At 36.6% G+C, this 72,089-nt stretch overlaps 3 protein-coding genes across 4 annotated transcripts; 2 read left to right on the top strand and 1 right to left on the bottom strand.

The window, feature by feature from the left end:
- Window positions 1–18,084: 18,084 nt before the first annotated feature.
- On the top strand, window positions 18,085–53,084 carry MS3_00010188 (uncharacterized protein). Its single transcript, XM_051218554.1, has 10 exons — window positions 18,085–18,184; window positions 22,809–22,921; window positions 22,965–23,061; window positions 23,098–23,308; window positions 30,626–30,732; window positions 32,009–32,189; window positions 33,541–33,615; window positions 38,277–38,391; window positions 42,227–42,381; window positions 52,577–53,084. Exons 2-10 carry the CDS (start codon window positions 22,912–22,914, stop codon window positions 52,670–52,672), a joined length of 1,047 nt encoding a protein of 348 aa, XP_051074783.1. The 5' UTR covers window positions 18,085–18,184; window positions 22,809–22,911; the 3' UTR covers window positions 52,673–53,084.
- Window positions 53,085–56,287: 3,203 nt separating this feature from the next.
- On the top strand, window positions 56,288–60,576 carry TPC3 (Two pore segment channel; the record flags this gene model as incomplete). Its single annotated transcript, XM_051218555.1, has 2 exons — window positions 56,288–56,334; window positions 58,227–60,576. 2 exons carry the CDS (start codon window positions 56,288–56,290, stop codon window positions 60,574–60,576), a joined length of 2,397 nt encoding a protein of 798 aa, XP_051074782.1.
- A 2,239-nt stretch (window positions 60,577–62,815) lies between these two features.
- POC1A_1 (POC1 centriolar protein A) lies at window positions 62,816–71,766 on the bottom strand (the record flags this gene model as incomplete). 2 transcript variants are annotated; one of them, XM_051209331.1, is made up of 10 exons in its annotated part: window positions 62,816–63,928; window positions 66,647–66,751; window positions 68,928–69,299; window positions 69,673–69,875; window positions 70,620–70,843; window positions 70,873–70,943; window positions 70,975–71,083; window positions 71,118–71,289; window positions 71,323–71,407; window positions 71,444–71,766. In XM_051209331.1, the coding sequence occupies 10 exons, from the start codon at window positions 71,444–71,446 to the stop codon at window positions 63,881–63,883; spliced, it is 1,392 nt and encodes a 463-aa protein (XP_051074781.1). In that variant the 3' UTR covers window positions 62,816–63,880. The 2 variants fall into 2 exon arrangements, with proteins under 2 accessions (XP_051074781.1, XP_012800717.2); XM_012945263.3 differs by lacking the exons at window positions 62,816–63,928; window positions 71,323–71,407; window positions 71,444–71,766 and having other exon boundaries at window positions 63,929–66,751; window positions 70,620–70,926; window positions 71,118–71,278.
- Between the last annotated feature and the right edge of the window lie 323 nt (window positions 71,767–72,089).

The raw sequence follows: 72,089 nt of genomic DNA, 5'->3' as shown, positions 1-72,089 counted from the left end.
CAAATGTCCTACCTTACTGCATGGCGAATTCTGTACAACAATCACTGACTGTCCGGAACCTACTCCTGACGATATTGAGTTTAGAAAAACTGCTGTGGTTAACTTGAGTAGTATAAAGCACAACATGTCACCTATTCTCTCTTATTACTCCGAGTGGTTGAAATTAGTCAGGGCCGTAGCCTGGCTTAGAAGGTTCATAGAATTTCTGATGGTGCTTCGTTCACCGAGTCATGAAGGATCCGTTCATCTAGGATGTTTAAAGGTCAAAGAACTTGACATCGCCAAGCGTAAAATTTTGTTGATGGTTCAGAAAGAAGTGTATGGAGAAATACTTAGTGGATTTAAAAACAATGGTAAAGTAGTTAGTCACAATGACCTGAAGGGCTTATCACCGATAATGCTTGATGGGTTACTCTGTGTTGGAGGTCGACTAAGCTACTCAGATTTCCCAAATGCTTTTAAACATCCAGTAATTTTACCCAGTCGACCCTTAGTGACGGCAATGATAAGTAGACATTGTCCTAAAGAACAAGGACACATAGGAAGATCATTAGAAAAAGGGTATGGATATGTGTTTACTTGTTTGCAAACATGGGTAGTACATATTGAAATGATGTGTAGTTTGATTACTGATTCATTTATAATTGCCTTATTGCGTTGTATTGGAAGAAGAAGGAAACCTCCGGAGATTTACAGTGACAGTGCGTCAAGCTTCGTGTGGGCAGTTTCTGAGTTAAGGAAGTTTGTGCAACAGTCGGATCAGCAGAAGATAAATAGTGAATTGTCAGCGAGGCCCTCATCCAACAGCATGGGTGGAGTTCGGGGAAAAGTGACTAGGTCTATACCACGAGTGTTATTGTTGAACACCAGAGAACAAGTGAAACAGGTCTCCTTGAAGCTTCGGATTAGTCTTTGTTGTTATTAATGTAGGTAGGTCGAGTAGGCGTACTGTTGTAAGTCCTACTCGTTCCTATAGTGTCATATGCTACATAATGAACCATGACCATAGGCATCAAGGTAGCTTGTGTGATATGGAGGGATTTTGGGGGCCAGTGTAAGATCCATTTTGAGTGCTTTGTGTGTTTGTGAAAATCCCTCCATGTATATACTTACACTTTGTTCCTATTGATTCTTTTAGTTGTACATTGTTAACTTTTTGACTACATTTGAATTGTTAATATTTGTATTTTATTATAGTTTCGTTTTTACTACACCTTCACCAATTCCCCATGTTTCTTCCCGAACTGCACTTATGTTGTTTTACTTTATACTAAGTCTGGGCGGCAGCCATTTTGGTTTATCCCTGCTTTTGATTGCTTGACCTGTGTTGACTGGAATTGTGCATTTTGGTTGTGAATTGAAGCACTCTTCCAGAATTGAAAACACTCTGTGTTATAGAGCGACCAATTATTACCTTTTGAACGAATCTGTACGTGATCTATCCAGACAGGATAGAATAACATTTATTTGTGGTGATTGGTAATTTTCTTGCATCTTCTATCAACTTCTTGATTTATTGTAATTTAGATTTAATTGATTGAACAATCATTGGTTGAATAGCCGGGTGATAATATTTGTTTAGGTAATGATTTACATTAAATTTATTATGAATTATAGAACCGCTAGTTACCCGATTACTTGTTCTGATTTCGACGGGAAAGGGCGCGTGTCTAAAGTCACGGAAGGCTATTCTTCAACATCCAAACCGTAGTTTGGATCCTACAGTACTAAACAAATTATTACTTGGTCGAAATCCTTTGGTAATCGTTCACGGATTTTCTGGAAATAATTGGTCGTGTCGCTTATAATGCCAGTTAATCGTCGAAGGAGATCAGGCTCAAAGTTCGTCGATGTTAACGAAGAATCCCCTATTGTCAAGCAAGTGCCTTTTGACATCCTTAAGGGTCATGGTTCAGACTTAAATAGGGTTAATTATCATGGCAGTGATTCTAGCCTTAATTCGATGTCAGATGATGTAAAAATCTTAGTTTAAAGGAGGAGCAAAGGCCTGAATTACTAGGAAAGAGCATGTCGCCTATAGTCCATGTTGTTGGCCCAGAGCTACCAAAGGTTGAACTGAGTTATTTCGATGGAGAGCCAAGAGGTTATTGGAAATTTATAAGGCAATTTGAGACGCATGTAGCATCAAGAGTCACGGATGATAGCCAGCGCTTGCTCTATTTGATACACTACTGTAAGGGCAAGGCTAAAACAGCTATTGAAGGTTGCGTCATAATGGAGGCATCCTCTGGCTATAAAAGAGCAAGGGAGATTTTAAAACGTTTTTTCGGACAGTCTCGCGTAATTGCTCAGTGCTGTGAATTTTGAGTATATTGACGGGGACCAACTATCAAACTTGGCTATTAAAATGGAAAACTGTGCCATGGTCTTGGAACAGATGAATTATACTTCTGATCTAAATTCCTTAGTTACCTTGGAAAGAATAGTGAGACTCTTGCCTCAACCTATGCAAGCCCAGTGGGCGGACTGGGTGGATAAATTGACTGAAGATAACAGGGAGCCGACCTTCGACGAGCTCACTCAGTTTATCGCATCGCGTGCGAGAGTGGCTTGTAGTAGATTTGGACGGTTAGCAAACCGTTCTAGAAAAGGACATAACGTAAAGACGAACTGTCACGTGCAATCAGAGCAAGGGAATAGTTCGACAATGAAAACTAAATGCAGTATGTGTTCCTACGACCATGCCATTGATAAATGTCCACAGTTCTTAGCGCTTACAGTTCAAGACCGATGGTCTCACGCTAAAAGCAAGGGTATCTGTTTCGTCTGTCTTAGACAAGGACATAGAGTTAAGGAATGTAAGATGACAAAGCGCTGTAACGTTGAGGGTTGTGAAAAGAAACACCATTCTTTGTTGCACAGCGAGAGTGAGAAACCTGGTATCTTGAGTTGTTGCGGATATACTAAATCACTAATCAGTCAAGTGTGTTTAGGCATGATTCCCGTGCGGTTGAAATCGCGAAAAGCCGAGATTGTGGGTTATGCTCTGTTGGACAACGGTTCTGATGTGACACTGATAAAGTCAAACTGTTTGAGGTCTCTCGGGCTGAGCGAAGACGAAGCATCAGTGGTAGTTGAGACTGTGGGCGGTAATAGAACAATGAAGGTCACGAGTGCGCCTTTTGAGGTATACTCTTTAGATCGATCTGAACATGTTACGATTGAAGGAGCTCTGATTGTGGCAGGTATACCAGGTCATAAGCCAACAAAGTCGGCAGTGAACAGCCTAGTTAAGTGGCCACATTTAAGGGATGTACCGATAGATAACTTAGACTCTGAAGAAGTTCTGCTGTTGATTGGTTGCGACGTACCAGAAGCACACTGGGTGCTAGACCAGCGGTTGGGTGGGAGAAAAAGCCCGTACGCTGTGAAGACGTTGTTGGGTTGGACGGTCTTCGGACCTGCGTCGTATCCGGAATATAGGAAAAGAGTGGTCAATCATACCAGTAAGATACAGACCTTGGAGAACGAAATGCGTAAACTTTATGATGTAGAGTTTTCTGATGTTTATTCAAATGATAAATCAGCATCACCAGAAGATAAGGCGGCTATAAGGATTGTGGAAGAGAGCACACGCTTCGAAAATGGTCATTTTGTAGTTCCTATACCATGGAAAGTGAACCCAAATATGAAAGGGGGAATTATGAAGTGGCAAGCAGTAGACTACAGAGTTTGAAGCGTAGATTGTTGAAAGATGACATTCTATATATCAAGTATACAAAAGGTATTGAAAGTAATTTTATTAAGAGCTATGCGGAGAAGATCCCTGAAATACAATTGCAACCTAGTTATCGCCTCCGTTGGTACTTGCCTCACCATGCAGTTATAAACCCGAAAAAGCCAGAAAAACTGAGAGTGGTCCTTGACTGTGCCGCTAAGTTTGCGGGTGTTTCTCTAAATGATATGATTTATCAAGGACCCGACACAACTGCTGAGTTAGTGTGTATATTATTGCGTTTTCGCAAGGAAGCAATCGCAGTCTCTGCGGATGTTGAAGAAATGTTCATGCAAGTGAAGGTCCCTGAGTCTGATCGAGGAGCTTTAAGATTTCTGTGGTGGCAGGGGGGAGACATGTCGAAAGAACCATCCGAGTTTCAAATGACATCTCATCCATTTGGCGCCATATCATCGCCGTTTTGCGCGAACCTTGCCTTGAATAAGACGGCCCAAATATTCTCTGACGGTTATGATGGTTATGTCGTAGATGCTGTTAAGAATAATTTCTATGTTGATGATTGCTTGGTATCTTTTCCCACTTGTGATCAAGCAAAGAGTTTCGTCAAGCAGATAAGTGAATTATTATGTAGAGGAGGTTTCAAACTAAAGAAATGGGTTACCAACTCGGAGGAGGTAAGGACCATTTTGCCTGATGTATGTAAAGAACAGTCCTTGATAGAAATGTCAACGGATTACGACACTACTCATCGAACCCTAGGTGTAGAATGGGACTTTAAACAAGATGTATTTAAGTTTTACTTTGATGAACCGGAAAGGCCTCTGACTAGGAGAGGTATTTTATCTATAGTTTCTTCTCTGTTCGATCCTCTGGGTCTGATTGCTCCAGTCTGTCTTACTGCCAAACTTCTCTTGCAAAAATTATGTAGGTCCCAAATAGGCTGGGATCAGCCTCTCAACGAGCCATACATGTCCGCGTGGCTAGGCTGGGTAAGTTTTATGCGTCAGATAGGTCACGTCACGGTAGCTCGAGGTATCAAGAGGAAAATCGACGAACCCGACGTGAAAGTGGAATTGCACTTGTTCAGTGATGCTTCAGAGGTTGGTTATGGAGCAGTTGCGTACGCACGAGTCAGCTATTTGAAGGAGCCACCATATTGTATCTTGTTGTACAGCAAGTCTAGGGTAGCACCTATCAGACAAGTCACTATACCGAGACTTGAGATGGCGGCAGCGGTGTTAAGTGTGAGGCTTAGTGAAGTATTACGGAGAAGTCTGCCTAATTTTTTCTGCGAAGTAAACTTCCATACAGATTCCATGATAGTGTTATACTACATTAAGAATATGGAGAACCGATATAGCACCTATATAGCCAACCGACTCGCTGTGGTGCACCAGTATACGAAGGTTGAACAATGGAATTATGTAAAGTCGTCACAGAATCCAGCCGATTGGACATCAAGAGGTATACAAAAAATGACTGATCTGGAATCTTGGTTCAAATGTCCTACCTTACTGCATGGCGAATTCTGTACAACAATCACTGACTGTCCGGAACCTACTCCTGACGATATTGAGTTTAGAAAAACTGCTGTGGTTAACTTGAGTAGTATAAAGCACAACATGTCACCTATTCTCTCTTATTACTCCGAGTGGTTGAAATTAGTCAGGGCCGTAGCCTGGCTTAGAAGGTTCATAGAATTTCTGATGGTGCTTCGTTCACCGAGTCATGAAGGATCCGTTCATCTAGGATGTTTAAAGGTCAAAGAACTTGACATCGCCAAGCGTAAAATTTTGTTGATGGTTCAGAAAGAAGTGTATGGAGAAATACTTAGTGGATTTAAAAACAATGGTAAAGTAGTTAGTCACAATGACCTGAAGGGCTTATCACCGATAATGCTTGATGGGTTACTCTGTGTTGGAGGTCGACTAAGCTACTCAGATTTCTCAAATGCTTTTAAACATCCAATAGTATTGCCCAGTCGACACTTAGTGACAGAAATTATAATTATACATTATCATAAGGAACAAGGACACACAGGTACGTCACAAGTTCTGGCCACGATTCGAAAAATGTATTGGATAATAAAAGGAACCAGCACCGTTAAGTGTTTGATAGGAAAGTGTGTGACATGCCGGCGGTATACGATGGTTACAGGGCAACAATTGATGGCACCACTTCCAGCTTTTAGAGTGCAACAAGGTTGTATAGCTTCTCAGACGTGGGAGTAGACTACTTTGAACCTCTTTTTGTCAAAAGAGGAGGATCATTAGAAAAAAGATATGGATGTGTGTTTACTTGCTTGCAAACCCGAGCAGTACATATTGAAATGACACATAGTTTGAATACTGATTCGTTTATAATGGCCTTGTTACGTTTTATTGGAAGAAGAGGGAAACCTGCCGAAATTTACAGTGACAATGGGTCAAATTTCGTGGGTACGGTTTCTGAATTAAGGAGATTTGTGCAACAGTTGAATCAACAGAAAATAGACAAAGAACTGTCAGCTAGACAAATTCAGTGGCATTTTAACCCGCCCTCATCCAGCCACAGGGGTGGAGTTTGGGAAAGGATGATTAAGTCCATACGCCGACTGTTATTGTTGATAACTAGAGAGCAGACTCTAACCGATGAGACTTTAAACACTTATTTGATCGAGATTGAAAGGATATTGAACGATCGACCCTTAACTCCGGTCGTTCAAGATGCTAACGATAAACTAGCCTTGTCGCCAAATAGTTTGTTATTATTGAGAGAATGTGACGGAATAGTCGAAGAAGGTAGCATCAGAGATAAGTATGACAAACGTTGGAAACAGATTAATCATCTTGCTAATACGTTTTGGAAAAGGTGGTTAAGAGAGTATTTACCGTCCCTACAAAAACGTCAAAAGTGGTTAGTTGAACACCGCAATTTTCAGAAAGGGGATGTAGTGATTGTAGCTTCGGACATATCGACTCGTGGAAAATGGCCCTTAGGCGTAGTTGAAGATTGTGAAATAGATGACGACGGAAGAGTTAGAACAGTAGTTGTTCGTACGAACGGTGGGTTAGTCAGGAGAGATATACGTAGATTATGCCTCCTTGAAGGCTCGAATTAGTTCCTCGTGTTATTAATGTAGTTAGGTCGAGTAGGCGTACTGTTGTAAGTCCTACTCGTTCCTATGGTGTGACATGTTATATAATGAACCATGACCATAGGCATCAAGGTAGCTTGTGTGGTATGGAGGGATTTTGGGGGCCGGTGTAAGATCCATTTTGAATGTGTTGTGTGTTTGTGAAAATCCCTCCATGTATATACTTGTACTTTATTCCTATTGATCACATTAGTTGTACATTGTTGTATTTTTATCACATTTGAATTGTTAATATTTGTATTTTTGTTATAGTTTTTGTTTTTATTACGCATTCACTAAGTTTTTGTTTCTTCCTGAACTGCATCTGCGTTGTTTTACTTGACACTTGTTCTTGGCGGTAGCCATATTGATTTGTTCCTCCTGTTGTGTGTGATCTATCCAGTCAGGATAGAGTAACGTTCATTGGTTGTGATTGATTTAATTGATTGAACAATCATTGGTTGAATAGCCGGGTGATAATATTTGTTTAGGTAATGATTTACATTAAATTTATTATGAATTATAGAACCGCTAGTTACCCGATTACTTGTTCTGATTTCGACGGGAAAGGGCGCGTGTCTAAAGTCACGAGAGGCTATTCTTCAACATCCAAACCGTAGTTTGGATCCTACATACGGTATGCCAGGCAGTATTCTTACATTCCCATCTGATTTCATTAAGTGACTCGCTAGTAAGACATCCTCTACGTCGGTAGCATTCTTAAGTGTTACACGAAGTAGCCTCGGGTGATTTTGATGCTTAGGTTCCTTTCCCCGAGTGAACCGTGTGACTGTCAAAGGCTCGATTCCTGGAGGCCCAAGTTTCTTGTTCAATTCTCCCCAGAGCATCCTACCATTTTTGTCCTGCGAATTGAGAGGAAGGTCAGGGTTGTCTTTGAAGTTCATGACTATGAGAGAGTCTCCACGAACCGTTATTGTCGTCCCAGGTTTTCCGGTGCGTTCAGGTTTAGCACCTTGTTGTTTGGGGGTCAGAGCACGTTTATAAATCCTTGGCTCTTTGACGACCGGACGGACAATCTTGGGGGTAGACTGTGCGACCAGATCACCAGTTGACTTCCGTTCAACAGCTGGGATGTTCAACTTAGACTGTGACGCCTGGCCCTTTTTAGCTCTTTTGACATGGGTCCAATCACCTACAGAGTTTTTGGGAACCACTGTCGCGTTCAAGGACCTTGGGCTGTGAGACCCGAGTTTGCTGAGGGAGTCGAGTACCGTCGTCGTAATCATGGTGCTGAGTTTCAGCGTGTCATCATTAATGCTGTTGCATGCTCCGTCGCTGGTAGACCTGTCGACATCCCTGTTCTCGTTTTCAATGCGCTCTCTTGTTTTTCTACCCATTTTTCGACTGTCTTTTCCCAAGTTTGCCGACAACTTGCTCTGCAGACCTGTCAGTAGGACAATCATATTACTCAGCAAGACTGCAGCATCCGTGCTGCACGTAACACATTCCCACTTATGATCCGACTTGCTGAGTCTGTTATAAGCAGTTGCTGTGAGATCTGTGCACGCTTCGTGGAACCAACCTTTGCAGTTGTCGCACTGCATGCCAGATGTAACAGCGAAACGGCATCCAGGTCGTTTGCATGAATTTTTCATGACTGCATTGACGTAAACTGCTAGCAAAAGCCTAAGACCGTAAAAAAATGCATTAAAAAGCACACTGAAAACGGACAAAAATGGATAAAACGGATGAGATAAACTGAACTAGTTTTTACGTGAAAAACTGAAAAAAACCGAATAGTAAGCTTAGGCAAAACCACAGTTTTAAATGGTTTGGGACGTAATAGAAAACAATTTCGCTTAACGGGCTTCTGTATCTAGTAGGACTCCTGTGAATTCGCTCGGACTGGCTCAGCCTGTAGCAAAATCCAACATTTGACTACCCTTAAGGAATAGAAGTTGTGTCTACAGTCCGTTCTGCTATGCTGTATCTCCAATTTCTGGGTGTTACCACTTAGATTAGTATTAGGACTAAAGTTAAGTAGGTGTTTAAGGGGATGTCCAGAAGTGTTAAGGATATTGTAAGCCATTAGAAGGTCACCTCTAAGATGTCTATACTCTAATGGATAAAGGTTTAGTGATTGGAGGCGCTCTTCATAAGGCTTGAATTTGAGTCCTCGAACTGATTTCGTGGCTCACCGTTGGATACGCTCCAGTGTGTCCTTATCCTTTTGGAGTGAGGGAGGAAGTACTATGTTTCGTACTCTAAATGCGGACGAATAGAACCGTTGAAGATTAAGTGGAAAGTTCTCCCATCGAACTGGCTGAAAATGCGCTTCAACAAGGTTTGCTGGAAAGGCATTTTTATCACAGTTAGAGGAAGACTTCAGATCCTGGGGTACCCGCACTCCTAAATCTGTTTCAACTACGGATACTTCCAGAGAGGAGTTTACCAAGTTGTAACTGTAGTCTGCAATATGTCTCAGACGGACTACTTTACACTTTGAAGTGTTAATGGCAAGTCCGTTGTTGTCTGCCGAACTTCGAAGTCGAATCAGATCCTCCTGAAGGGGCAAATTATCCTCCGAGTTGCGTATCTCTCTCCAAACTTTCACACCATCAGCAGGAAGTAATACTTCTGAGGATACCTGTTGTAGAACATCGTTTATAAAAATCATGAAGAGATTCTGAGGCCGGACCCTGGTAGACCTCGTTAGGACATTTCATAGACTGAGAGAAAGTGAAGTTGACCATGACCTTAAAATGTCTGTTTTTTATATATGAAGTAAGCCAGTCAATTGGAGGTGATTCGATACCCAATCGTTTGAGTTTATTGATAAGACATATACGGCTGACCCTGTAAAAAGCTTTTGTGAAGTCAAGGTGAATGCCGTCAATTTCGCCCTTGAGGACAAGGATGGTTGTCAACCTGTCCACCGCAGTCAGCAGGTTGGCTATACAAAAGTGACCTTTTCTGAAATCGTACTATTGGGGTAGGAAGACGTTTATGGATAGCAAGCAGTCGTGTAGATCCTCGCATATCAGAAACTCAATAATTTTCTATGGTACAGAGAGAAATGCTACCGGTCGGTAGGTCGAAGGTTCGCTGAGTCAACCTCTTTTGAAAATTGGTATGATGTGAATCAGATTTCAATTTTCCGGTAATATGCCTCGGCTTAGAGAATATGAGAACATCACTCTAAGCGGGGTTGCCATGATTGAAGCTACTTCCTACAGTATAGCGTAATGGACCATATCCGGGTCAGGAAAAGCGTCCTTGTTTAAATGCTGCGGTTTCCGGTACATCAAGTCAGCGCTCAAGTTCACTTTGGAAAGTCTTATGCAGTTGTGGGCGAAGCTCCCATCAATATAGTTAGTGTGGGTCGGTTTAGATGTTCAAGACTACTGTTTTGTTAGAAGGTCAACAGGGTCACCGTCGTTGTTGGTTGTGCCGTTAGGACCTAGCAGTTGGGAAACTCCGGTTTTGGCTTGTCGAAGAGAGGCTACATAACGGAACAAGCTTCTCGGATTGAAGACTACTTTATCAATAGGTCTGAAGCCTGTTTTCTCTTATTGCCTTTTTGCATATATTCTTTATTTGTTTGAATTGCCTGTATGCGTCGCGATTACCAGTTCGTTCGTTTTACGCCTAGCTGTGCCTTTTACGGCTTAGCGAACGAAGAGTGCGATTTTGTCGATTGTAGTTTGCTTATAGGTTTTCGAGGCCGTTGGTTGAACAGACCACTTAAGATCGTGTGCAATTAAAAATGCCAATGAGCATTCACATGAAGTTGGGGGTGAACTTCCCTGTTCACCTGCTGTAGATTGGTATGTCAAACCGACACTTCCAACCATTTGAAATTCCAGTCCATTGACGGTAGGGTGTCATTGATCAGCTTTGCAGATTAGATTGGAGGCTGTGACGGCATGATCAATTTTACCCACGAGATCCAAGATTGATAGATTGTCAGTTAGGGATTGTTCGTTTGCAAATACCGAGTTTGAGTGAGACGGCGTCTGACTGTATCTCTAATGAGTTGCCAAATTCACATTTTCGAACGATCCCAAATCTTCAATGAGGTTGAAAAACCAAGTTTCAGTAGTTTCCACCCTTAATGTACGTATGTTCCATGATCTTGACTTTAGAAATATTAAAGTCTCCTAGAATCAGGATATGAGTGAATCCGTTTGGAGTAGAGCTGGACAGTCCTTCTAGCATACCACTGTTGTACTCGATGTCAGCAGTGGGCCTCCTGTAGATGACTCCAACTAGATACCTCGCGGTGGTAGACAACCTTATTGAGCACCATACGAATTCATTAAGATTGACAAACGCTTGGTTGTCCACTTGATGTACTTTTGTAGTGGTATTGGTCCTAACCACACGATCCTGAGGGCTGAACGCCAGACAACTGGGGAAATGTGTATTCAACAATTAACACGAACAAAAGACAACCAATGGAGATGGTAGGTAGAATTAGTTGAATAAATGGTATGGCGTGGCTCAGCCTCTTAAACATGGTCATTCTGTATAACTTGTCTTTATTCACATTAAATATATCATCCCATCTTCCGCCGAAATGTGTTCTTCCGAATTACTAAGTATCATGTGTTTAATTGTTATGATACGATGATTCGGTGTATATAATGATGTGACTTCGACGTAAGATATTATAAATCAGGCTGGCACAACATGATATATCTACAATCTACGATTAGGTCTATTATTCTAATCGTACTAATAACGAAGTAGAACATAATTCTACGCTTCCAAGCAAGATCGCAGGTACAAGGCTACTGCATTCTCCATTCCTGTATTTCTGTCGTTGTGAAGCGAAGACATAGCTAGCTCCTGGTCCGTAAATTGAGATATTCATGTTTCATATATTCCTATCACATGAGTATTATAAGCATCACTGGATTCACACAGCTCATTCATTTTATTCGATTTGCTTGAGGCGTTCGTATATAAGCAGTTTATGCTTTCAATCTGAAAAGCATGAGCTTCCTCGTCCTGCATATCTTTATTAGCCTTATGTGAATAGACAGGTAACCTAACTACACAGGATATAGGTAGCCCTGGTGACCCCTTTTTTTCTATATTTTTTTTATGATCTTGAGAGTCCTCAAGTGTAACGGTCAGCTCATACTTACTTTTGTACTTGGTACTGGAATCATGTGGCCTATCCGGATGCACATGGATTCTAGTTGGCGAGCAGCATTTGTTAGCACGAAATGATTCAAGAGTTGCAGCCACCGTATAAGGATGAGAAGGTTGTTTACATCAACCAGGGTCTAGAATCCCCGTCTTTTTTAGATAGTCTCACCACTTGTTGAGCGAATATATTTTTGAGCTTCAAGGACAGCCTGATAGATTTTGACCCTCGAATACCAGCGTCTGTGTGGTCTGGGTCCGTTTTTTCTGGCACACCCTGCACAATGATATTTCGTCAGCGAAAAAAATGTCTCGTGAGATTCCTTAGGAGTGTTCCCGATAAGATTGAGAGCAGAGTAAGGAGTATCAGGAAGTATTTGTAAATTCACACCTGATTTCAGTGAGTGACTAGCCAGTAGGACATTCTCCACATCGGCAGCGAAAGTGAGCGACTTGGGTGACTTCAGTGTTTATAGTCCTTTCCCAAGTGAGCCAAGTGACCGTCAGAGGCTCTTTTTTATGAAGTTCAAGCTTCCTGTTTAACTCTTCCCAAATCATCCTGTCATTTTTATTCTGAAGACTGAGGGGAAGGTGAGAGGTGTCTTTAATGTTCATGATTATGAGAGAACCATCGCAAACCGTGATCGTTTCACCCGGTTTTCGGGTACTTTCAGGTCGAGGACCTTATTGTTTGGCAGTTGAAGCTCGTTTCAGACCCCTTGTTGATTGATTAGACAGTCTTAGAAGTAGACTGTACGGCCAAATCACCAGTTGATTTCACTACAATACCTGGGGTATTACGCTTCTTAGAAGGTGACACACGGTCATTTTTAACTTTTTTGACGGGGATTCAATCCATTACATAGTTTTTGTGGACCACTGTTGACTTTGGAGATCCTGTGCTGGGAAACCCATGTTTGATGAGGGAGTCTAGTACTGTTGATGTTTTGATGGTGCTGAGCTTCAGCATGTCCTCACTAGCGTCAATTCATGTTCTGTCGACACTAAAGTCGTCGAGGTCCTTCTTCGTTTTCCTGTGTGCACCTTTGTTTGCCTATGCGTTTTAAGACTACCATCTTTCAGGTCTGATGACAACTTTTTCCGTAGACCTGTCACCAGCATGATGATTCCGCTCGCCGAATCCTCATTATTCATGAACCATGTCCCACATACCCACATACGATCCGACTCACTAGGTCTGTTATAGGCAGTTACTGTAAGCTCTGTGCATGTTTCGTGGAACTAACCTTTGCGTTTATCATACCGCATGCCAGAGTTTGCAGTAAATCGGCATCCAGCTCGCTTGCACGAGGTTTTCATGACTATGGCGATGTGAATTGTTTAAAAGATTCTAGGAAAAGTCTACGGCCGTAGAACAAAAATAGCACACTAAAAAGGGATGAAATGGATAAAAATGGGTGTTAAAATTTTTTAGGATATATTAAAACTAGCCTTGATGTGAAAAACGGAAAAATTGAATAGTAAGCTGAGACAAAACCACAGTCAAATATTAACTTGTGTAAAACTCAGAAAGAAAAGTAGTCTATCATACGTTCAATTCAAGACATTCTTTGGAGCGAAAATGGCCCTTCAGTTGAGTAAAGACAGCAAAATTTCGATAAATGAAAATGACATTAAGACTAAACTTCCCGTTCGTAAATCGCGTGGATGGTTATCTGTAGGTCAGGAATTTAGTGGTTAATAAATCCCTAAAATAAATAGTTCTATCAATCTTCGACATCTGTTGCTGACCCTTCTAGCTTTAATGGGCACATCGATCTGAAAACGCTCAGTCACGCATCCTCACCAGATCACGAGCGGGTACGCCGCGTTATACATCTACAACCGTTAGTCAGCTTACTACAAACGCTTCTTGAGATATCGTTAGTCTCTTAAATATAAATTCGAACCTCTTCACATTTGACTTCTGAATTGACTGGACTGGTATACTTTGATTATAGGGTTGTTTTGTGTAAAAGCGTTTTCAGACTCCAAACACCTGTGGCGTCTTTAGTACTTATGTTTATTGAACAAGCAGAAGAGGAATGCTGGTGAATTAGTCTAAAATACTGACTTGATTATCTAACAATGTCATGCTTTTTCTTAAGGGACTCCTGAGAAGTTGCTTATATCAGTAGCGTATTCCAAGACTTGACATTTTGTTGTGCTGTCGCAGCAGTTGCTAGTCATTGCCTTTGTAGTTCGATTATGAGCCGAGGTTGATTGGGCATTTTAGCAAATTTCTAAGTGTCACCTGTGAGTTACCTAACTCCGCCTGGAATCCCTCTGGGAGCTACTGCCGGTCATAAGCCCGGATAAAGGGGAGGGTTGAGCATGAGGTTAGCGACCCAATCCCGTAGAAAATTAACTCGCTAAAAAACGCCAACCAGAAAAAAATTATTCAATTTTGAGTTACCGATACTGTATTAAGTAATGGTCCATGGATTTAAGGAGCTTTTCAGTTGTCTTAGAACAATGTGGAGTTTTCTATATGGTCGATGGAGATTACCTAAACCAAAGTGCATTCAACGATGGTCCTTCCAACATCTGATTCGTCAGCTTTTCACTCTCCTGTACACTATGTTGATTTGCCATTAATTTTGTTTCACCACTCGTTACCTTATCTAAATTTCCACCCACAATAACTATCCTACATTATGCCCTTCTTAATGCTTATACTCTGATTGGAAACTTATGCTTAATATTATAGTCAGTTAAAGCAATGCATCGATGCCTTATCCTCGATCTATAATTTGTAACTGTCTGATAAGCTTATAAAACGGTACTTATGGAAAGTGTTTTTCAACAGGGTGTGAAACACGGAGCAGAATGTGAGGCATGAAATATATACCCAAAAAATAAACTTAAATGAGAATAACATCACAAATGGAGGGAGGGTGGAGTTATTGACCAGCAAGTATTGGTGGTGAGGGTGATGACTTCAAACCACCCGTGCAGAACATTTTGTTTGTGTTAGGGTCTTTATGTTTGAGAACAAATCAGTCAATCAGTGATATTGGGGTTGTTCTCCTACGCTCATTATCCCAACACATGTTTCCGATTTTATGCTGAATTAGCTATTCTACCAAGACAGTCTATAACTTACTAATCCTGACTTTGACACTAGTACTGTGTGATTGGCATTGAATAATAAAAAATTAGACAGCAAAAGATATCGTTATTAGTTTTCTTGGCACTTTACTGTATATGCACTTTCGGTTCTAATAAACAGCCTTCCTTGTTCCAACACTGACCTCCCTTTCTTCATTTGAACTTACAATTCACAATTCATCGTTCTCTATTACTGCATCCTCTCATCCGGAGCCTCTAATCACATTTCACTATGGTAACAAGAGCTAGTATGAATGTAATCTAATAATTTATTACATGGCTGTCTGTTCTACTACGAAATGTTAAGCAATATATAGCGTTCATATCCAAGTGCCTTGTTGCTCCGCTGTTTCGCCTTTTTCGGAATCTTGCTCTGAGGGCACAGCTATGGAACTTCTGACATGTACGTGTTTTCTTAAGGTCATGATTTACACCAAGCGCTCTACAAATCTAATTTATAACAACTATAAATTTAAGAAGTTGTATTGCATAAATATTTAGCACGACTGGAATTCTAACACAATTATGCCGATATTGGATCTTGTGTATAACGTGGACGCGATACCACTTTGAATGGTGTTTTGAAGACTATACTCAGTGTGATACTAAAGCGTGAACCTAATCTTTAACGCTCCAAGACATCTGCACGAATGTACTGTTAGACACTTATTGATTATAGTTGAAGACCCTACTTCGGGAGCATACTGTGGGCCAACATATGTGGCAATTTGTTGATCGCGCCTGTAAAAATGGCGTGTATCTGCCCTTTCAGAACTGCATTATTATAACCATTATTGTCTAACCGATTGACTCATATTGACCATGCCACAGATTGCAAATATTTGACCCCCGGATAGCATCTGTAATTCGACATTTGACATATCGCAGTCCAAACAGTGCTTTATTCGTTTTCTTTTGTTACACCCCTCATATTCTGTTTTTCTAACTAATAAATAACTGTTTCATGAGTTTTCTTTTGATCTCCACAACGATTGGTGGTGTTGCACTCGTTTGGCCCTAGAAATGTATAGGACCACGACATAATGAAATTTAACGGAACCAGATACTGCTCGCGTGGGATATAAGAAACTGTTCAGTAATAAGAATTTCAGAAAATATCCTAAATTATTGAGTTCATTTCAGTTCATATTCTGCTAGCATGAAACACTTCCAAAATAATTACTAGCACTCATACATTGTTTGTTCCTACTTGTCGTCTTACTCTGAAATTTTGCAACCTTAAACTCCTCTTCCATATTCTTTGATCGGCCGGTAACCGAGATAAGTTGAAAACTGAACACTAATGCGAAAAGAACCAAAATGGATAAAATAGGCGTTACATTCACTATACACTAGAAATATGTCGAAAATAGAATCTGTCATTGAAATATTCTAGACGCCAACAAGTAAACTGGAGTAAACCGCAGTTAACAATTATTTCAAACGAAACCTAGAAAAAATCAATCTATCAAGTTTTAGTCTCTGGTAAGATTCTTTGAATTAAAAATGACACTTTTTGTGAGTTTGGACACAGCACAAGCCTCAAAGATGCCAACCATGTTAAGATAATTCCTCTTGTTTTCTAGGTACCTACTTCCCAGAAACCCATCATTATTTTCTATTCCATGACTGACTTTTGAATGAAGGCATATCTAATTGGTTAATTAGAATTAAGGACTCGGAACCACGTAGAAGCCAAAAATTCCAACTTGTGCTATTGTCTCAGAAACAGATGTGCGCTTAGTGACAAAAACACTACAAATTTCACTTGTATGGTATAATACTGTCTCGGTCGTAATTCCTCTGATGATATCTTCAATATGTTCTGTTTATATGTATAAAAATTATGTGATACGTTACTTCTCTAGTCCACTATCTGAGTTCCGTTTTTCTCCGCGTGCTAAATACAGAAGACTTTTATATTTTCTACTGCCACTATACTGACCGGATGTAACTACATATTCGTGTGAACTTCAGGCTTCTCGTCAATTGCTTGCTATTATTTACATTTCTAGTATCAAAAGCATATTTTCCGACTTCCGCTCGAAAGCCAATCAGGAAGAGGCACTAAAACTAATTTAATGGGAACTCCGATGATTATTTTTTTAACACAGACTATTATATTTACAGTTATTTCATATGTTGTGTGAATTTTTCCTCTATTTACCACTTCATATCTCATTTGGGAAAGATTAAAAAGCATGAAAATACCATCTACCTTATGTGGTTAGTTTTAAGTGATAAGTGTCACAAGGCCGAGTACTAAGATCAGTCCTCTTTGCATTACTGATTAACAACTATTCTAGTACTGAACATCTCTATACGTGATGATCTTCAGAATGGGAGGTAGATAACCAATTTAGTTGATATCTCCTAAAAATACTTGATAAGGACATAAAACAGGACAACAAGACACCTACATCCCATCGATATCAATAGATTTAGAGTGCTAATATTGAACAACATTGATGATCAGTCCACCATTTAACTCCTGAACAATACCAGCATCGTATTCTCCCGCTCACAAAAGGAACTGGAAATTTCTATGTGCAAGACTTTTTGTGACTTTTGCCACCGACATTCTTCGACCACCGAGCACCGATGTTTTATATGACTCCTTTCCAGAACATTTAGCTAACTTGATGCCTTCAATGTTTGCTTAACATCATATTTGTATAATCTTCTGTGATATGTCATTTTCCAGACTATTTGGACGACATATCTCTCCGAAGATAAAATGAGCAAAATATGCCGCTCAGACTGGTACTGACTACTTCTACGGTCATCACATCACATACGATAATCTGATTCACAACATTTGACATTAACACCATGGGTTTCAGAAATGATGAACTTTGGAGCACTTAATCTTTCAGGCATGATTCGTCCATGCAAGCGTGAGAATTCTATGTAACTTATTCCTCTTCGTACTAAACATATTGTTCTATACCCAGACCAGATTTGTTCGTTCAGAAGTACTTAATACCGTATAACTGGCTGTCACAATAGGACAAACTGGATATTGAAACTATTGAAGGTCACTGGCAATGACAACGATAATACCGCAGCTTTTATTATAAGATAAGCTGGACAAATAGGTTTTAATAATTATTCTTCACGAACAATGAAGTTTAAATCTTATTAATGTGAGGAATTGTTTGAACAATTAGTGTGCATCGTGGGGACTACATATTTTGTGTTTGTTAACTCAATCTCTCAAGTTTGGGGATATTTTGGGGAAATCCCCCAAGTCGAATGACCTTCATCAAGGTTTAGGAGAAAGTTTGGGGTTTCAGTGCCCTTTCCCCGAAATTAAGAGAATTATCTCCCGATTATATATAAACGTATGTTTTCTTCAGTTAATTTCGAAAACATGACGCAATTCTAAAACACTTTTAGTGGCCCGTGAATCTGACTCCTATTTAGATCGTACGAATGATTGTTATCGCCTATTCTCGTATATAATCGTCGACTTAAATCGCGTCAGTCAATAACGGAATTAAATAAGTCGAATAACGAGAATTGACTTATGAATACATATATTTTGTACATGAAGCGAATGAAACAGAGCAAAGCAAAAATGACACGCAGGGAAGATGGCTGGGAAGCCAACTACATTTTAGTCAAGCGTTACTCAATATTTATAGTCAGACAGAATTAAGCTACAGACATGTGATTAATGGAATAAGAAGGACACACACATATACGCTCATATAAAAACAGTCAAGACTGATAAGCGAATAATTGACAAGGTCAAAATATGACTCGAGTAGAATAAATAAAATGGGATGTCCGAAAGCTAGAATAAGGCATATGGGCTTGGCATAATAACTGACACTACATACTCACGCCATTGTTGTCAACATTGTTGATCAACATGTCCGTTGTCGCAAACAAACCTCAACTGAGAAAACCTCTCCTTTGTAGCTAGGTGGACCACTATCCAGAAGCGGTATAATTTCCTTACGTTAGACGCATCTTAGAATGTGTCGGTTTTCTCTATCACTCATAATTTTGTCTTTGTCAAGTACCCACACATAACCTTGATCATGGTTCATGTTCTTGTGTACGTTAGTGCGAGAGTCTTGTACTTATATCTCTTTCAGGCTTACATGGACCGAGTAACCTATTACATACTGAATTGGTCGCTTCTGAAACTCCAGTTCATGTGCATTTCTCGTTTCTTGCCGTTCTTCTACGCTGTGAAATGTCTGTAATATATATCGCTTTAATGCTTTCATATTTGACTTCACATATCTACGTTGTTATTGACGGGATACGTCAACAGAATATCTACTAAGTAAACAGGTTATATACACTTCCTCGACATCATTATCATTCGGTTATGTGGAGTCAAATCTCGGGCGACCGAATAATTAGGTTGATCAGCGTCAGCACCTTTTGTTCTCCAAATTTTGATATCATCTTTAAACACAGTGTCGATGAATTGAGCAGTCCTGATAAACCATTGAAACAGAACAAAAGACACAGGGTCTTAGAGAGTGCCTTAGAACATGGGATATCTAAACAACTTCTATACAGACATCGCTTCATTTACCACCACTTTTTATCTCTACCCACAGGGAAAGTTTCTCATCCACTCTTGTGTGACATCTTTTATTCCAAATCTGGAGAGTTTTGCATAATCCTTGATTAAGGCGATCTATTAAATATCTTGTTAATCTATAAATATCAGGCAGACAAAAAGATCAACCTCCCTCGCAGCTAGTAGGTTAGTTAAGGACGAGTACCTGTTCCAAAAATCGTGCTACCAAGTAGCCAATAAATTATATGGTTTTACGTGACTTAGTGGCTTAGTCCGAGTTATTTTCTTAAATACCTTAACTACTATGTCAGTTAGACCGATAGGTCGGTAGATAAACATGATCTATCTTGTTTCATGCTTGAATATAGGTTTAACTATAGCATTTGCCTAATCTCTAGAGAATTGAATTTTGGAAAAAGATATGTTTAACTGCAACTGTGAGTGGTTCTGAAATAGTATCCGCGACGGATGACAACAATCTTGTATGTAACCCACCAGAGCCCAGTGACTTACCAAGTTTAATGCTAACACGTAAACGAAAAGCAAATTTTGCAGTCACATGTACTGGTCCTATAGTCGGAATCTCAACAGCTTGACCGTGAAAAGTGTTAATAACAACATCATATGAGTACACCTGATTAAAATAGTTTGGTGAACTTTCAGCCTCGGCATTATCTAGTTTAGCTGGTGTAATGGAGGGATTCTATCATTTGTTTTGTTCTCTTAATATGCAATCTGTTGAGATACCACAGTTTCAGATTGAAGGAATGTTGGCTCATCAGATGAGACGGAGTGTACTAGATGCATGTTGTATATTGTGTTTAAAGCCCAAAGAACAATACAATGTGACCTCTGTTTGGCAGAGTGAATGGAAACTGAATGTCTGTGATATCGCAGCGACTAGTATGAACAAGGTCTGACAATAATGGTTCACGTTCTAAGTCAACAGTAAGCTGCCGTCAAAATATATACCGGGAGCTATGAGCTATAGTCGGTTGATGTGAATCATTAAAGTCAGCAAAGGTTAGGCAAAAGTCAGCCTTGCTTTACCTGGAGTTCTGGAACTTTCGGCCCAACTTTCAACTTAGATTACTTTATGCAAGCTTGGATGTCATTACATGTGTAATAAAACCTTCTGGTAATGAATACTTTTAGTTAATCTGCTGCCTAAATTCCAAAGCAAATATATTTGAAAGCCAACTGATAAAATGAAGTAAAAGAATAAGTTTAATTATTACAAGGTTCCCCTTGTTTTCATCACATATTTGTAAGGAATGATTCTGTTACAATTACTGTATTTTAAAAAGTAATCAAATGAATTTTACTTATAAATTTAAGCAAACCTACCAAATGTACATCGACATCTCATCAGTCTGTAACCGAAAATCGTGATAAAACTTAAAGAAATAGTAAAACTCCCAATGAGCTCGGTTACTTAGTTTCTGTTGTTCACAATATACAGTGACTTTGACTAGCTCTGAGATATGAGGGAAGATATATAGGTAATATCTGTTGTTCACTAGACCCATAAAAAGAGATTCATCATGTTTCATGGTTACAAATCTCAAGCCCTTTATCAGATCGCCTGTTAAATAATAGTTGATTCTTCTTTCCTTTTACTGTATTATTTGAAATATAATTTGACAGTTAATTTTAACCACCTTATGTGAAACATTTTGACACATCTCTTCAAACTGAACAACATTTTGTTTCATTTTAAAAGTGAATTTTAATGGTGAATACTACAGTGAATCAGCTTATTTCTGAAGCAGAATCAAACGCTTCAACCAATACCCTCTTAGCATTACAACAAAGTGTCTACAAAACTCTTAAAGGGAATGGTTATAGTCAATATGCTGATTGAAACCTCTGAAGAGATTCACGTCAGTCCTTCGATTTGTTTAAATCAAAGTGAAACTAAAACCAAAAGTGAAGTCAACGTAAATAAACTGACTGAAAGTCTTATGATTTCTTAAAATATTACCTGTTTACTTTGTGACTAAGATGAGTGAAGGAAATTTCTAACATGCAATCGCAAACACATTAATCAAGTTTAAATCATATGTTAAATTAGTGTCAACAGCTGATATTTATTATTAAAGTGTAAAACTTACCTCAGCCAAGCGTTCCCATCCGTAGAAGGTGAATGGAGTTATGGTGAGAACCTAAGTCCCGAAAGTATAGATCTTCACTGATATAATGCTACTTAAAATCTAACGCTATCGTTTTTGTCCCTATATCGACAAATTATAATGATAGATTTTTATTGGATATATAACTTTTCATTATTGCATCTCTTCATTTGGACATAAGTACAAAGTCATGAGCGCTTATACAGCAAAGCCACAAAAATCCTTGAGGGTGGATGATTCTATTGACAGTAGCAGCTTCAAAGTATATACATGTTAGTCAAGTTGTACGTTGCGTATGACTGACTGCCTATTAGTGTAACCACTTCTCAGACATGCACTCTAAGTGAATTCTATTATGGTCTAACCATTGACTGCGTGACACTTTGTCATCATTACCAATACTGTAATGACTAATAGCCAGAATAAATGAGACTTTATATACTTACTTCGATGTTTGGACAAAAGTTTATGTCCCTAAACAAGTAAAGCAAGTTACAGAGGTGGTATAGAAGATTTGTAGCTTAGGTGGATGGTTTTGGTAGGGTTTTGTTATCTGAACTGGATGGTTTGGTTGTGGAGCCTTCATCAATCTTCTGAACGATATCATCAGCACAAACTTCAAGTAGAAGTGAAGTGTTCAGTCCAATTTATCAACCAATCAAAAAATTATAGACAAATATAGGACCAAGAGTCAAATCGACGGGTGATACAATAAAAATAAAAAAACTAAACAATGACAAGTTAAAGGTCAACAATAATCAAGGTCTACAGGACAAGCTGTGAGTCATATGTGGATAAACTCAAACACCACTTTTACCTGAATTTTGTGCTGATGTTGTCGTTCAGAAGAACGATAAAAACTCCACGACCGAAGCGTACAGCTCAGAGAACCAAACGCCACCAAAAAGTGAGTTTCAGGTTTTATATATATATATATATTTATCTGTTTTTAGATGGGTTTTATTTGCCATCAAGCAATTAAGACTACTTGTTATACTCACCTCTGTCTTCAGGTGATTTTTGATCCAATCTTCAAGATATCTTTTATTGACTAACGACTTTTTATACTGAATATTCCTGAATTCTTTGCAGTCGATACAAACCAAAAGGCATAGAAATCGAATTTCTGTGTTGTTATGCAATTTGTTTTGATAATGTACTTCTAGACTGCCTAGTCACAACAGTTTGAAATGACATGGCTTCCGGTTGGTTTTTTATATCAAGCATAACTTTTTATTAAATATATAGAAGTTTTCGACGAACCAGCCAACATCCTGATGGTAAACGGTGCTGTTGATCGTTATGGATTCTTCGAAGGTGAACAATTCTGCGAAACAAACACGCGGTAAGGTGGATCATCAGGTTAAACCAAAATACACAGGAAACTTTCTGAATCCTCTTTGAATAAAATACGCCGAAAAGAATTGAAATGGCAAAATATGCTGACTGAATGGGATAAATGGATGTATTATAAAACGGATCGGGTGAGAAATCAATGTCGAAAAGGTATTGCACCGGCTATACGTTCAAGAGTGTGGCAGTATCTCTGTGGAAGCCATAGAATAATGCAGATGGAACGTGGGAAATATCAGGTAAGGTTCAAACATATACACCAAATATGCAGACTCTCAATCTCCAGAAAAAAAATTCACTTGAATATAATGTAAAAGACTTATGAAGTAAATTTTTGGTTTGCCGAGGTATTGTTAATGGTAAGAATACCCAATAAGATAACTCGCGGTTCACATTTATGTTTTTAATATTCAGCGCCCCTGACAATGAAGATGTACAGGGGTAGACAAACATAATAATCATCATGATGTGATTATCAGAGACTGAAGTGTTTTGAGTTTATTTGCCCTATGAGCTTATCTAGATAATTAGATTATAGATTCATGATGTAGGTAAAGTCTTCAATGTTTTAGTAATTAAGTTTGCAAAAGGAAAGCCATAGTCGTCTCCTGTTGCAGTTTTGACTTGCATAAATTGAAATCTATCTCGAATATCACTGGTAAAAATCATAAGCTATGCTGGTCCTTGCGTTCATTATCTCCATGTGGATCATATCTATTTAATAATGTGTTTACTTGTTGATCTGGTGCTATAAAGATAAATTGTTTAAAACGTGAAACAGATATAAATTTCAACCCTTTAAGATAGCTTCTAAATAACCGTCTAAGGAATTAGCCCCCAAATACCCTGGTACGGCCGAGAGTGAGGAGAGTCCGCTCTCCCTCTCGAAATGCTCTCACATGGCCACGCATATATAGCCTCTGCCAGGAAAGTCCTACTCACTGCCTTCTCGTGGCGGGGGTGTTGTTTACGAAAATGAGAGGACGAAAAGCGAATGTCCAGCGCTTTAACCGGATCCCAAATCAATGGTGCACATGGGCTCCAGTATCCTGCGGGAACGAATGGCGTATGAACCAATTTTTGGTCACCGGCTACCATGGGAATGCATCTCCTTACGATGCTCCACTGCCTTGTGGGTTAGACCTTTAGATCAAAGGCTCGGGGTGTGGCCCCCTAAGATAAGTACCTGCTTCGGTCTGGGCACCCAGGCAGTATCCCAGCCCACACGCAAATGATGAACTCTCTATATCTATGGAAACTACACTTCTTGCTTGAATAACAGTCAAATGATCCAAATTATTATTATTATTATTATTATTATTATTATTATTATTATTATTATTTACTACATCATTATTCACCCTCTTTTACTCCTACTCCGTCTATACTTATTTTTTCAGTTTATACAGCAGCTCGTCTTTGGTGGAAATTCGACTCTATCTAAACGTTCTCGAGTCACTGTCCGGTTGAAAATTGTATGTTACCACCGAATATGAGTACTGAAGCAGTTTTTCTGAAACCACGTGCACCATTCTAACTCGCTGCCTTCAACGTTCGCACACTTATGCAGGTTGGACAACAGATAGGGCTGGCTATATCTTTGGAAAGTCTTCATATCGATGTCTGCTGTCTATCCGAGACCCGTATTCAAGACTCTGGTGAAGTACTACAAATTCGATCTCCATCTGTTGCTTCGAAAAGCTTGTTTTACGTGAGCTTATCCGGGGACCCTGTGGCATCTTCGTCTGGTCTTGCTGGCGTTGGTGTCGCACTAAGCGCTAGAGCTGAGGCAGCACTAATCGATTGGATCCCCATTAACAGTCGGTTATGTGCTGTTAGATTAGAAAGTTCCATCAAAGTGAGAAGAAATCGGCGTGAGAAACGATGTCTCTTCGTCATCTCCGCCTATGCCCCGACAGATTGCAGCCCGGATGCAATCAAGGATGAGTTTTACCACTAGTTATCTGTTCTTCTCCAGAAAGTGCGTTCGACAGATATTGTAGTACTAGCCGGAGACTTGAATGCTCAGGTCGGGCGTCTAGGCACAGAAGAGAGTCGTTTAGGTGGCCGATGCGAACTTCTTGGTCGCAGGACAGATAACGGGGACCGTCTACTGCAACTATGTACAGACCACAACCTGTTTCTGGCTAGCACTAACTTTCGGCACAGTCATCGCCGATATGCCACCTGGCGTCCTCCTTCTGCATCTCAAGCCTGGACTCAGATTGATCACATCGCGATCAGCTACCGCTGGCGTGGTTGTGTACAAGACTGCCGCTCCTTTTGGAGTACCTATCTGAACTCTGACCATGCCTTGGTCTGCACCAATCTTGCCTTACTTTTCAGTGGCCAACGAAGTAACCGCCATCAACGGATTGATATTAGCAAGCTGGTTGCAACTTCTGTTGTAAGTAAGTATCGAACCGAGCTAGCCTCCAGGCTAGCTACCATTCCACCGAAAAGTATAGATGAGCATTGGTTGCAATTGCATGACGCCATGGAACTGGCGAGTAAAGTCAGTTGTGGGTTCGCGAAACGTCCCGCTTACAAGCACTGAGTTTCTTCAGGCTTCTTACACCTCATCAAAGCCCGTTGGTCTACTCCGGGTGACCGTGAGTTTGACCACAAACGAAGGTTGTTACGTAGCGAAATTGGGCAAAGCTTGCGTACGGACCGAGAAGCCTGGTGGTCGGAGCGTGCTAATGAGCTGGAAGCAGCAGCTGCATATGGTAATTACTGGAAGCTCTTCCAACTCATCCGAGCCACTGGCAGCAAGAGGTCTGGTGTGAGCGAAACAATCTACGAGGATGACGGGATGCCAATCACTAACATCCATCGACGTCCTGGACGATGGGCAGAACTCTTCGAAGGGCAGTTCAACTGGCCTGCTGCTCCGGCAACATCGGTCAGACTGTCCTGCCAAATGAGGCGGAAGTCCGCAAGGAACTCCAACTCTTGAAGCGCTACAAATTACCGGGCCCAGATGACTTACCTCCAGCTCTTTTTAAAGATGGTGGTGGCTTTCTGACTAAGGAACTGACGACGTTGTTTACAAAGGTTTGGGAACTAGAGAGTGTACCAACGTCATGGAATGAGTCGATAGTTGTCCCTATCTTTAAAAAGGGTTCACGTCGTTCCTGTAACAACTATCGGGGGTTAAGTCTACTTCCGATTGCGTTCAAGCTATTGGCTTCCGTCATACTTCGTAGGTTGTTCAAAACCCGAGAAAGATTGACTCGCGAGGAGCAGGCTGGGTTTCGTTCTAATCGAGGATGTATTGATCATATCTTCACCCTCCGCCAAATGTTAGAACACCGTCATACTTATCAAAGGCCAACAATCGTAGTGTTTCTTGACATCAGGGATGCCTTCGATTCGTTGGATAGGACTGTTCTCTGGGATTGTCTATTGAAGAAGGATGTGTCTGAGAAGTTTATTAACATCCTAAAAGCCCTATATACAAACACCTCAGGCAGAGTGAGGGCATACAACCACCTCTCTCCATTGTTCCTTTCGAGCAGTGGGGTTAGGCAGGGTTGCCCAATCTCACCATTCCTCTTCAACTTTGCCATCGATGACATTCTAGAAACAGCTCTGATGAATGTAAGTAATGGTGGTGTGGATCTGTTGCCTGGAGAAAGACTTCTCGACCTTGAGTATGCGGATTATATTGTCTTACTGTGCGATAATGTCCAAGGCATGCAATCCGCACTTAATCAGTTGACAATCAGTGTCCGTAGGTATGGTATGTGCTTTGCACCTTCGAAGTGCAAAGTACTTCTACAAGACTGGCAGGATTCTAACCCTGTACTCACTCTGGATGGTGAGCAGATAGAAGTAGTCGGGAAGTTCGTGTATCTGGGTAGCTGTATGAGTGTTGGTGGGGGTGTGAGTGATGAGATCAATGCACGTATAGTGAAAGCCAGAGGGGCTTATGCCAATCTGGGCCATCTTTGGCGCCTTCGTGATGTTAGTCTGGCTGTAAAAGGTCGGATCTACAACGCGTCTGTGAGAGCAGTTTTGCTCTATGCTTGTGAAACCTAGCCTCTCTGAGTGGAGAACTTTAGACGACTCTCTGCGTTCGATCATCGTTGTCTCCAAAGGATTGCTGACATCCAGTGGCAACACCATGTTAGTAATGCAGAGGTTCGGCATCGTGTGTTCGGGCACAGAGATGATAAGGCAATCGATGTCACCATCTTGAAACACCGACTTCGGTGGCTTGGACATGTTCTACAAATGTCGTCCCAGAGAATTCCACGTCGTGCATTATTTGCCGACTCTGGGACTGGTTGGAAGAAGCGGAGAGGTGGTCAGTATATGACATGGTGTCGTTGCATGAAAGAAAGCTGCAAAGGACTGGCTTCTGTTGGTCCTTCACGACTCCCTGACTGGGGTCCGAGAGATGGTGTGACACGGTGGCTAGAGACGTTATCAGATATGGCTCAGAATAGAAGCCAGTGACGATCCTGCTGTAACCTTTTACTTTCTTCATAAAAAGTGGTTGTGTCTCCCTTAACTGAAAGATTTCTTCTGATTGTACCTGTCAGTTCCGCCATTTTTACCATCATTATTATTACACCACCTTACATCAATCCCTTTTTTTCTCCTTCCACTTAAATTCTCATTGTTTTGTGTGGCACATATATATTTGGCGCATACTCGTACCAATATTTATGTGTTCAAATAATAACAATAATAATAATAATAATAATAACAATCACCTCTAAAGGAATTGGGATTCTATGCCACTACTTATTTAAATCTTCGCATAAATACAGACTCATAACTGCTCTGCTAACCTATTGATAGTTGGAACGTAGCGAACAGAACACGGGCGAAGACAATCCTAAAATTTCAGAGCATCTTAATATAATCTGAGAACTATATATTAAATCGTTAATTTGCAAAATGTCCACCACTTGTCTCAAAATGCCTCAGACTTCATTGTTTTTACATTTTCATACAAATTGCATTCTATTCCCACTCTTGCTTTCTTGATCTTTCACCATTTTCTGCTGCTAGACATTACATTCCTGACTCGCATAATATACTACTTACATCAGTATAAGTAGCACGCACCACAATATGATACATGCTATTTGTTTCCTTTAAAATACAATTAGTAGAACAACTACTCTTCAAATATAAATGGTAAGAAGTTGATAACCATGAGAAAAACATCAATATTATTTTCTCAGTAGGACTTATAACATAAGATTATTGCTAGCTATTCATACCAAAGCCCTAATACTTATTGTTATGACTGCGTTGCAGATTGTTATGTCGGAATCGCTTATTATTTATACTTATAAAACGAGGAACCACTGCAAATCTCACAACACAAATTAAGAACACCAAGACTTAAAAATACAGATTTGTTAACCACTGAACACGACGATCCTAGTCGAAAATGCACTCATCACATATTGATTGCACACCCATTTTCATTATCAATTAGGATGAAATCATATATTTGGGAAATACCTAAAATTATAACAAAGCATATGCTGAGCGTCATGCTGATCATAGTTCGTTTTAATTTAATACAAGAATATCTTATCTTAAGTGGTCATCACACTCAAATAACTTAATATTGTAGCGAATAAAATATCACACTAGAAGACAAAACAAGTACTACAATGAGTAATTTCTACGTAGAATTAAAACAGATAATGTTGAACTAAAAACCACATCCAGTAAAGGAATGTGATTTTGCTTCTTAATTTTGTCATATCGCTTCTTCTAACGGTATCATTATGTTCATTTTATTAGATAGAACATTTGGTTCACTGAATCCGTTTCCGTCTTTCAATACTTAAGATATTTGACTCTTACGAGTATTTCTCCACCACGCCAGTTCCATATAATTGTGTTACGTGATTTATTACTCCCCAGTTTTATCTTATTTCATCTTTTATTAATAACGAATAGACATTCTCAACAAGTAGTGAGAAAAACATGCGCTATCAAATAAAAAATTACAATAACATGAAAAAAGAGATTTCATTGTAGTAGGCTGTGAATGAATAAAAATGGTTTTTCTTAAAAGATACAGTTCATTTTGATTTTACGGAAACTCCTGCTGAAAACCTCAACAGGACTGCCGCTGACTTCCAAACACTATCGGATAACATCCCAAACCACTGAATTAGACAATATATAGGATCTCAACCAGCGGGTTCTAATGGAATAATAGATACTAGTCCTTTGTGATACCTTCTTCATCACTGTACTATGTTTAAAAATGGATACCTGTATTTTCGACCTAGTCTCAGAGGCAAAAAACATAGCTTGGTGTGAATGCTGTCATTGAAAGGTAAGCGATCATTCGAAGAAGGCGGTGATCTGACATACAGTCGCTAGATATTTCCATCCCAAATGGGCCAATTTTCACAACCATAGAACAGAAGTAATCTCATGAACACTAAGCATATCTTGACGTTTACAGCTAAAATAACATGACTATGGTGCTATATATGTCCGAGACTAGAACAATCTGCTCTTGATTTTACTGTTTACAGATTTATTAACTCCTTTACTTCAACTTGGGTAATTGGAAATCTACTCAGGTATAAACATATTTTAACCATTTTCAACGGCTTCCTACAGAGCGCTAGTGAATCTAGGAGTAGTACCTTACGCTTTGTAAATAAACCAGAAAGCATACTTTAACATTTTCTCAATCCTGATTATGATATTTTTATATAGAGTGTAGGCAAACGTTTCTTTAACATAGGACCGCAGAGTAGTTCAATCTAACGGGCCCAAGATGACCTAGCCGTTGATTAGCCCAGCGATCTTCACCGGCAGATGTGGTGGTGTCCAAGCACTTATTGAAGCATGAGGACTTGATTGATGTATCCACAACGTCAAAAAAATGGAACAGAACCCAAGTTTTAAGCGCAGTTGGAACAAAACTCCCGCTGTTATTGCTAAACTATTTTCTGTCACCGTTAAATGCTGTTCGTCTTTTCCATCTCTTTTCAGTTTTGTTAACATCCCTAATGAGGAAACAAAATAGGCATACTTCAATCCTCACAACCTCTTCTAACATAATGTAACCAGTTTAAGAGAAAATCTTGACAAACAATAGTTTTTAAAGTAGGAAACCTGTAGAGACTTTACATTTTGAAAACATTTTTGATTGCAGACTTACTTTAGATCAAGAGCCATTAGAAATTCAAGAACACGTAAAAGATATTTCATCGTGGCTTGAGACTTCTAAACCAATTAATCAGAAATCATGTCATGGATATTCGGGTCCAACAGATACTACGGGACTTTGGATTCACCAACTTAGCATTCATTAGTTTATACTCTCAACGTCAGCCGATTCTCGATTGAGTACAGTTTAGTTCATTCGGTGATATTCATGTCACTCCTAACGTGGTTGAACTTTGTCAGACATGCTGAATTTTTTCCAAAATAACAGCTCTTTCAATTGCAAAACGTAGCTAATTTAATATGAATACCTTGGTACATTTGTGACAAAAACAGTCTTTCTGTGACCTATTTTTCTCGACTACTAATTTTCATATTTAAATCGTACACAGATACTTTTGAGAATGTCGGGTGATCCAAAGACAATTTCACAAATCAAATTAGATGTCGACAGACAGTTGCCCAATCACGTACTTTTTGCTACAAGCCATGGTAATGCGTAAGTCAAGTTTGTCATTAATTACCAGTAGTCAACACACTAGCCCTCCTTGAATAAACATATTTCACTCACGTAAATCAAAGCATATTATTGAAAATTATCTCATATTTAATGTCGAACTGAATTGCCAACTCAATAGATCATACTATGCCTGACGCTCCTCAAAGTATAACAGTCGAAATAGTTTGATTGAGCAAAAAGCAGAAACGAAAATTAATTTTTTCCAGTATTATAACTTGAATTTTCCTCTGATAATAGCGCTGGTGAAATTTTAAGTCTAGCCAGTAAGGCAATTAGTTAGAAAGTCTATATTTTCATGAGCTGCTAGTGCTACGTATGTTAAGCTACTAAACGTTTCAGTGTAACCTAAGGAAAACCTTGACATGACTGATGAAATTTTGAAGGGTGTATAAGGAGAAAAATAAAAAAAACGGCTCTTTCTTGGGGGGCCCAAGAGTTTTACTTAGGGCTCTGAATACTACGAAAATGATGCAACGCAAGAATATTCATCAGTTTTTTGTAGTAATGAAAAGATAAGATGGATGCTGTTGTATGTGTTTCGTGACTGCCGAATAATTGTTGATAAACTATATTTAGGAAAATCGCTCCCGCACCCAACTTTACCAAAATTTAAAATTTAAGGATAGCTGAAAAGCCAGAATTTGAATAGCTTCGAATTAAGCTTTGAACATTGAAAATGGAGATGGGGCAAGCGTTTTGCCACAAGTGAGGGACATCTTCAAGGGAATGTAGTTGATATATGCCACAATTTATAAAGAAACTTTACGACGACCTCAGCTCTTGTATTCACTAGACAGTGCAGTTTATGGATTACATGTGAGAAAATACATCAGTCAAAGACACAAGTTCTGTCTGGACATACGATATACTCATTATTAAGTTTCTCTGCGGTACAAAGGAATAGTTTTAAAAACCGGCTACTTGTTGAAGCCTACAAGTCTATCAAACCTGGAACAAATGACAAACTACGAAATGGAATTAATATAGCCTGGTTTCGCTCTGAGAATTTATTAGACTTGAGCAATAATAAGTAACACCGTGCAAAATTATATCAATTGAAATCACCATGTTTCAAAACGGGTGAAAAATAGTCGGCAAAACAGTGTAAATATTAACATGAGTGAAAAAAGTTAACGTACACAGAACAATGAATGATTTAAGATTTAGTATAAACTATCTATTTCGATGCTTTGGCTTAACCGTTTTGAAAAATCTTCAACACCGTTGTTTTTCTCAATTTTTATTCACTTATTAGAAAAGCATCTCTGTTCAACATACTCAAAGCATATTCACTGCTACATCCTGCTACTGGCTATTGCCAAGCTCAAGCACCGATTGCTGCAGCGTTACTTATACATATGCCAGAAGAGGATGCATTTTGGACCTTTGTCTGTTTATGCAACCGATATATGACCGATTATTTTAAATCAGATCTTGTAAGTCAGTTATCTTGCCTAATATGACCATATTTCTGTTAGAGATTGGTCATTTATTCACTTAACAAGACCAAGCGACCTAATTAAATAAATTGGTAATACCTGTTGTTTCACTATTAAATGAAAATTTTTCTATTTTCATATGTGATAGTATTTTACTAAGGATTCCAGATAAATACCAACAAACATTGGAAATGAATACAATTCTTTTGCCTCACTGTTTTCACATACACCAAACATGGAACATACTAAAGAATTTCTTGCTTTTAATCCCACTGGTAGATCTGTTTTAAACCACAAATTAATATATCAATAGTTTATTTTATTTCATGGCTTTTTTCATTCGGTAAAGTATGAAGATAATCTAAATGCATTAAAAAGGAGGTTAGGTGATTATAATAAAATGGTAAGTTAAATACACGTAAAATTAAGTATTATAATCTACTGTCCCGTAACTGCACTGGGAATGCTTTATTCCCTTTCATATATAGACCTTTTATTGAGCATTCTTAAAACCAAATAGACAGTCATTTTCCGATCCTTTTTTGTACATTTATTATTCACGTTCATGTAAAAAAGGAAAGACGTAGTGGAATGTGACATGATTATGGGATGCAGATTATAGAACATGAGTTGCAGTAAATGTAAAAGTACACTATTTATATTCCTGTTTATTCTTTGAAGCACATAATGCATAAAAATTAGACAACAATATTTTGATGTCAAACCACTGTCACGTTTTGTTGTCAATTTCATTTTTAGAAATAAAATATTTACTTTGCTCTAGATAGACAGTTTTACTTTTTTAAGATTTTACTATGTGGTATAGTTCGCTACTTTTTGTGTTTAAGTAACTTACTATTTTTACTACTTAAATTAGACTTCATCTCATGCCCAACATGTCTAATTAGTGTTTATTTCAAAAATCCAACAATTATCGTCTGGTAATTTTACCAATCTACAAGCAGTTTGAAAATGGTTTTGGAAAGTTAATGTTGACTGAGCAACCCTTCTAACAAATGGTTCTATTTGCCCTAGAAATGTATAACTGTAAAAACTTCATTATTTAAGGACCAAACAAAAACCTTTCAGCTTTCAGGACAAATCCTTGTTAATAACTTCCTACCACTGTTGACTCATAGCGTAGCTATCCGTTCTTTATCTGTCAGTGGTAATTATTCCTTAACTGTCGGGATCAGTTTCAATTCAGAAATATTACGCTTAAATTCTTAACGGAAACAGACACATAATTTGAGCTTCCGTTGTTTTCTATCATTACTTTTATTTCAAAGTGCTTGATTGTTTCCACTTTAGCTATAGTGATAACTGTTAACTTCTGATTTAATTTAAGGTACGTGTCAAAATTGAATTGAACATGTTATTTGAATTGGTGAAGAAATATCAACCAGATATATACCATCACATGGTATGTTTTTCAGTGTATCAGTGAAATTCATTTTCTTGACTTTGGTAAGAAAATGTTTGAAATGTGGTGATAAATAGCGTATTTTATGACCCATTACATAAAATAAATTCAATAAAATCACTTTGTTGAGTTTGCAAGAATAGGAATATATTAGCTATCTTTAACCTACTTGGTTATAACACTTGAGGACCTTTACTGTTCTTACTTGCACATAACTTCTTTTGAATAGTGAAGTACAGTAGGTTTTAATATTAATGTTGGTGATACGGAAATTCCCAGACCTGTTCAAAACCTACTCTACTAGCTGCAAATGAATTAAATTTTGAGAATGGGAGAAGACTTTAAACAATCGTCAAGGTACCGTATTAAAGTTAGTGCAACGTTTGCAATAATGTACATGGTAATTATTGTTTCATATGAATATCAAACAAAAGTACTTTTTGTTGATAGGCTTCATTAGGCAATGAGTTACAAGTTTATTTTCCCGAAACAGCTGAAACAAAAGCCTCAACTCTGAAAGTTTGTTTGCCTATACCATTTAACTAGCAGGATATTTATGCCCAAAACAGTCAATCACTGACAATCATCATTGGTTAGGAAGTTCATTTTCACTAGGACTATAAATCAGCCTGAAATCCGAAAAAATCAGGCTGGTTTCAAACCTAAACGTGGATATATAGACCAAATATTCACCTTTTCGCAGACTGTGGAACATAGACATGCTTCTCAACATTCGATTATAGTTGTATTTCCTGACCATAAGGCGGCGTTCATTTCCGTTGATCTCGGTGTCTGTCATTGAAAGGAGTATCAAAGAAGTACATTAGCCTTGTGTAGACTGTCTATTAGAACATTACTGGTCGAGTTAGGGCATATGGCGAACTATCACTAAGAGTGGTTACTTTAAGTGGCGTTTGTCAGGGATGTCTGCTTTATCCATTTTTATCCAACGTTTTCGCAGGCATGCTCTTAGAGACAACACTTCCATCGTTTGGCATTTTATGGATGGAATTTCTACCAAAAGGTTCACTTGTTGACTTGGAATACGCAGATGATATGGTTCCGTCTGTTGGAGATGCTGATAAAATACAGAATATTCCAACCACCTTAAGCAACAATGAAAGCATGTTTGGGAAGTGGTTCTCTCTCTCCAAACGCAAAATTTTACTTCAGGATCGGCTTGCATCATCACCTGATTGAACGGGTGAAGTAGTCGAACGCATCGACCACTTCATTTATCTTGGGGATCTCATCAGTACTGACGGTCTGGTTTCTAACGAATTCTCAGCACAAATTCAGTAGACTCAATTGACTTTTTTCAACTTCCGTCGCTTGTGGTGTAGGTAAGATATCGATCTTGTAGTGTGGCGTCTAGTCGCGGTTGACTATGATCACCACTACAGGAAGACTACGTGCCAGTTAACCGATAAGATCCCTCGTAAGCCAAATATCAGAAGGCAGTTGATGGCTGTAGTCAAGATGTATTCAATGGCGATCTCGTGGTATCGAAAGAATACTGAGATCGTGCCAAGTTACAAGTGTGGTTACTGAGCGCAAGAGAATTCGTGCAAGGTCACAATCAACGGAAGAATGTATGTGTTTTGGTACACTTAAACAAACAAGTACAGTAAAACAATCACTGGAACATTGGTTATAATAATAATTGTTTCCATTAAACCAATCGCGTTCTCTTGATAAAAGTGGGTCACTACAGTCTCCTCATCAAAGGGCGAGTTTACTGCGCAGAAGTTCCCTGCTTCCTACTTTATGGATGCGGAACATCCCCACTAAGAATAGGGGATATTCACAGGTTACTAGTATTCGATGACAAGAGTCTTCGAAGCATTGCTTGTGTAACGGGACCAGCAAGTAAGCGATGGCTGGGTTAGGAATAGAGCACTAGGTAAAGATGGGAAATCGATTGATAAGGAAGTAAATCTTCATCAACTGAAGTGGTTGTGGCTTGTGTTAGGTATGCTCAACCACCAAATATGGTTACTATATAGATTATATTATCAGGTATTTGTTTAAGATTTATAAGACTTCCTTCTTCATCATATACAAACAAACTTATTGAACCTGAAAAGAAATCATTTGAATATCTTTCTATCACACACAGATTTGTATAGTTACTAGGAATGTCCCGACACTTTTACTAGACCTCTGGAATATTATACTTTCATCATGTTTTTGATCACACTAAAATGTCTTCAATCTTACATTCAATTACTTAAAAAAATCTAAGTTGGTTACATAGATAGTTCTGTACAGTTAGCTCATAGAGTCAGATCTGTTTCCTGAAATTAATACTGAAGACGAGCGAAACACAGTACGTATATTCATTTTCAAGAATTTATATCGAACAAAATTTGTAATCAATTATGTAAACGATTTTAAGACGTCGAATGACAATATTTTTGAAGGAACTTAAATTTGGAGGTAGCATCAGCAGCTGCGTAATGAAACAGTACGTAAGAAAAAACATTTATTTCACACAATGATTTCCACTTATTTTGGTGTGAATACAGACAAAGGCGAGACTATAATTTACGGACGAACCAATCAGGTATAAATTAAGAGGTCTCGGATTTTGGCACGAAATTCACTCGTTCGAGTAAATAGAGTTTTGGCATTATAGCTGATGTCAGTTCGTGATGAAAATTCTGAATCTAATTTCTAACCTTAATCACCATCTGTAAATCAGAATTTTAATTCCTCACACAGGTTTATAACCCTCATTTGGTCCTAGTTATTAAATGAACACTCTCAAGGTCACCTTAGCGTCGCTCAAAGGTCGTCTATAAACTATAGTCTCATCAAGACAAATTTCCTTAGCTTGACTTTGTATCTCCATACAGTAATTGAGTTTTATGCACTATTACACTAGTTTTTCATCATATATCTGAGCACTAACCATCACTCTTAGGTAAAGACTCATTAGGTTCAATATAAAGATGTATGACTGTTCCATTTGTGAACATTAAAAATCCAATTGATCAAAATAAAGTATTCAGACTCAATGATTGTGTGTCATTTAATTTACGATATAACTTTCATACATCTGAATCCATTAGGATCTTTCGCATTTTGCTGATATTTTATAGATAGAAAAATCTTATTCAACCACTATGATTATATTGAATTTTAATACAGTTTAGATTTTCCTAATAATTAATTCAATAAAGTGGAGTGATATACAATAGACCTCTTCTTACTGTTTCAAACCACATTTTGTTTGATTAATCATCGACGGCTATTTTTATTATCCAACTATTTAATAAGAAATTTGAACATTCTAATTATTGCTTCTTTAGTCATCTATATATTAAAATAATCTTCCTCAATATCTCGATAGTGTAACAAGAAGATGAAGATTATATTAATTTCCTTAATTGTTGAATTACTCCCTTAACTGTTATTTTTAATGACAATTAGAAATTTGAGGGGGGGGGGCGTTGTGGAGATTGTAGTAATTTCATTAGTTGAGATCATGAGTCAATTGAAGCTAGACAACCATGGAAAACCTGGATTAGTTGAAGTTAGACACTAACACCGTTCGATGCCAACTCAGTGGTCTAGTGGTTAAGCGCTCGCGCACGAGACTGATAGGTCCTTGGTTCGTATCCCGCGAGGCGGGGTTGTGGATGCGCAGTGTTGAGGAGTCCCACAATAAAACGTAATGACCGTCCAGTGCTTCCAAGTTTTCCATTGCGGTCTAGCTTCAATTGACTCATGATGTCAACTATTGAAATTAGAAATTTATCGGAAAAATAAATGAGTAAATCATTAACACAATAAAACTGAGTTGTTTGTTTTTAATGCCAAATGTATTAATTATTGGTGTAAATAAATACCTGTTCACTTAAACTTCTAAATGGTGAAATGTTAGATGGATGTTACACCAATTCTCATACATATTTAAAATAATTCAAATTTCTGGTAAAATTAAAATAAATTTGATTCAAATTAACTGTCCTACAATCAATTTCGATTATGGTTAATTTTGTTAAGTCGTTTTTATTAACTTATTTAACAGACAATGATATTTGGACAGTAACAATTCGTCTATTTCTTTGTACTATTGTGATTACTATCTTGTCTATATAAACGTGTACGCTTGATCACATGCGACAGCCTATTCACATGTCTCTTTCTAGCTTAAATGTTAGTCGCTTAAATATCGATGGATGAATCATTCTCTTTCTTATGTTCATATGTGCTCAAATCCTATTAATTGCCTTGCCTCACCTAGTCTTTACCTTGCCTAGCTGCGCCTCATTCGATTTGACTATAAATTCGCCCCTGTATTCGCTCGCTCACACACATTAGCCTATCTGCTCCAAATTCACTCGACATGGCTGTAACTTTGTTATCTGTGCTGTCCGCTAATAAACTGAAGTCGCTGCTTCTTATTGCCTTCTGATTTCAAACACCGTTGGGAGTTATATAATAACGATTATCGAGGTGATCGATTAACGAAGCTAAGCAACTACAACCCTACCAAGCATAAGAAAATGAAGCACGACTATTTCATTATAATAGACTTGAATAGGATAAAAAACATTCAGAAAAATCATACCGTTATTGAATGAACTTATTGTTATCTAAAAAGATATTATATGTGAATTGTCTCAATGGTTTTATTTATTTCTTGAACATAGGTGAAATGTAACACAGAGCCAATATATTTTGCTATTGACTGGTTCATGTGTTTGTATACACGCAATTTGCCATGGTCTACAGTCCTCCGTATATGGGATATGTTCTTCTTCGAAGGTATGTATAGACTGTTTCCCTACATTCAACGTATCTGCCAAGTCATTACGTTAAAGAAAGGACCAATCACTTGACATCTTATTAAATGTAACTTTATATTGAAGATCACTGATTTCTATTTAAAATATTATTTGACTAACTTATTAATTACGATCGGCTGTGAATATCTCACATTTTGTTACGTCAGTGTATTGCGATTGTAATTGTTTTAACCATAACTTGGGCTCAGCTTGAGGTACAGTATTATACTGACGACTATCAGATATACCAATACTACCAAAGGATGAATGTATAGGAAATCAGAAAGTTAGTCTATAATGGCTATTCCGATGTGCAGTGATTTAAAAAGCTTAATTGCTTACCGCCAAGCAATACGTGTGATGTTAAATGTTTAGAAATGAAGTAGTGAATATAGGTTGTGGATTATCCAGTAATCATCCCAGATGGACAAATTACCTTCCTCATACTAAGCAGCTTTACATAAAAATTACGGTAAAATCCCTTTACAACTCTTCTAGAATAATCTATTGAGCATCACCCCATTGGGCAGTCAACTTCGTAATATAATGATTTTGCCACAGTTAAACTTTGATTTTTGAGTGTCATATAATTCAATTAAGAATGCGATCTCCTTTTCTATTATCGACAATTTAGGATTACGAAATTAACAATGACATCACTAAGTTAGCACGCACTCAGGGGAAAGACTAAATAACTAATGAAAACTTGATCAATACAGACGGAATGTTTTTGACTGCTTAGTTCAAGAATATATCTATCTATGGATATATATATTCGGTTACAATTTCTCAACGATAGAAGAAATTGTTTAGATGACAGAATTATAAAATTAGTCAATTTAATACTAGTTAAGTGTAATGAGTTTTCTATGGCAACTGATGTAATTGATTATTTTATTAAAAGCACACAATAAGCACAAAAGGTTAGATTAATTGCCAATAATTATAAAAATAATCTGGAAACATTGGACGACCATTCCTTCCTAGTCTGGGACTCCTCAGCAGTGCGCATCCACGGTCCCGCATGCGGGACTTGAAATGGGACGAAATGCCCGTCCAGTGTATCCAGGTTTTCAATGGTGGTCTAGCTTACATCTTCTCATGAATTCAACTATTAAAATCACAATAATCTCCACAAACCCCATTCTGATCATAAAAATAATCATCACTTATTTTTTTCACCTAGTTGTAATTCTAATAAAATTTGGTTAGAAATATGAGAGATGATTATCCAATTAACAGATATGAGGAACATTTTAACCGCTGGAAGATTCTCATCGTAATAAAACACAAATATATCCAATGTTGATTTGCATATTAGTCATTTAAACATTAACAATTTCATTTTATTTTACAAACAATCCTGAATTCAAACGCTGTGATTTTAAATGATGTATTTGCCCTGAACCTGGTCACTTTTTCGATCATTAATTCGGATATATAATTTAAAACCAGGAGAGAATTTATTGAAAAAAATATTTGTGATATGATAAAAATCTTTCGGTGATTAAAATATTCTTCATATCTGTTAAATGGACAGTTTTCCCTCATATTTCTGGACCATAAACTATTCTTATCAACCTGTTCTTCTTTTAACTCTCGATCACAACCTAAACCTCTTTTGATATTTAAAATCTCAGTCCACTTTATGATACTATCACTTCTAGCTTTTTATAGACTCATATATTTACCAAACAATTATAAATACTAATGTAAAACTTAGGTAAATGATTTTGTCGAAATAAAGTTTTCTCCGTTGAATCTGTTTATTTCCATTCACTGACACAAGTTACTTAAATTATCTGGGAATTGTCTAAGCAAAAGTAATCAACCTTGTGTTGACTAACCTTCTGTCCACGTTGTTCTATGCACAGGTAAGATTTGTCATTCACGTGATTTCATTGATTATTCTGTCGATCGAATGTAGATTATGATCATGTTATTTACATCACACATATCACTCAGTTATAGGAAGGATGTATATTAATCTTGGAAAGTACTTAAACAGAACTCGGTTATAACAGTCTACAAGGTAAGGTCATTTATCTTAAGAATGAAACTTTCAAATTGGATTTTGGCATTCGTTTCATTAACATTAGTTGATGTAATACAAAGTTTAAGACTAAGTGATATTGCCTATAGCTGAATAGTCGGTAATGTTATTCTAGAGTAACTGAATCCATATTTCTCTTGTGTTTCCGGGAAAGAAATATGGATCTCCATCTCTCTTAAGCTTTCATTATCTTCACGTTCAAGTCTTCTGTGAGATTCCTAACAACTGTATTACTGTCATCTTTGAATATACCAAGTTTATCTTCCGATGAATCATATAAATTATGTGTTCTTAATGAAATATTTCGTTGCATTTATGGTATTCCTGGCTTAATTTCATTGGAACAACACATTTAAGCGAACAATTGTTTTCAATTAGATCGTCATCAGGCTTTACTCTAATATACATGAATATTTATACGAAAATTTTAAACCAATCAAGGCAATATGCGTCAATAATCACACACATAATAGGTAAAAGTACAAGTTGATAGTAGTAGGAAGACAGGTGAACTGATAATAGTGAGAATAATAAAATAAAATAACAAAACTCTTATCAATAGTTAAACGTTGGGAATAGAAGGTCAAACATGGGTAAATAGACTAGGAATAGTAATCACAAAACATTAAAATCATTACGTAATAAGATGTGCGTAAATAATTAGATAGTGAAGAATACAAAGAGGCGGAAAATTACAAACAAATACTAGATGTGAAAATAAGGTTAACGATAACACGAATAGAACAAAATAAATAATGATAAAAATAAAATTTAAAAAAATTGTTAGTTAAGTTATAACTGGCCATGGAAGGGATAGGGGGGTCACGTATTTCTTCTGTACACATAAATTGGGGTTGTATGTACGAATTCCAATGGCTTCAGCTATATGTAGGAGACGGGAACGGACTCCGTCGGGAAATGATGGAGGTATACGATTGATAACTTGAAATGATTTCGATTTATCTACAGCATGACCGCTATCAATGAGATGTGCCAATATAGAACTGCGAATAGATTTTATCTGGCCCTTTATGTACCAAGTTGGTAGATGTTCACTCATTCGTTGGTTAAGTTGCCTGGTAGTACGCCCTATATAGCTATCTCCACAAGAGCAGCTGAATTTGTAAGTGCACATGAATATAATGTAAGACGTTTCAAAGAACAATAATTTGGGTGGATGTGGTTTCGACGTAATGTTCTGAAAAGTGGTCTCGGATACTTGCTTTTATCAGAATAGCTTTTCAAAACAGTGATTTTGCGATTCGATATTGCAAGCTTGACAAACAAGTGTAATATAATGGTTGTACTTTATACGTTATTCTTTCCTAGTTTGTTTCAACCAAAAAATGTAGTATGCTTAGGATTTTATCCATACCAATCACAAATATGAATTTGATCCATATATGTAGTTGCACATTTTAATATCATAAAACTGTCAAGAAAAAGTACGTTTACATCTTTCTAACTTATGAGCAATAACAAATTGTGTTACATGACTGCTCTTGGTTTAGAGTATAACATTTACGTGAAAACTAGGACAGACAGTTAATAGAAGCATGACAATATCTGCCATCTAAATTGTCCAGCTATTCTAAATAACCGTTCGCCATGATTCTTTTGGATAAAGCGGTTATCGATAAATATCGGATAAACTGTAACAGGACAAATAATGATCAGCAGTTAAGTAGCATTAAAAATTCAAATCTTGTATTATCAAAGGGTATGGAGTTGAACACAGTTTTTTTGTTTACTCTCATTCTAGGTGTGAAGGTTTTATTTCGTATAGCACTTTCTATATTTCAACTTTTACTGGGAGATTCGAATTCAAGAAAAAGATTGAATTCAATGGATAAATTAATGGAATCTTTACGTAATCTACCAAAAAATATAGTCGGTGAACATGTGCTTATTAATCATGTAAGTTGACATAATTTTATTCATCTATGCGAAACATTATCCTTAGCATTATCAGCGATGTAATGTGATTTCATCATATCTCCAATTTTCGGAAGATCAACGTACATAGGAATAAAATTCTTTAGTCTAAAATTCGCTTAGGATATACAAATTTATCTAATTACCATAGTGATAAAATATCTAGGCTTATCACTACCTATCAAAAGGAAACGAAATGTAAAATTATATTTTTGAAATGAGAGTATATTTGATAATCTTGACTAGACTGCCTGAAGTAGCAGTAGGATGGGTGGTATTACAAAATGAGCACATCAGAAATAAACATTAATTTATAATAATCAGACTAAAGTATGTGGTTTGTAATTAGGATTACTAATTAAACTGGGAAGTGATGGTTAGTTGTTACATTCTCGGTTTATCTAACTAATAATATACTGAAGAGAACTTGTCTCAATCTAAGTCGAGGCCTTGACACATTGAGCTAACTGGTTCACCTATGAGGCTAATAATGCATGAGTTCGAATTAAAACCAATGGCCTTAGGCAGAGACGAAAACTATTCGATCACCTGATTGATTGACAAGCGACAGAGCGAGAGAGAAGACGATTCAACTGAAGCGCTTCTCTATTTATTCCTGAATCTCTGTTCAGATGAGTATAAAAATGCATAAATATATAGATAAATAACATGATTACAACAAACAAACAATTATGAAAGTACATTTATGTGCAAACTGGGCATTAGAGTAGGAATATAAAGTACAGTAGTTTACGTTTAAATTACAATAGCTCCGGAATATGAAATGGTATGACGGTGAATTATGCATCAAGCAAAGCTTATGGTTTATGGAATAATCTAGGGACAAAATTAAATGTTAGTATTTTGCAAACTTTAAATTAAGTGAAATAACGTCCACAAAAATAACTTCCATTGTTTTTCATGCCTTCTTTATATCTCTGTTAACATCATTAGATTACCAGTATTTGGTGAGAATGTAGTCGAGTTTACTTCAATAAAATACCTAGACACCTTACTACTTATGTTGATTTATGTCAGTAAAGCCCAACATGGTTTATTTATATAAACCAAGCTATTAATTGGTTGAGTTTCTATTTAGCTCAGTTACAACCAACGTGTTGAAATATTACTTATTTAAAACGGAAAAAGAGATTATTTTGTTGTCTGATGTACGGGATAATTAGCATGGATGTACGAGCATGCGTGTGGAACTTTTATTCATTGGCTTTTCAAGCGTAAATCAGTGTTTACTGATTAATTTGTGACGTTATAATCAAGCCCCAATGTATCTTTCCTCGTTTATGAAGTCGATTCAAATAAAGTCCTACGAGGTATTTTATTCCATTTCGTATTTGATGAATTGATTATTTAATATATGTTACAACTTGCAATTTCGCTTCACTGATTCTCCTCTTACGTTGACCCCAGTAGTTCAGTCACTTTTCTGAATACAAATCAGTAAATAAAGAAAATGAAGCAAATTCGTGGCTATAGATAAATCAATCAAAAAAAGCTTAACGTAAAACATACCTTTTGAAAACTAATAAATCTACTGGGAGTAAGTATTCACAATTAGAATCATTACCTTAAACTGACATAGTATATATAAGTTGAATAAATACGTTTCCAAATTTTGAACTGAATTTGCGAAAAGATAATGATGCGAACTATGACCGTACTACCCAACTGGAAACATAACTATGAGTAAGATTTATTGTGCAGAATGCGAAGTTAGTAAATTCTGTCTGAACTATCTCGTTTAAGTTTTATCCCACATAAATCCGTCCATGAATTTTGTTCTTGAATCGAGATAGAACAACTATTAGAGCAGAACAGCATTATTTCATTTCATTTTGTTAGGTTCTCATTAACTCCTGACAACCCGTAAGTCGAATTTGAACAGTTTAGCATACTTATAGAAGTCAAGTTGGTTCAAAGTTAGTAGAGGATATATTAGCATAATGTATCAAAAAAATTGAATTTGCAAAGATTGAGTAAAATGTTGTAAGTATGCATATATAATGTAACCTCCAAACTAAATCAGTTCCGAATAGGGTATAACTATTATGGTTAGTTTAGATGTACGCTATCGCCCAGTCGAAACTAAGGCAAAGTAATCGAGTGAATGACTTTTCTAAATTTTATTATAAATTTACACGTACGTTATTACCTAAACAAATATTACCACGTAGTTATTCTACCAATAACTGTTTAATCAGTAGTCAAATCTAAATTACATGAAATAGATAAACTGACAAACGATAATAACTTAATATAACAAACAAATGGTCCTATCAACGCTGGAATGTTGTGCTCTCCTTCCTGGATAGAACTATAGCGACTCACGTGTAAATGGGGTTTATTCTCATTTAACTCAGTTAAGCCCTTTTGCTAACTTATTTAGCGGACAAAGCCATCCGCACTATAACAATTTATTGTACCCTTATTATTATTTTGTGCTTGTATGAAATACGCATGCTTGAATATTGCTTACGGCCTACGCATTTGTTCACTCTGCTAGTCTCACTACTAACCGCTTATTTGATTCGATTACTCATTAATTTCACATGCTATATATATGTCCACGTTATTCATATGGTTGACTCTGCTTTCTCGCTTGCTTGATTGTACTCGATTACTTACATTCGCTCAGTCGCTCGCTTGCCTGTTTGCCGTTCGACACAACTCTTAATGCTCGTTTAATGCATCTGTAATTTTGGACATCTGTGTGTGTGGTCTCGAAATAAACGTAATCAACGCTTCGTATTCGCCTTCTGAATAATATACCGTTAGGGTTAAATAGGAAGGTTATCAAGACGAATTGTATACGAAGTTTAAGGGATATATCGAATACCGACCATCACATAATTGGCGATCCCGACGCGCGAACACGAAACAATCTTGAACGACATAATCCAATTCCTAAAATCCAACGTACTCGATTACAATTGTAACTATCATTTGGATTATAATTATAACTGTGGATTTATTATCTCATTATTTTAATTATACGTACATTATCTCACAAACATTATAGAACATAACGATAATATTCATAATAAACAACGATATTTTTACAAACAATTGATATTTTGGTGCAATTTAGTAAGTCCGTTCTTTGTTATAAATTGTACCATTTGTTTTTATCATTGTTTTTATCGACTCACTTTTCTCTGTGACATTCGCATTATATTCGTGTACTTTTTGATCTTTATAAATATGTCTTTAAGTAACGATACAATAGAACTTTCCCAAACGCCGTCCGTGAGGTCCATTAATGTAACTATTCCTCCTTTTAAGGTCACAGATCCTCAACTTTGGTTTATCAGACTTGAACATTACTTTGTAGCTAATCGTGTTCATACACAGCGAGATAAATTTGGCCACGCGAGCTCGCTACTTCCAGATGAAGTAGCAGATAATGTACGAGAGATTTTAATCAAGCCAGACATAGAAAAGCCATACGACGCATTAAAACAGGCAGTGATTAAAGCCGTCTCATTAAGCGACCGGCAAGCCATCGAACAACTTCTCACTCAAGTGCAGATAGGAGATAGGACTCCATCTCAACTAAAAAACTACATGAGAAGCATAATCGATGACAGAAAAGTAGATAAAAACATATTTTATCAGTTGTGGTTACGACGACTTCCAGCGAACGTGCAGCAGATCCTTGCGGTTGAGGACAGCGATGTCGATATAGACAACATTGCTAAAATAGCCGATAGGATTTATGAGAGAATGAAACAAACGAGTCCGCAAAGGCATAGTACCACAGTAGATGGACGAATCGATGCATTACAAAAGGAGATTAATGTTTTATGCCACAAGCTGACGAAACTAAATCAGAGCGATACGCAAAGAGGATGGTCACGAAGTAGATAAAGGGAAAGAAGTCGATCACGTTTTAGGAGACGCTCAGCTCCTACAATATGTTGGTACCATCAAACTTTCGGCGATAAAGCTCGAGACTGTAGATCACCATGTAAATTCAAACGAACACACCGATTGTCGATAACCGCCGCAACAACTACAACAGCTCCTAGAAACAGTCGTTTATTTTACGTTCAGGATAGAGTAACAGGCGCTCAATTCTTAGTGAATACAGGAGCAGAAGTAAGCGTCGTGCCTCCAGTAAGTAACGAAACACGAAATATCGATACAGCGCTAACGCTTAAGGCAGCAAATAAATCCGATATAAAAACATATGGCAAGCGAAAAGTAACCTTGAATTTCAGTCGTAATACCTCATTCCGCTGGGAATTCATTATCGCAGATGTATCCGTACCTATAATTGGTATTGATTTCTTAAAGAATTTTGACTTACTAGTGGATACTCGACGAAACCGGCTCGTGAACGGCGACCATTCAGTAGTGATAAGAGGAGTGACGACTGATCACGCATCCATGAATTTAGTAGTGTCAAAAGACAAAAGCGAGCCATATAGATCGCTTCTAAACGAGTATGCCGATCTGACGAAGGTATCATACGATAACAGAGATCTTAAACATACGGTACAGCACCATATTATAACGAAAGGTCCACCGACTAAATCAAGACCACGAAGGCTAGACCCGAAAAGGTTGAATGTCGCGAAACGAGAGTTCGAAAAGTTGACGAAGCTTGGTATCATAAGACCTTCTAATAGTCCCTGGGCGTCCCCATTGCATATGGTTTCGAAGAAGAATGGGGAAATCAGGCCATGCGGAGACTACAGAGCCCTTAACAAGCAAACGATAGCAGACAGATATCCGATACCACATATCCACGGCATTACTACCAATATGGAAGGTGCCACGATATTTTCGAAAATCGATCTCGTTCGAGCTTATTACCATATTCCCGTAGCGGCAGAAGATATATCTAAAACGGCTATAACTACTCCATTTGGGTTATTCGAGTTTTTGCGAATGCCCTTCGGATTAACTAATGCAGCCCAAACCTTCCAAAGATTCATCGATCAGGTCGTCAGGGGTTTGACAGGAGTTCACGCATATATCGATGATATACTAGTAGCTAGCTCTACCAGGGAAGAACATCTACAACATCTACGACAGTTGTTTACGAAACTTCAGGAACATGGCGTCACTATTAACGTGGAAAAGTGTGAATTTGGAAAGGAATCATTGCAATTCCTAGGTCATATGATAAATTCACATGGTATCATGCCAGTTCCGACAGAAGTTGCTGCTATTCGTAATTATCCGTTGCCCGATTCACAAAGAAAATTACGAGGATTCTTGGGGCTAATAAACTATTATAGACGATTTATCCCAAACTGCGCAGCAATATTACAGCCATTGACGGACGCCTTGCGAGGACATACTCGAACATTCCGTCTTTCAGCGGATGCTATACAGGCTTTTGAGAACGCTAAGCGAGCGCTAAACGAGATGATGTTGGTACGACGAAAGAACGAAGCACCATTAGCCGTCATGACAGACGCATCGAACTTAGCAGTAGGAGCCGTTTTGCAGCAGTTAGTAAACGGTGTATGGGAGCCACTTTCATTTTTCTCGAAAAGATTAAATCCTACCCAAACGAGATATAGTACGTTTGGAAGAGAATTATTAGCAATCTACTTAGCAATAAAACACTTCCGTCACATGGTCGAAGGCATAAGTTTTACCGTCTATACAGACCACAAACCACTAACGAAAGCATTAAGCGCAAAGCAAGACAATTATTCCCCGAGAGAGATCCGACAACTAGAGTTCGTTTCACAGTTCACGTCCGACATACAGTACGTTAAAGGACAAGAAAACGATGTGGCCGACGCATTGTCACGAGCAACGATAAGCACACTTATGGCAAGTGGAATTGATTGTAACGGTCTAGCAAAGTTGCAGGAGAGAGACATCGAGCTAAATAAACTCAGATCCGGAGGTTCAACATCATTAGTACTCGAAGAGGTGCGGTTTGGTAACACGAAAGTAATTTGCGATACATCAACAGGCCGACCGCGACCATTTATCCCGAAAACGTTACGACACAAAATATTCGGAAGCATGCATAACATGTCGCACCCAGGAATAAAAGCCACGATAAAGCTGATTAGTGAACGATTCGTATGGACAAACATGAATCACGATGTACGTAATTGGACACAAGCATGCATGAAGTGCCAAAAAGTTAAGGTACATCGTCATACTAGCTCTGCAGTAGGTCCGTTTTCGCACCCAGACACTAGATTTGAACATATACACATCGATATTGTAGGACCACTGCCCGTTTCAAATGGATACAACTATATCTTTACATGCATCGATAGGTTTACACGATGGCCGGTAGCAGTGCCGATAAAAGACATCTCAGCTGAAACGGTAGCTAAAACCCTAGTTGAAAATTGGATTTCTTACTACGGTGTACCAACGATTATCACAACTGATAGAGGAGCACAATTGGAAAGTCGACTCTTTCAGCAGCTTACAGAACTCCTTGGTATTAAACGAATCCGAACGACGTCGTACCATCCAATGGCAAACGGAATGGTCGAACGCCTACATAGGCAATTAAAAGCGTCCCTTACAGCCCTCATCGTTAACAACGATTGGTCTAATAAACTTCCCCTAGTAATGTTATCTCTAAGAGCAACAATTAAACAAGACATGGGATGTTATCCAGCCGAGTTAGTTTACGGAACTACTCTACGGTTACCTGGAGAATTTTTCACTTCAAGTAAAAATGTACCGACTGATGTGACCGGCTATGTGCAACGCCTGGGAAAACACATGAGCGATTTAAAAATAACACCTCCCAGACCACAACAACGACGGGTATTCATACCACAGGAACTGCATAACAGCTCTCACGTATTCATCAGAAGAGATAAAATACAACCACCTCTTCAGCCGAGTTACGACGGCCCATTTAAAGTGATAGAGAGGACAAATAAAACGGTCACCATAGAAAAAGCTGGGAAGACAGATTAATTAGCATCGATCGAGTAAAGCCAGCTTTCATCGATAGCGATAATCAATCAACAAGTACAGACTCATCTAAGATGGTCACACCAGCGAAACACGAGTCCGAAAAATCAACAACGTTAACGCAACAAAAAGACAAGACTCCGATAACAACAAGATCCGGCCGCAGAGTAAGATGGCCCCAACAATATGTCGCTACGATTTTTTATTAATGATCTACTATTTTAAATATTAATTATAACTTCATCTTAATTTTGTATAAGCCATTTTTTTCAAACAATTGAAACTACCCTACTCAGTCTACTATTTTTTTTATGCAAACGCAGACATTTTCCATATATCTTTGTTTGCAGGGGGGAGCTATTATAGCGACTCACGTGCAAATGGGGTTTATTCTCATTTAACTCAGTTAAGCCCTTTTGCTAACTTATTTAGCGGACAAAGCCATCCGCACTATAACAATTTATTGTACCCTTATTATTATTTTGTGCTTGTATGAAATACGCATGCTTGAATATTGCTTACGGCCTACGCATTTGTTCACTCTGCTAGTCTCACTACTAACCGCTTATTTGATTCGATTACTCATTAATTTCACATGCTATATATATGTCCACGTTATTCATATGGTTGACTCTGCTTTCTCGCTTGCTTGATTGTACTCGATTACTTACATTCGCTCAGTCGCTCGCTTGCCTGTTTGCCGTTCGACACAACTCTTAATGCTCGTTTAATGCATCTGTAATTTTGGACATCTGTGTGTGTGGTCTCGAAATAAACGTAATCAACGCTTCGTATTCGCCTTCTGAATAATATACCGTTAGGGTTAAATAGGAAGGTTATCAAGACGAATTGTATACGAAGTTTAAGGGATATATCGAATACCGACCACCACAGATCACGTATAAATTGTTTCAAAGATAATACTTAATTTCTTTATAACACGGAATGTTTTCATTGCTGCAAGAGTGCTTCAATTCATAATCCAAAACGAACAATTTCAGTCAGTTAAAGCAACACAATCAGAAATGTGAGCGAATCAATATGACAATGGCCATGACCAAGTATAAACTAAAACAACATAGATGTAGTTCAAGAAAAACATAGAAATTCGGTGAAGACGTAAGGAAAACAAACTACAATAAAATACAAATGGTGCCATCTCAAATGGAATCGAAAGGTTGACAAAATGTACATCTGAAAGAATCAAGAAGAATAAGTTACATCAGTGTGTAAGTGGAGAAATTTTTTTATAGAAAACTTGCGAAACAGATCTTACATATAACCCAATAGAAGGTTCTATAATATTGATAAGAGTAACAGGAAAAGATCATAAGATCGAAACTAAGCGATAACCGTATGACATAGTGGAACACAAACTAAGGACGATTGACAATGATTTTAAATCACCTTTGACATCTAAACTGTATGTTTTGAAATTTCTCCTCAAGCTAAATTTTGACACGCACTACCTAGGTTCTAAATTAACTTTGTAGAGTGTTCCAAAGGAGCTTCGTATAAGTGCTTGTTTGAAATAAACTTTGACAAAATTTTGTGAGAATTCTGGCATACGTTACATTTGAGACTGATAGTTTTTTTTCAATATATAATATCTAAATCATCGATCATTTTATTAAGAGCAATACCCTCTGTGCGCTGAGTTTTTACGAATCGACAGGAAAAACATTATGATTTGAAGTAATTTTCTTTCATTCTTAATCTAATTTTTAGATGACAAAGCTGATTTAATGTCATTTTCAATTGTGTGTCACTTGTGTTCCATTATGTCATTCGGTTATCACTTAGTTTTGATTATAGTGGAAATCCTCATTTTGAAAAGTGAAGAGATTTCTCTTCATTAATTTTTTCATCATGGCTATACACTAATATACATATATTTGATTTACTCATTGAGTAGTTGTGTTATGTAATAATTAGGAAATTATCAGTATGAGGGTGTAGAGATTATTAAGTGTTTGATTGAGATCATGAATGTTATATCACCACTGAAAACCTGGAAGCACTAGACGGCCGTTTCGTGGATGTGTACTGCCGAAGAAATCCATACTACGACGAAATGGCCGTCTAGCACTTCCAGGTTTTAAATGGTGTTCTAACATTCGTCGGTTCATAATCTCATTTCAAAAAAGTTAGAAAAGTAGTCGGATATTTTTGAAGGAAAGGGTCTAATCAAAGTTCGGCTAAAAACTCACTCCAATACCTAGGTAGCAAGAGTGGTTGTACAAGCACCTTTTGTATGCAAAGATTGGGTTTTGTGGACACGAATTTCGATAGTTTAAGCAATATACGACATACAAACTCATAAACTATATGGTAAATTTGATGGAATACTGTAGATAACCTTAAAAGCTTAATTCAAATCAACTTGATGTCTTGTATCCACTAAGTGAGTGAGAATAGAACTCTTAATCACTCTTATTTTTCGTTTGCTCAACCAAGATGGATGATGTTCTGCTGTGCGATGACGGACTTGTTGAATTGTACACCCTATATAATTGGCCCCACAGAAACAGTTGAGTTAGTAGATACACATGGATGTGGCGAATTCAGATAGTCTGTTTTTATTGAAGGTTCTTAGTATCAGGAGTTTGTAGAAAACTGCGCTCAGTTTGGCTGCAGTAAATGTCTTGTGCACCGTCTTTCTTAACCTTCAATTTATAATTTTGTCGATGGTATATTTAGGGATTGTAATTTAAAGAACGATATTAGGAACGGTAACCCTATGGCTAAACCATCCAGCTATGGTTTTCATTGTTGTATTGGAATTTGATATTCACTGTACATCTGAGAATCAACTGTCTCAATACGAATACGGGAAATAAGGTTTCTGTACGCCTCATATTTTCTTTTTCCATTACTGTGATCAATGTTATAGAACCTCCTATTGGATTATATATACATGCTTACAACATTCTACTCAATCTTTGTAAATTCGATTTTTTGATACATTATGCTGATATATTCTCGTACTAACTTTGAACCAACTTGACTTCTATAAGTTTGCTAAACTTTGTTCAAATTCGACTAACGGGTTGTCAGGAGTTAATGAGGATCTAACAAAATGAAATGAATTAATGTTGTTTTGCTCTCATCAGTGTTCTTATTTGACTCAAGTTTTTATAGGAAATTACTTGATCCTTTTTTTAATAATATACATTACTACATTTTTATAATGTAGTTATTACTTAACCTTTTACTAAGATTTATTTCATTTTTTTCTTAATCACAGTCATTTCGTTATACATTTATCACTAAACAAGAACTTGTAAAACTGTATCGAACACAACTAAAATCTATTGAGTTAATATCATCATCTTCATCCTAATTTCTATGTCTTATTCATTTGAATTATGCTTCGATTAATCGATGATTTTGTTTCTTCTAGTGGAAATCACTCTGTTTTTTCTTCTTCTTCAGAATTTACTTTTGCAAATGTCATATTTCACTTAAATTCATATAACACTGTTTAACTGCTTAAATTCTAATCCTTTTTTCATTTTGTTTTGTACGTACAATCATGGGAGTGAAATCATTTAAGCATAAACTCCATATTTTGCTAGTTCTATTATGACTTCTTTAAAAAGAGCCCTTGTCATTTGATTTGATAATTTTAAACTTTACATTTACTTCATTAATTAATGTATCTCTGGTTAAGATCACTGACTTTCAATTCCTTTATGCCTTCACGAAAAAATGTGTAAATTTGTTTGTTCATAAAACATTTGCTATCAGTTTTACTTAATAATTTTTGCTTGTCATGCTGCTGAGTAATAACCAAGTAATCCAACTGTCATCCATTTATAAGATTAAGTCTTTTGAAAGAAATGATCAATCGGTCATTACATATTAAAACTCGGTTATTTTCTTTTACCTTAAATGCATTTTGTACAAATAGTAAATTAGGCTATTTTTTACATCAATTAAATACTATGAAAAGCTTAACTATATCTACACTTTTAATAACCGTTATCTCTATCTCATTAGACTAGTGAAATGATTGAAATCAATCATTATATCAAAACGGTTTTAAAAAGATGACAATGAAACTTATATTCATTTATATGGATATATGAGATTTTAGCATTATAGATGATGTCAGTTCGTGATGAAAACGCTAACTCCGAATCCTAAACTTCAATGTCAACTCTGTTTTAATCTTCATTCCTCACATCAATACATAAACCTCTTTTAACCCTAGTAAATAGGCGAATATTACCAAGGTCACCGTAGCATCACTTGAAGGTCGTCTGAAAAATATAATCTCATTAAACAACTTTCTGTTTACAGTGCGTTCTAATTGTAACAATTCAGAAAAGTATGTTATGAAAATTTTAAGCAGTCATCGTCTGTCACCCAACTTAAATTATGTAAGGTTTCTACTAGTTTTGGTGAAATTGCATCATGTGTTAACAACTACTCTCTCCAACGATTATGTATGAGATGTTTGAATTTCAGCATATTTACCTCTTGTATTTTTTAAGGATAGTGCTAAGGTGATCACAAGAATAATCGAATTTAATTAGAATTGCTAAAATCTCCTCAGGAACGATAACTTCCCGCGTATTCTCTTCTGATTTAATTTCCCACATGACCTTTATTCTCTGATTATTTGTCACCTTTTAGTGACTTAGATTTCTGTAGGCTTGAAGGTCATATTTTGATACTATAATAACAACAGTTGTATCAACTACTTTCGCATTACTTGTCCTATCTGGAATATCAAGTTCCCTGCAATCCGACTTCTCCCTGTGTTATCTATCGGGGTTCTGATGTACCGTGTTTAAACTGCCGTTGTCAATTTTAAAAGAACCGACCGTATTAGAATAGCTCAATTGTTTTGTCTCTAGAACCGTAAACATCGTGGGCCAATACTAGACCCCGAAAGCAAGATACAACAGACAGATAAGGAGAAAAATATACTGAGAACTTCAGTGTTACGAGTTTTCTAGTGTTCAGTTCGTCACTTATTTGTAAACCGTTTTTAGTGACACGTGGGTTCATACAGTTACCATTGACCACGGAATTCAAAAACGTTTACAACAGGAAACTTAATTAGTAAATTCGCAGAGTTGGAAAATAGGTAGCCAGAACGTTGGGGTAGGACAACTAGTCCAAACGTGGTATGATAAATCATTTTAAAAATTTCCATATTCTGATTTAGAACAACATATTTAAGCGAACAATATTGTTTTCGATTTGATCCTCATCAGGCTTTACTTTAACATACAGTAATATTTATATGCACATACGAAATTATCAAACCAATCAAGGCAGTTTATGAGTCAATGATAACAATTGAGTAGATTACATAAATAGACATAATAAGTGAAAAGTACTAATTGGTAATGTGATGGTTTTATCAGTAGAAGTGTGTGTAGGAAAAGTTCTTCAGCAAGCCAGTACACATATTTCTTGAGCTTTGTACCCCTTCATTATAAGAGAAACTTACTCAAATGTCTTGCAAATAGGGCTAGGAAGATATGCTGAATTGATACAACAAACAAGGAACCAGAGCTCATACATAATATGTTGATCGAGATGGGTTATCAACAACGTTTCCTGAGGAAGCACTTGGACGTAACAAACAAGAAAATAGAAACATCAATAGCTAGTAAGAAACCCCTATTCCTGAAGTTGCAATTCAACGGAGATGTAACTGATGATATGGTAAGGGATAGACTAACTAGAGCAGTGAAGAGAACGTTTAATGCAGCCAACCTCTATCTATCATACTTGATCCTACCTATGGTGATTTCTCAACTGAAGGATAAGTTACTTGTATATGCCACATCTATGTGCATCTACGACTGCAGCTGCTCCTGTTGAGAAAGCTGTGTTGGGCGCACTACGAGACAACTGAGGCAAAGAGTTAATGAACATATCCCTTCGTGGGTAGGAAAAGATACTGTCAAGACAATACGCAGCTCGGCTCTATCACATTTGATCGATAGCGGTCATGTAGTAGACAGAAATAGGTCACTTAAAGTTATTTATCGCATCTCTGTTTGCAACAAAGATGTGTTAGTCCAAACATCTGGATAGCAAGTATACAAGAAGTTATACGCTCAGCCTCCTCAGTAGATCGGTCAATAGAGCCAAACTTTCCCATCGGAACGGCTTGGAATGTATTTGGAAATCTGTACTTAAAAGTTACTGCACCTCACGTCCATGGACTACACCAAGGGGTCCTAGAAACTCCCCACTATAGTTCAATAAAGAGGTTCTCAGCACTCGGCGTAAGAGAACAATGTACGAGATATTTAGGTCACTGAGTGCTGACGAGAAAAAGTTTCAATATCGGGGAGCTTAAAATATTTGTACCTCGACCCTCCGCAAGTCTAGAAGGTTGCATGAAAAAAAGTTAGTTAATGAGCGAACAGAATATCCCAAACTCCTATAGTCATATATAAATCAAAGGACTAAGAGAAGAGGTGACATCCCAGCTTTATGGGGAGGCAGTAGTACTGCATCACTAGTGGAAGACGACTATGGTGAAGCTCAGGTACTCTTAAACTATTATAGCAATGCATATGCCGTAGAGACACCCTTCACTTCATTTCATACAAGCACCCCACACATATATACTGTGACCATAAATGAACTCGATGACTTTGGTCTGCTAAATAAGCTTGATATAAGCGAATCCACGGGACCTGATGAAATGCATCCTAGGTTACTAAAGGAACTAGAAAATTCCGTTGAGAACCCCTTAAGCATGTGTTTCGAACTATCTGCATCCCAGGGTCGATTACCAAACGACTAGAAGAACGCCGTAATAAGTCCTGTCTTCAAAATAGGTACTAAACATAAAGCTGAGAACTATCGACCGGTAAGTCTAACTAGCATGATTGTTAAAATTTTATAAAAGATTATTCGGAAGGCATTCTTGAAGTATCCCGACGAGAACTGGATGATTTCTGAAAAGCAGAATGGCTTTAGAATGGGTCAATCCTGTCTTGCTAGCATATTAGTACCTTGTGAAAGTTGGTGCGCTCCTAAAGATCAAAAGTTACTTGTAGACGCAGCCTACATTGACTTCAGGAAAACTCTTGACAAAATTCCCCATAACTGGCTACTATATATGTTAAGTAATATCGTGGTTGAATGCAAGTTAATAATGTGAATACAAGACTTTCTAGTTGGGCTTCAACAAAGCATAGGGGTGAACTCAAAGTTGTCTAGCTGGGAAACTGCGCTTAGCGGAGTGCCTCAGGGTACAGTTTTCGGGCCAATGTTGTTCCTCATGTATGTGAATAACCTTCTTCGTCTCCTATCATCATCGGTCTTGCTATATGTTGACGATGTCAAGATACGGAGAGCGATACTGAGTATGGGTGATAGTTTAGAGCTTCAAGATGACCTAGAGAAGTTTTCTGACATGTTGCAGTTGCTGATAAATACTCCCAAGTGCACTGTGGTACATATTAGTTACCAAGGTACTGATACATACACGGCAAATGACATCAAGCTACCTGTTGTCCAAACACGCAGCGACCTGAGTCATGGTTAGCCAAGACTTCAAAACTATTGCACACCGCCATGTGATGGCGGCCAGAGGTTTTAGAACCTTATGGTCAGTACACAGATCCCTTAGCCATGTCATGCTAAAAGGTTTTTGATTTTGTATACAGTAATCGTTCGTCCTAAACTTGGGTAACACATATAAGCGGCTAGCCGCTGCCTAAAGTGAGACAGCGAGCTGATGGAAAAGACTCAACGAACCGCAACTAAGCTGATTCCAGGAGTCGAATAGCTCGAGTGTGATGCTCGACTGACGAAACTAAACCTATTCTCATTGCCATATCAAAGAACCAGAGGCGACGTAATCATAGTTTTTAGATTACTTAGAGATAAATTTGCGTCTGATATGCTCTCGTTTTTCTCGTCTTCTAAAACAGAGAATTTATGAGGACACTTTAAAATGTTCACAAGCTCAGAACGAATTACTTGTCAACTGATATTCGACTTTCCCATCGAATCGTTACCGAACGGAATTCATTACCTCAACACATAGTTGAAGCTCCATCTGTCAACGCTTCTAAAAGAAACTTGGATTGACTGAGAGACCGCCATTTTCAGGACTAACACAGACCACATGGATGAAGGGTTGTGCAATTTCATGGATCGGTTGAAGTTAGACATCAACCCTATTGGATGCTGGGCCAGTGGTCTAGAGATTAAGCGTTCGTGCGCGAGACCGAAGGTCCTAGGTTCGAGTCACGCGCGTGGGTTCGTGGTTGCGAATTGTTGAGAAGTCCCATGCTAAGACGAAACGACCATTCAGTGCTTCCAGGTTTTCAGTGGTGGTCTAGGTTAGATCAGCTCACGAAATTAATTCTAAATTAGTCACAAACTAACGGAATGATAGATTTATATTTAACAAATGAATAAGTCAGTTATTTTTACTTGTAAGAAATTATAATTGATAGTATGCTCAGTTAAAGAATCAAACACAATGTTTTTGAGGCTGCAACTGCAATAATCACACCTTTCCCATTCTTATGATGCTCAGACTGCTGGTTACTAAACTTTAATTTCTGACGTTGAATTAATGTTTGAATTAGAAAAATAAGCTTGAGGATTATCTATTACAGCTAAATTTAAATCTGATCAGTATTCAGTATGTAGGTAATTACCAAATTGGATAAACACTCTGATTTAGTGCCAACCAGAATTTTTTTTCATATTCACATTATAAAATTCACTGAACTTTGTCGATGAATGCTATAAAGGATAGTTCAATTACTTAAGATTCACTTAAACAAAGTAGTGAATTTCCGCATTATACAATTGAAATCATAGTTCGATCGATTATTGCACATAATCAATCATCTATCGATCACTAGTTAATTCAAATTCTCTTCATCTTATTTCTACAGTTATTTATCTCAACAACAAAAAAAGATAGTTGTGTTGGCAGCGTTCAATGATATTAAGAAAATGGACGAAAATTATAGAAATTTAAACCATAGAGCAAGACAACTTGTTCTAGCTACAACATTAATTCGTGATGCATGTGCAACAAGATTAGAAATAAATTTTAAACGAGATCTTTTATCTGTACAGTTGTATGAACATTACTATAGCAAATCATATGTTATACTATACTATATATTAACTCTAATTAATCTTTTAACAATCATATTAGAATATCCAGGAAATATATGGATAAATGGAAAACCTTTACCATATTATATTCCATTAATCATTAATTTATTATGTGAATGCTATTTTTATTATAGATGGTATATTATTTATGTTATATCAGAAAAGAAATCATTAAAATCAAATATTTCATTCATTGCAACAATTATTATATTATTACTAATGACAATTGATGCTATAATTTATATAATATGTCATGAATTAAATTTTTCTAATTCTATAAGATGGTCAAGAGCTCTTAGACCGATATTATTATTAACATTTCCAGAGAATAGAAGATTACGTGCAGCATTTTTTAATTTACGACGTACATTAATTGATGTATTACCTGTATTTGGTTTATTTGGTGCATGTTTAATATTTATTTCAATTGTTAGTTTAACATTATTAAGTGATATGAAATTAACATATCCTAATGGTAATAAATATCTATATGATTTTATTGATGTATTATGGGAATTTTATGTTTTAACAACAACAGCTAATTCACCTGATATTATATTACCAGCATATGAATATAATCATTATTTTATAATGATTTATTTATTTATTTGTACAATATGTAATTGGTTATTTATGGGTATATTAACAGCATCTATATATAATTCATATAAATCACATTTAGGTGAATTTGTATTAAAAACAATTATAAAACGTAAAAAAAAATTAGATGAAGCATTCCATTTAATATCAATTATAACTTCAAATAAACAATTAGGTATTCATCAAAATATATTTTTACAATTAATGCATATTGTTAAACCAAATTATAATAAGGATTCATTAAAAATAATTTTCTATTTATTAAATAAAAATAAATCTGGTTATTTATTAAAACATGAATTTGAACGTTTAACAGAATATATGCAATTAAAATTTGAAATGATTGAATTCAATCGTTTCTATTTTAATGCATATATTTCAAAATTTTATTCTATTTATACATCATCGAAATTTCAATTATTTATTTATTATATGAATCATAATATTACTAAATTAATATTTATTATATTCATTATAATGAATGCAATATGTGTTGTTATGTATCATTCAAATCCAAAATTATTAGAATTAATTGAATGGATATTTACAATAATATTTATAATTGAATTAATTATTAATTATTTAATATGTGGTGGTGTTAAATTTTTTAATGATGGTTGGAATTTATTTGATTTTATTATTATATTTAGTGCATTAATTGGACAAATAATTCAATTTATATTCTATTCAATTAATATTTATTTATCACATGAAATTATACAAATATTTTTATTATTAAGATTATTTCGTTTATTAAAATTATTTAGTGTAATAAAACAATTTCGTATAGTGATTAATTGTATTTTAATTATTCTACCATCATTAACTGCTTATACAACTATATTATTAATATTATTTTATATATTTTCATGTATTGCTATGGAATTATTTGCATTTGTTTATCAACCACCATTAAATTATAATTATACATTAAATACAACTTGTAATAATAAATATTTACTGAATAGTGAATTTGTTAAATGGCATTATTGTACATTTAATTTTAATAGTCCATTAGATTCATTCTTATTATTATTCATTATTACAGTTGGTAACAATTGGCATATATTTACTGATGGTTATGTAATCGTTACAACAAGATGGAGTAAATTATTTTTTATTATAATTCATTGGATATGTGTATTACTTGTATTAAATGTTGTATTAGCTTTTATTATTGAAGCATTTCTAATTGAATATGATTCACAACAAAGTAAATTTGAATTATATATCAATGAACGATTAAATGATTTAGAAATGAATGCTGAAAATGAATTAAAAAAATGTGGATTAGAAAATTTTCGTAAACCTGGATTTATTATGTCTAAAAAATTATTAGATGAAGCTGGTATAACTGAACATAGTACAAAAAAGGTATTCTATTTAAAAACAGATAATACATCTATTGAAATATTAATGTTTAGAATGTTTGAAAAAGAAATTGAAGAATTAGTTGAAGATTTAACAAATAAATTAACAGTACCTAAACTTAAATCACATGATCCATTTTCACATATATAGTTTATTAACTTTAATGATTGAAAAAAAAAGCAGTGAAATCATACAATAGTCAGAAATTAATATGATAAGTAACGATGGAGACAAGTTATATCTTCATATCAATTAAAAATAATAATAATAATAAATTTGAGAATTTTATTACACTATCATAGTTTGGTATTTCAGTTGAATTGAAGACAATTGTACACTTCATTCCTTCAGAGTTGATAATTTACTTTAAAATGTTTAAGTGATTGTAATGTTTACAGATATTCGAAGAAAAAAGAAAGATTTAAACTCGAGATGTATGTTGTGATTGTTAGAATTTATATATTATAAAATTCAAAAAAATCCCTTCAGGACGTTGATGTTAATACTGACTATTCAAAAAAAATATCCAATTAACATTTTCCAGTTTCTACACAAGATTCTATGTTTATTCATTTACATTTAAATAGTTCAGTGTATTAATGAAATATTTGGTTAGTAATATTCATTTTAAAATACTCTGTAAAATGAAATGTATGTTGAAATTGTTATTGATTCTATTGTTATTCTTTTGATTGAATGAAATACAGTTATTGAAAATAAATTCCGTCATGTTATAGAAAAAAATAATTCGTTATACCCAATATTGATTTTATTTTCGTATCTTTTACGACTGCTCTTATAAATAATGACAAACCATAAAAACAAAGTTATATGCTTCAGGAAATAAAACATTTTAATAACCAGGAGTAAGACCGTTAGATTCATCAAACTTGTCGTCTTCTTCTTATTCAGCAGTAGAATATATTTGACTGCCTAAATTTATTTACTAACTTATTATACCTTTACGTTATTCCTATCTTCTTTTTTTACAAAAAGCATCAAATCATAAACTCAACAGCTATAAAAAGAGATTATTCTTTCTCAGACCAGTACTTCGGTGTTTTAAATTTACTTCTGAAAACGTAATACGTTTTCTTTTAACTATTTCTGTAACGGCAGTAGGTTTTTGAAAATAAATAGACGGAATTCTCTGTTTGCTTTAAGAGACACACCCCCCCCGTGAAAGTTGGATTTATGTAGACAGAAAAACGTGATCATATAATTTAATTTAAACTCTCATTCTACGTACAAAGCTACAAGTGTGGTGAACAAGAACATGAGTGGGGGAAATCGAGTGCATTTAAGCACGAAAGTACAGATCATCTCACTAAAATTAATTTGCAAAATATCAATCCATCGTCTCGAACTTGACTGTTTCTTTTGCAAATATCAGTCCATCGTCTCAGGTTTCATTGTTCGTGCATTTTCATACTAATTGCCTTCCGTTCCCGTTCTTTCCCTCTTGATATTCTACTGAAATACATTCTATTCCTGACTGTTATATACTACTTGCGTGGATATAAGTAGCTCACACTACACAAGTAGTTACTAGGTAATGAAAAATGTTTATCTCAGTCAAAGTAACAGATGTTATGTGGAGTCCCAAATAAAAGTTAAAAGACCTTAAAGAGTGGAATTTAGGTTGCAGGGTTACGAGGAATTGGATGAGAAGTATCCTAGTATTGTCAAGTTCCACACTTACTAAGGAAGAAGTATAGCTAATGTAGGAAAAGTTCTAAACACGTCCAGTAGTAATTACTAGGATATTAAATAGAAGATATTGAGCAGCATTTCTTTAATAACATTCTTAAACCTCTGGCTACAGAGTAACACTCACTTTCTGTTGTCGCATGGTTTAGAACAATACGAATATGACACGGTATTTCAACTTCCTTGAATTCATAAATGACGTACCTAAAAGATTCTCGTTATTTCTACCAACGCCAGTCATTTGAAAAGCCTTATACTTTTCCTAATTTCAATTAATATAAGTTTCTTCGGAACAAAATAAACTTTATTAAAAATGAATATTGCAAGACAAGATAGTGATCAGATATTAAGATATTTACAATCATAACCTAAACAGATATCATCTTATTTTCAGAGCTCATAAATTTTTATACGTATATTAAAAGGATATAACACTTTTTAACCAATTATAAATGGATTAATCACTATCTAGAATGAAACTGAAATAGCCAAATAAATAAAACCCCTTGAAAACTATCACCTAACAGTACTACTTTTCCAAATAGTACAGAAGCTTAACTAAAAAAAGCAATGAGAACTAGTGAATAGTTCATAGTTTAAGAAGTTAGTGGTAAACATACGAAATTAATCTAAAAAATGTGAGTTCCAAGTCTGTTACGAAAGAATGACATTTCTATGACCTGCATTTAGCTGAACAATGTTTTTTTATCCCAGGTTTGATGAAAGCTTCTGTGAACAATGGTGGGGGCAATATTGAGAAAAGTGTTACATCCACTACTTAATTGTCACGGATATGCAAATTTAGTAGAAAGCAACCAATATTCGTCGTTTAACAACTATATATTCACCTGTGGGACAAAACTGAAAAAATTGTCTAACTTAACGAAGCCATAAACCACCCAAGTAAAAGGAGGAAAAGCGTACTCGGCACACCACAACTGAATTACCTTTCTTGCGTAGCGAACTATGCTTAATATTATATGACAATACAATACATAGGAATACTTCAGAATCACCAATTAACACGACGGTTGCATGTAAAAAAGAACCTTAATAAGCGGACAGTTATTTGGCTTTAGTTTTAAAATGTATGTATTCGTATGTAAATGGTGACTAGGTCATGGTTAGTCTACACACCGCAACTTTTAAATTAATGGTTTGGACATCAACCAGCTGAGAAGCAAGAATCAAGCACCGATTGATCTTTAACGTGTGAGATACAATTGTTGATACTAAAATCTTTAGGTTAGTATTTATTTGTTCGAATCCATCAACATTTGCTTACTTTGCAGTGATTCTTAAAAAAAAACGGAAATAAATATGAAGTGCAAAAAACCTGGCTATCAGACCAAAGCATTCTACATATGAGAACTCACGATGAAAACTAACGAAATAAAAAAAATTTGACTGTAATTTTTCATTGTATCTACAGGAAAGAACAGGTAAACTTATGTTATAGTCATAGATATTGGTATTGATAAAAGTACGAACAATATGTAATGGATATCGTAAATTAAGTAAGAATAACATTCAATTCGAAATATACAGTGTAAAGCTCCAAATACGAAAAATTAAAGTTTGACGGTTTCTCCAAAAAAATTATAATTGCATATACAGTTTCAAGCAAATTTAAATCCATTATTCATTACAATACCATCAAAATTAATGATAAAATTAGCTGACACATTAATAGATATGACCCAGTTGCAGAAGAACAATGTTCACAACTTTAAACTCTGTTCTTTCATTTATTCTCCAGAAGAGTGAGACGTTGTTCCAAAAGTGAAACGGTCTATGAAGAAGTAAAGAAGAAAAAACTAATATTGCTTTTGGTTTTACATTGCCTCAGATAACAATTTATGCACTATAAACAATGCTTTCCGAGAAATCCAGTGTAATAAATTTACAGATAAGTAAAATATAAATATGAAGTAAGGATTCAACAGATATCAAATTACAAATAATTAGTAAAAAGACTAAAGTGCAATGACTTCTGCGAGTTTACAGGTCCAATATATTGATAAGTATTCACAAATGCACAATCTAAGCTCAAAATTTCTCGAATTATAAACATCAAAGACGGTCGATTAACAATAATGCTGAGTCACACACTAGATTAATAACGGATAACCAACATTTTATTATGTTATGGTCGATACAATTCTACTCTTGTTGTTTCTCACAAACCGAAATCTATCACAAGTTGTATTTGAATTGTTGGGGATGTTACATCCCCAGAACTCACTTGGTAAATGCATTAATTTTGTAATTTTATTTTGGAAATTTAATTTTCCTTGCTTTTGCGCCGAAAGCGCTCTTTTCACCTTCATGTCGTATTTCCCACTAGGGAGAATCTTTAACGCTATTGGTCCGTTGTGTATTTTTAGTAGGCTATTTTTGCAACGCTTCCCAAGGACAGTTTTACGCTGTGTATATATATATATACGTTTGATTTGTGTCTGTTATTATTCACTCGTGCTTCTGGCTTACAGAATATACTTTCCAGTTTCATGCTTGGACTTCTTCCTCTGGTTAGCGGGGTTGGGATGCATCAATAGCTAACTTATTGTTCAACGGTCACAAGTCTTTGTTCCGTTCGCATAACAAGTGAACTCGTAATAGCTTCAAACCTAGCATGAATGAATATTAGTTTTCCAAAACAAAAACATCCACACATTAGGTACTTTCATATAAGTCAACATGTAGGGTGTTAGCTACAAGTAACAAAAGAAATCGTTGGAAAGCAAATTATTAGTTGGTGAGGAGTAATAAGTCGGAAAATCTGTTATTAACGTGTTCATAAAACCACTACATTATAGGTCTTATATTTCATGATATATATTAACGGTTTATTTAGGCAATAATGAAATAGCTTAAGGGTTCAAAGAACGGAATTCCTACAGTTGAAGAACATATGAAATTCAAAACTGTCAACCAATATCACAGTCAGAATCTTTAATACGAACGCCAAGACAGTTCTACTGTATGGAACTGAAACATGGAATACTACTACAACCACCATCAAAACGGTACAAGTATTTATACACAATTGTCTAAGCAAGATACTCAATGTCCATTGACCGGATACCATTAGCAACAGCCTACTATAACAGACAAAAAGCCAACCTCCAGATGAGGAGGAAATTAGGAAAAGAAGTCTCGAGTCAATAGGACATACATTGCGAAAATCACCGAATTGCATCACAAGGCGAGCGCTAACTTGGAATCCTGAAGGGAACAGGAAAAGAGGAAGACCAAGGAACACATTGAGCAGGGAATCGGAAGCAGACATCAGAAGAATGAACAGAAACTGGAAACAAGTGTAAAGGATGGCCCACAACAGAGTTGGATGGAGAATGCTGGTGAGCGGTCTATGCTCCTCCATGAGGAGTAATAGGCGTAAGTAAGGAAGTTAAGGATTCAACAAAACCTTATAAATGGTCAATCCAATTACTTATACTTACCATTACAACTACCTTACGGTTGTGACGCACATCGGTGACCTCAGTGTATCAATCGGAAATGTATTTTAGTTAATCGACTACACATCAATTACGGTGATTAGAAATTATGGACTGAGTACTTGTCAGTAAACAAAAAATACTAAGATTTGTTAAAAATACATAAGCCAATTTCACACAAAATAATTTGCTATAACGAAAATCATCGACATTGGTTGCCTTTCGCAAAAGCTTTATTTGAGGATTGCATATCCTCAACAAGTGAGTTTGAAATATTTTGTGAATCTCACTACAGTGGCTTTCACATTACGCATTATTCGCAGATGCTAAAACTAGGTGGAACGGAAGAGAGGTAGTCAGTTTATGACATGTCACTGTAGTATGGAAGGTGGCACGCAGAACTGATACCTGTTGGTCCACCACGATTTTTGGTTTGTGATCCTACAGATCGTGCAACTCAATGGTTTGAGATGTTATCATATATTGTTCAAAACAGAAGTCAGTGATAATCCTGCTTTAGTTTTTTACTACATCTTTTATAAAAGTAAGTTTGGATTAGTACTCAAATAAAGCATCCTCTGAGTAAATCGTAACATACGATAACAATTCTGAAAAAAAAAATACAGTGAGTGGTTAAGTACTATCCTCAATAAACTAAGTCATAAGTGCAGGATGAAACTTCTCCCACTTAAGCAGTACATACCTGACATTTAGCAAGGTAAGGTGCATAAGATAGGCGCTAACCAATCTGGTTTTTGCTATACTGATAGGACCTTTCTCAGTCATGCACCCGGTAACACTCATACAGCTATCTAGATTTACCAGATTTTTAATTGTTAGGAAAAAGTATTTGGGAATTTAGTTATATAAAGTAAAGTATGTAGAGCGTACAATCCTTAGCATGAAAACCCCTTAGTTTTATAGGTAAATGGTTCTCCTCCTCGAAATCATGGAATAGCAACGACATACAAATCAGTATCGCTTACTGGACAATACTTTAGACTGAAAAACAAGAGTTTATTAAAATCACCATGTAAAATTGATAGTACCTGAGTTAAAATATCTAGTTGTGAAACAATATGTTCAAGTGTTGTAGATAGTGGTGGTGGGACATTTTGGCGTTCACTTTCTAGACCACTTGCTGTTTTCGAATTCTGTATACAAATGGAAAAGTGATACGTTACAACTTACTTCGTAGTTTATAAGCTGTGGTTTAAATAATTATTAATGTTCAGATTATGTTAAAAATCAAGATTTAATTAGAATGAGAGGCAAGTAGTCACTGTATTGTTGAATACTATCACTAACAAAACCAACAACAGTATTTAAACAAGCTTAGTGATGCACGGAAATCATATGAAATTATTGTTTAAAAAATGGAAAAAAATTAAGATGATAACGATAAACATATCCACTTAGCTTCTCTTTACTGAACGATAATTATGATGTATCCTTTGATTTCTTCAATATTTTTCTGATAGTCGTTTGAAATACAGTTTCCTGGGTGTTGAAGAATAACTACTTAGCATCAGAGTTCATGATAACAAGCACAACACATTATGTCCTAATTTTTGCGACTTTCTTAATTAAATTACTAACTGCTTATATTTGCTGATTTTTAAAAGACGAAAGATAGCCGTATAGACTTCTCCAGATGTAAAAGTGCAGCAACATAATACATGATTTGATCTATACTTTCCAGGTGTAGCATTACTTACTTGAAGCATATTCTTGAATAACTATTGGTTATTGAATAATAAATCACTGGTATAATTATTTCTCACTGAAAGTAGTGTTTAGATGTTTACGAACATCTTGAATCGTGTTGTGAAATTGACTTACAAATTATGCACTCAACTACTCCCAATAAAAAGGCTATCAGCCAGCTTGTTCCAAAGTGAGAGATTAGATCAATTCACGCATAGGGAAACCCAAGGAAGCTTATGCTAATCTGGGCTATCTTTAGCGCCTTTGTGATGTTAGCCTGGCTGTAAAAGGTCCAATATACAACGCATCGGCGAGAACAGTTTTGCTCTATTCTTTTAAAACCTGACCTCTTCGAGTTGACGATGTTGAACGACTTTCTGTGTTAGGTCACCGTTGTTTCTAAAGGATTGCTGACATCCAGTGGCAACACCATGTTAGTAATGCACAGGTTCGGCACCGTGTATTCGCACACAGCAACGATAATTCAGCTGATGTCACCATCTTGAAATATCGACTTCCGCGGCTTGGACCCGTACTGCAAATGTCGTCCCATAGAATTCCACGTCGTGTATTGTTTGCAAACGCTGGGACCGGCTGGAAAGAGTAGAGAGATGGTCAGTGTCGGATATGTTATCGTGGTATGAAAGAAAGCTGTATAGGACAGGCCTCTGTTGGTCCTTCACGACTCCTTGGTTGGGGTCCTAGAGGTGGTGTAGCACATTGGCTAGAGACCTCATCAGACATGGCTTAGAATAGAAGACAGTAGCGATCCTGTTCTCACTTTATTTTACTTTATAAAAGTAAACATAACTCCTTTCGGGTCGTGTTTTTCCCAACTGAACTGCTTCTCCTATTATTATTATTATTATCACTATTATTATTCTCTCAAACACTGATTTCTGTTGGTTGTTGTTCTCATCATACGCACTTTACATTCTCTATCTCTTCACAACCTTATTGTTATTGTGTGAGCATATGTATTTGGTGCCCTCTTGTACCAAAGTTTTTATTCATATAAATAAACGGATAAACTAACTAACTGGTTGGGAATAAATTAAAAATGGTCAATTGTATAACAGCCAATGGGTAAAATGAAAGCTTATGATAAAAAGAATATGGATATATATAATCTAGTTATTCAGTAATCATGCAATAAGAAAATATGTAATAATAGTCCATAAATAATTCCTGGTAGTTACCATTCATTTATTACGCGTTCAGGTATAATAGATATGATTGTTATTTATCACTGGTTTCTTGATACGTAAGAAAAACCAAACTGCAGTAAACTTCGGAACAATCGTCTTGATATAGTAAATAATGAAAACGACAATAAATACTGATGCAAACTAGTTTTATCCATACATTTACCTAGTAAACTAAAGTTTATTACGTGGGTCTCGATCATCAAACTACACGAAATGAATTAATTCAGTAGTCAAAGTTTTTTGGGATCGTTTGGATAAAATTTGCTTTATCGAAGTAAACGCAGTTTAATTATGAACCATCTTTTTTCTAGCCAAGTAGAGATGAAACTCGGGCGAATTACTCATGACTTTATTACAGTGAACAGAGATCAGAAACATTTGCTAATAAAAGATTAATTTTGGAAAATGGACTTACAGCTTGTAGAAAATTCATATTTGACGTTAATGGTAAAGTCATTGATGAGATAACACCAGAGTGGGTACGGAAATCAGGCGGAAAATGACACTTAACGGAAGTAGTCGGGTTCTGTGCTCCACTGTTAGTAGTTTCATGAAAGTCGACAGCAGCTTCAGAAGTAGCGAATGATGGTTTTTCCGCTTTTTCATGCACTTCACTTGACGTTACTTGAGGATCAGATTTAGGACATATTAGATGACTATTAATTTGAATAGATTTGTCCCGAGATATGGAACCATCAGGATTAGAAGTTGTGTGAATTGGATGTGAACTGTTGTCTGGAATATTAGTAGTCATTCTAGCACACCCATTCGTGCGCCATAAAAACACCTGAAATAAATTTTAAAAATCGTTTACAGGATCCTAAGCTGATATGAAGTCGTGAAAAGTTTTTAAATTACAGTTAACTAAGCGCTATTTAAATCATAAGTAGAGAGAGTACCAACTGCAAAAAGACTACCACAAAACAGTATGAAGCATGAAAAAGAATGGTGCGATTGTGTTACGTACGTTTTTGAATACCACTTCAATAGCAGGGGCTTTATTGATCGGAAAAACATGTAACAAATAAATTCCTACTAACGTATTTCCATTTGCTTCCTTTAAAAACTGATTGTCAAGAAAACAAATGAATGTCTAACAGATACTGGATAAATTTAAGTATGGTAGCAAAGTTAGTATGATTTTTTAATCTACGGCTTACCTGTTCATCACTCCCACCAGATGCAAAATGATCACCAGACGCAGAAAATGCTGCTGCAGTAATAGGTCCCTGATGTCCCTGAAGTGTAAAAAGTGGACGACCCTCAAGGAGGTCAAATATTTTCAGTGTTGAGTCTTCAGATGCAGAGAGCAGAACATGACCATTGGGATGACAAGCAACTTTATGTACTGGACCGGTATGATCTAAAATCATATGAAATCCGCATAAAGTAAATCCAAAAGCAAACAAATTAGAATGAAACAAGTATGAGAAATATTATATAAAGGACTAATGACCAAGATATTACATATTTGCGTCACAAACACTTCTATGTGTAATTCTTCCTCAATTATTTAATCAATTAGTGTAATTTATGTATTGGATACAGGAGCACGTCAGTCAGTCAGTCAGCTACAATGTAGGACCAGGCACATATGTGCATCGGTCCAAGTTGCCATACCTCATTAGCACAACAAGATGAACGCCGGGTTCAAAGAAGCACGTATACAGCTTTGTGTAATAATTTTTGTGAGAATTAGTGATTTTGTCCAGATATATAAGATGAAGTAGAGTTTGAGTGTACAGCCTTATGGTTAAGAGCCGGGTATCTTTACCTCCAATCCACTCCCCCAACATATTTTACCCTCATTAATCTACATTTTACTTAGACTTTCTCGTCAACTTAGCGAGCATATGCCGATGTGCTGTTCGGTGAGGAAGCTAGCTAACAATTTTCAGAACTTTTAACGAAGAGGAGTCTTGAGAAAGTTGTTGTTCACCCACTGTTAATCGTACTTTATTCCCACACTAAGATATTTTGAAGGTAGCCTTAGTGAAACTATCGCATGACAAGAACTATGGTAAAGAAAATTTTACAACAGTTTCTCTAACATCCAGAGATTTCGCTAACCTGGTTAAAGAGTTTGGTAAGAAGAAAAGCTACTTACCATCATAATGTTGAAGTAGACGGTTCATCCTTAAGTCCCAAAGCTTAACTGTGCAATTCGTACTTCCCGATGCAAAGCAGTTCCCATTTGGGTGAAAGTCCAGATGTGAAGCAAAGCCACCAGCTTCTTGGAAGGTATGTACACAACCTTGCGTCTCAGTGTCCCATAACTTAATAGTTTTATCATCTGATGAAGATATGATAAGGCGTGAGTCAGGTGAAAAACTGGCTAAATAAGATGGGCCGTGACCTACCGACAGCACCTCACCCAATTCACATGTTGGTTTAAAGAGAACAAGAACTTTTGTCTATGTAAACTCCAAACCTATATATTAAAAAAAAATTTATGGACCTACTTTTACCGACTTGTCTGATGAAGCTGTACACATCCTTGAGTCATCAGCGGACACATCAACCCACCGAACTGCTGCAGTATGGGCGCGAAAGGTGATGGACTCTCCTTTTCTAAATTCTATTACTTTAAAACGTCTTATTTTACATGCTCGGAATCCATAATTTTACTGTCTTATCCCTAGAAGCAGTTAGTATAAGTTCACCAGTCGGTGAGAATCGAACGCAGAATATAGCGTCTTTGTGGCCACTAAACTTATATGCTCGCGTCTGTGGCTTAATGTTCCAAATCATTAAACATGCATCCATAGAGCAAGAAGCTAATAATGAGCACTAAACGAAACGGACTTTACCTAGCTGCTTTCCAGTTGGGTTGAAGTCGACACATGTGATGGAGTCTTTGTGTCCTTTAAAATGGATTTGTAATGATGGATCTTCCTACAAGTTGCTATTCGGATGAAAATCTAAACATACCATAGGTCACGAACAACAAACAAAATCAAAACCCCGCGTAGTTAAGGTTGGTCGTAACACAAATATTTAGGAACTCATACTAACAAGATACAGATGTGTGTAGTAAGGAAAAAAGGCCGATGACTTGTGTTAGTCCTTTTCTAGCAAACTTCTGTAAGTGTCTATTTTTTTCTCGGATGAGTCAGTTGAAGGGGCGGACACTTCTGCTTCGGGTTACAAGTTCCAAGGATTGATGACTCAGCGTGAAATCCTGTATATCACGGGTGTTTTGTTCATTGTTTGCATTCCTACTGATATGACCCTTGAGTTGTTCTGATCTGATAGGAAGAAAAGTAGAGGATATGTCAGGTTCAAATTTAGATTATTTAAATCATGTTCTAGTATTCATTAGATCAAAACCATACCACTTCTTCAAATGGTCGTGGATGGAGTCGAAGAAGCTTTCACTTAACAGGCTTCCGTGTGCAGTAGCAGGGGATCACCAATATCTCCAGGCAGGAACCCAGGTATATTAACGATAAAAGAGGAAAAACAGAAGTTGGTAGATCATAATAAGATGTTATTCTTAGTCCTTTAGAATAGATCAAGTTGCCTCCTAAAGGACTCCTGGGAAGTCGCTTGGACTAGCTCGGATGACAGCGAATTC

This window comes from Schistosoma haematobium, chromosome 1 (assembly GCF_000699445.3).
Source record: "Schistosoma haematobium chromosome 1, whole genome shotgun sequence".
Lineage (NCBI taxonomy): Eukaryota > Metazoa > Platyhelminthes > Trematoda > Strigeidida > Schistosomatidae > Schistosoma > Schistosoma haematobium.
Note: the sequence above shows the minus strand (reverse complement) of the source record. Positions and strands in the feature narration are given on the sequence as shown.

Coding starts and splice junctions, on each gene's coding strand:
- MS3_00010188 (XM_051218554.1), top strand. Junction 23,062..23,097: donor TTCTGCGAAACAAACACGCG/GTAAGGTGGATC, acceptor CAAAATACACAG/GAAACTTTCTGAATCCTCTT. Junction 32,190..33,540: donor ATTATTTTAAATCAGATCTT/GTAAGTCAGTTA, acceptor ATTTAATTTAAG/GTACGTGTCAAAATTGAATT.